Source organism: Sus scrofa, chromosome 3 (genome assembly GCF_054392235.1).
Source record: "Sus scrofa isolate SSC_HxYL_T2T_F1_AM1 chromosome 3, Sscrofa_HxYL_maternal_Yorkshire_Landrace_v2.0, whole genome shotgun sequence".
Lineage (NCBI taxonomy): Eukaryota > Metazoa > Chordata > Mammalia > Artiodactyla > Suidae > Sus > Sus scrofa.
The window spans coordinates 47,227,937-47,292,189 of NC_139385.1; the positions used below are offsets into that span (position 1 = coordinate 47,227,937).

General features: G+C 57.5%; 2 protein-coding genes across 2 annotated transcripts; one reads left to right on the forward strand and one right to left on the reverse strand.

Moving 5' to 3' along the window:
- Positions 1 to 17,562: 17,562 nt before the first annotated feature.
- Positions 17,563 to 22,495, reverse strand: SOX8 (SRY-box transcription factor 8). The gene is made up of 3 exons (XM_021086873.2): positions 21,894 to 22,495; positions 20,430 to 20,659; positions 17,563 to 19,772 (listed from the first exon to the last, which is right to left on the reverse strand). The coding sequence occupies exons 1-3, from the start codon at positions 22,304 to 22,306 to the stop codon at positions 19,033 to 19,035; spliced, it is 1,383 nt and encodes a 460-aa protein (XP_020942532.1). The 5' UTR covers positions 22,307 to 22,495; the 3' UTR covers positions 17,563 to 19,032.
- Positions 22,496 to 29,547: 7,052 nt separating this feature from the next.
- Positions 29,548 to 56,955, forward strand: LOC146404611 (lipase maturation factor 1-like). The gene is made up of 4 exons (XM_085020107.1): positions 29,548 to 29,707; positions 33,548 to 33,889; positions 50,458 to 50,764; positions 52,240 to 56,955. The coding sequence occupies exons 1-4, from the start codon at positions 29,548 to 29,550 to the stop codon at positions 52,502 to 52,504; spliced, it is 1,074 nt and encodes a 357-aa protein (XP_084876233.1). The 3' UTR covers positions 52,505 to 56,955.
- The last annotated feature ends 7,298 nt before the right edge of the window (positions 56,956 to 64,253 follow it).

Sequence of the window (64,253 nt, forward strand, 5' to 3'; positions counted from 1 at the left end):
ATGCTAGTCAGACTTGTTTGCACTGAGCCGCGATGGGAACTCCCCGGCAGCATTTTAGATACAGGGTTAATGCCATGGTCTGGCACCCAGCACCTCGAATTTACGGCAGGAGGTTCTCCAACGTCCCTCTGAGACACCTTTTAACAGCCTCACACTAGAGATGCTGGACGCCCCAGGGAGGCTCGGGGGAGAACATGCTGGACCTGGTGCGGTGCCCGGCGGAAGCGTGATGGCAGCCAGGCCTTGCTGGCCAGCAGCTGTGCCTGAAGCAGCTGCTGGCAAAGGCAGCCCAGCCCGGACAGGCCTGGAACAGACAGGCCAGCCCAGTGCAGGCAGCCAGGCCGGGCCCCACCTGCCCAGTCCCGCCCTCCTCCCCCATAGCTGCCCACCTTCATGGCAGGCGGCGTCTCCTGATGCACCAGGAGACTGGTCTGGGGGACGCTGTGCCTGCCTGCCCCTCCAAGGTCTCCCACAGGCCTGCCCTCATGTCCCCGTGGTGGGCACGTGACCTGCGGGGCATTCTAAGGGGACTGGGGCCTCGTGTCACCCTCTGCCAACGTCGAGATGGCACTTCTCTCCTGTTCCGCAAAGCCCTCCTGGTGGACATGCCCGAACACCTACGGTGCATTCAGCCAGCAGACAGACATGCGCACACCGCCCACCTGCCGCCCCTCCCCAGGAGGACTTTGTCCTCCCGCCCTTGACCCCAGAGACTCTGCCCTCACCCGTCCCTTCTTCAATAAAACCACAGTCTAAGAGTTCCCGCTGTGGCACAACGGGATTGGCGGAACCAGGCTTGATGCCCGGCCTGGAGCAGCGGGTTGGGGATCCTGTGTTGCCGCAGCTGCAGCTCGGCTCAGCTCTGATCTCTGGCCCAGGAACTCCCCATGCTGCAGGGCGTCCACGGGGACCCCCCGCCACCCCGCTTCCCAGACTCCCTGCCCCCCAGCGCAGCACCTGCCCTGGGAGTCAGCCTGGGTCTGGGGTCTCCCCACCCTTCCGGGCCTCAACTGGCCTGAGTGGGCACTGCCCTGGCTGGGACGTCCCCAGATTCATGGCCATCAGAACCTCAGAATGAGATCTTACTTGGAAATGGGGTCTTCGAAGATGTAATTCAGTCAGAAGAGGGCGTCCTGGATGAGGGGGGACCTTAACAGAGACGAGCAGGGGAGGGGGCGGGTGGGGTAGGGGCCTCCAGAACCAGGAGCCAGGAGATTGCTGCTCTTCTTGGTTGGTTTTGGTTTTTGCTTTTGTTTTTTTTTTTTTTTTGCTTTTTGCTTTTTAGGGCCATACCTGTAGCATGTGGAGGTTTCCAGGGGTTGAATCAGAGCTGTAGCCGCCGGCCTCCACCACAGCCACAGCAACACAGGATCCAAGCCCCATCTGCGACCTACCCCATAGCTCAGGGCAACACCGGATCCCTAACCCACTGAGTGAGGCCAGGGATCGAACTCACGTCCTTGTGGATATTAGCGGGGTTTGTAACCCGCTGAGACACAACAGGATCTCTCTACGGCTGCTCTTCTAAGCTGCCCCCCCAGTGTGAAGGGGTGGTGCCCGCACCCATGTCCCTGACACGGGCACCTCATCCCTGCCCTGTGCCCTGCGTGGATCAGGAGTCCACTGGCACTGCAGTCCCTGAGGGATGGTCCGTGAGCAACGGCTGGCCAGGGATGGGGGCAGGGGACACCAGCCAGGATGTCCCAGCTGTGGGTAGACGAGGGAGCCCTGGGTGACACGGTCCAGGGAGGCCCGGCGGGAGGTCCCTGCCAAGAGTCTGCAGGCCCAGGTGGAGGGCTCAGAAGACTCGGGGCTTTGGGGACCGGCAGAGCCTCATGGATCCCAGGAGACCCTCCCCCCAGGGCCCCGGGGAAGGAGGCAGTAGGGAGTCCCTGGCGGTATGACCGAGGCTGGCCTGGGTCCCTGTCGGGCCTGGCAGAGCCCGCAGGGGTGGGGAAGACATAGCCTCAAGGGGTGGAGAGGGACAGCCAGCTGTGCCAGAGGAGTGTCCCCAGGCCAGGCTCTGGTTACCTGGCCTGGCAGAGCTGCCCGAGGCTCTGGGCTGGCCCGTCCTCCTGGGTATCCACACGCTCCTCCCTGCTCTGGACGCCTCTGGAGCTATTACGGGCGCCTGGTGGAGACACGACCTGTCTGGCCAGATGGGAGCATGGCCCCCACCACCGGGCCCTTCCTTCCCCGGGCGCCCTGGCCCTGCGTGCCCTGGTGACTCACGCCCGCCGTTTCAGGGCAGGGTGGCCCCCAAGGATTCTGCTCCCTAGTCCCCATAGCAGGGAGGGTCCCTGCATCAGGGACCACCGTTCCAGGGCACCTGGGCCTCTCCTTCCAGGGCCCCAAGCCTAGGCTTTTGCCCCCGGGCACCAAGCCGCATCCCTACCCAGAAGAGAGAATGCAGACAAGCACCTCAACCCTCTGCTCCTGGGGGGCCCACACCCCCTCCCCCCAGCCTGCCACCTGCTCTGGGCCAGGTCTCAAAGCCCTCGTGTTGCCAGGCACTTAAACCAATACCCCACAGCCAAGGTCTGTGACATTGGGACAACTGCGGGGGATAGGTGAGCAGGAGTGACCGGCTCCAGAGCCAGGGCCGCGGGGGGAGGGTCAGACACGGATGGTGCCCCCAGCGGGCCACCGTGCCGCAGGGGACGAGACCGAGGACTGTCCAAGGGAGCGACTTCACATGAGTGGCCCGGGACCCCAGCCTCCACAGGCACCCGCTGAGTGGTGGGCACGGGGAGGGGGACTCTGCTCTTGAATCCCACATGCTACCTGCGTGCCAAGCCCCTCCACCCCACGTGTCTGCTCTCCTCAGGGACCCAAACCCAATGGAAATCGCATTTGTCACAGGGGCCGCAAGCACCAGCTCTCTGGTTCCCAATAATGGGCATCCGCCCACAGGGCAGAGCTGAGCACAGACCCCCAGGACCGCGCCCCCTCCTCACCCCTTTTTCCAAAAACTCAAATCCCCAGCAAATGGAGAAAATGAAATTGCTCTTGCCCATTTCAAGCCACCATTCCCATTCCACGCCCGATGGGCTGGTTACTGGAAAGCAAGTTTCACAAACGGCTTTCTGTAAAGGACTTGTTTTTGGCGAGTTTATACAGCTACCTTTGTTCGTATAAAAATCTGGAAGCCACGGTCTGCGAGCTGCCCCCGGCCCCCCCCCCTTGGACACCTCGGGAGGTATTTCTGCATGAAATACGTTCCCTGCTCGCAGGCAAAAAGGAGCGGGCGCAGTAAATTCTGAGGTGGAATTTGTTTAACCTATCACCCCACGGCCTGGCGCACTGATGTATTTTTATAACACTTGGCAAGACCGCTTGGGAGACTGGAGCAAACCCGCCAACTGGAGCTGCTGCAGGGGTGGGAGCGGCTGCAGGGGTGGGCGCCCCGCCCCCAACCCCCCCGCCCACCTCCTCTCAGAAAAAGTTCTGAGGCCTCACGATCCCTGCAGCAGGGCTGGTCCTAATTCACCCCCCCCACTTCCAGCAGACTTCCTGCTCTAGCCGGGCCAGCCACCTTGACATGGGGGGACACGCGGGGTGAGTGGCGAGCTTTGCAGTATGTCCAGGAGGAGCAGAATCCGAAAAGCTTTGCTGGCCTTCAAGCCGTCCTCCCAAAGGCAGGGTGCCTTCACAGAGTGAGCCCCCATCTCTGGTCGTAAGCAGGGAGAAGCTGGGGAGGTGAACCTGGGGTCTCTCCCGGAACACCCCGTCTCTCGCTCGGAGCACAGATGCCAGGCTGTGGGTCTGGGGGAGGGCCAGGGCGAGGCCAGTCTCCACGTGTCCCCGCTGTGCTCCTCCCAAGGTGGGGGGGTCTCTGCACAGGTAGCATGGAACCCTGATGGGTAGACGTTAAGACCACGGAAACTCTGGAGCTTCTCCCAGCCGGTGGACACGGCTGCCTGTCACGGTGCCCTGGGCCCCCACGTATTTCAGCAGATGCTCTCCGCTCAGAAAGACACCCAACCGAGCGGCTCCACCGCAGAAATTGTCTCCTTGTCGCAAGGCTGGACGTCGAGGTCAGGGTGTGGGCAGGACTCTTTTCTCCTGAGGCCTCCGTCCTGGGCGAGCAGACGGCTGCCTTCTCCCCGTGTCCTCCATCCTCTCCCCATGCGTGTCCCCGTCTGATCTCCTAGGGACCCCGGGGGTGCTGACTAGGGCCCATCCCAAAGTCCACCAGTCACCTCTCTAAAGACCCCCGTTCCGAGTACAGTCATACCCAGGGGAGCCTGGGCTGGGGCTTCCGTATGGAATCCAGGGGCCCACCCTGTGGGTGACAAGGGCCCCGGGGTGGTGAAAAGAAGAGTCACCAGCTGGACGACTGGAGCTTTGCAGGTGCACCATCGCCCTTCGGTCCCACAGACAAGGGCACCGACAACTCCCCATCCCCAGGTCCGGGGACATGTCATGGAAATGGGGACATACTCACGGTCCAGGGGTCCTGGGCCTCTTCCACGGGGACCCAGGGGCGTGCGGGACTGCAGGGTGGGGAAGAGGCTGGAGATGACTTTTAGCTCACTCTGCACCCAGAGGAGTCCTGGGGCCACATCTGTACCAGGTGCATCACTTCCCTGAGCCTCCGTATCCCCATCTGGAAAGGGGGTGCAAGCAGAACCCCCATCCAGAGGTCATGTGTGTAAGCGCTTTGGCCAGCGCTGGAGGGGGTCTCCTCCCCAAGCGGCTGTCTTTTCTGCCAGTGCCGTCAAGGACTGAGACGTGCATCCAAGCACAGAGGCAGGCAGAGGGTGCCCGGTTCCTACCAGAGGCCGCGCCCTGGACCCAGAAAGCTTCTTCCCCTTCCCCCCTCGCCCCCGTCCCCCGGGAAGGCCGCTCCTTCTGCCCACCCGGGCAGAGCTGGGACCCCGCCACAGGGGAGCACTGCTGCCTGAGACGCCACGGCCTCTGGGGCACAGATGCCGCTGCCCAGAGCCAGCGCTCCTGGGGGACAAAGGCCCTCCCACTGCACATGGAGATGCCCCAGCCTTCCGCCTGATGTTAATGGGGCCTGACAGCCAACCGTGGTGAGAGGGGTCGTGACGCAGGGATTTCAGGGGGGTGGTTGCCTCGTGCTACTGTCTGGGGAGCAGGGAGAGTGGGACAGTGACCAGCGGCCACTCCAGCCCCTCCTGGGGCTGCGTCTGGGCTTCCAGCCCAGCTGGGCCGTGTGAGGGGCCCACCCTGGGCTCCAGGCATGGGTCGCACTTTCCATGAAGCCTGGAAAATCCTTGGGGCCTGCCCCTTCCTCTGAGAGTGGTGTGTGTCTTGGGGAGGGGGACCAGCCCCTAGGTACCCTGGGACTGCAGGGATGTGTGGGATGTGTGCCTGCAGCCGGTGACCCTGGCCATGGAGAAACGAGCAGGGGGCTCTGGACCCAGCAGCAGCTCTTCAATCTAGGCTGCAGTCCTTCTAACTGGGCAGGGTCCCCAGGGCACTCGCCAGGCTCTGTCCACGCCCCTAGGGGTGCCACGTGCCCTCCTGCACCTCTGCAGCATTTCTCCATGCCAGCCTCTCCCAGGAGGGCCACAGGCTATCCCCGCTCCTGGGACCGCACCCCCTGCCTGGCCCAGGCCCCTGGCCCCTCCAACTGGTCCCAGCCCTAACAGGCAGTTTCACCTCTGCAAATTCAACACCAATCCCTGACCTGGGCAGGCTAAGCCTGTGTCCTCTGCTTGCAGGACAGGACGCCAAAGCTTCGGTTGCCTCCTGCCTTAGAGGGACCGCAGCCGCAGCCACTGGGCTGGGCCCTGTGCCCCAGGGCACCTCCCCCGCCCCAGAGACCTCACTTGGGTCTTTCAGTTTTGCTTTTTTTTTTTTTTTTTTTTGCTTTTTAGGGCCGCCCCCGTGGTGTACGGAGGTTCCCGGGCTAGGGGCTGAATCGGAGCTGCAGCCACTGGCCTACACCACCGTCACAGCAACGCAGGATTCTTAACCCACTGAGGGAGGCCAGGGATCAAACCTGTGTCCTCATGGATGCTAGTCGGGTTCATTAACCGCTGCTCCACAACGGGAACTCCCGGTCTTTCAGTTTTTGGAAAAGGCCAGATTTTTCTTTAAGTGACCACAATGCAAATGGTGCAGACGCATCACCCCCAAACCTCAGTCATCCCGGCTGCTGTGAGTCTTTCAGGTTTAATGCACCAAGGCGAGGGTCACAGAACCCAGAACGAACCATGATAAACGCACATTCACAATTTGCAACTTGGTGCCACCACTACTTCTATCGAGGTCCGGAATTTTCCGACCTCTCCCCGCCCCCCACCAAGGAGACCCAGTGTCGTGCCTCTCCCCCAGCCCCGGTGACCCCTGCTCCCCTCTCTGTCTCTGTGGAGTTGCCCATTCTGACTGTTTCACCTGCACGGAATCACATGCGTGGCCTTCTGTGTGGCTTCTCCCACCAAGTGTCACGTTTTTGAGGCGTCTGTGTTGTCGCCGTGTCAGTGCTTCATTCCCATTCAGGGCCAAGTGACACTGTGGGTGTGAATGGACCACCCCTGGCCTGACCCTTGTCACCTGCGAGTGAGCTCTGAGCCTCTGTGTTTGGTCCCGGCCCACAGTCCGGCCGCCACACCCCTGGTGTCAGCTTTGCTTTATTCTGGGGACAGTATGCATTTCACTCCTTTTAAGCAGCCCTGGCATGTCCTGCCGGGGTGTAGGGGCAGTACCCACTGCCCCAAGTGGAGACACTTATTCCCTGTTCACAAGGTCACGCCATGGCTCCTGTCCCCACTGAGGGGCAGCCCCCATCCTTCCAGAAGCAGGCTCGGAGCCGGTAGAGGGGCCCCTGTGTCCGTCTCCTGATCCCCAAGGAGACCCGTGGGCAGGTGAGCAGCGGAGCCCAGACAGGCTGCAAGGCCAGGTGAGTCCAAGGCTGCGGGCAGAGCCGGGGATCAGAGCCTCCAGCCCGCCCCGGGGCCCGGACCGTCCCTCCGCGATACCCTGAGCGCCGCTCCTGCGGGCTGACGGTCCTGCTGGCGAGCCGAGGAAAAGCACTTCCTCCCGGGAGAAACACGTCTGTCTAGATGAGTTTTCCGAGTCTGGTTTAAAACACTCAGGGAGAGAAAAATGTGGTTTTGATTTTCTGGGGCAGCCAGACCCCCGAACTCAGCCCACGTGGCCTGAGAGCCAGCCTCCCCGGTTCTCGGCCAGACAGTGAGACCCCGAGCGGGAGCTCACTGACAGGTGGCCTCTCTCCAGAGCCTGAGGCTCCTGGTGTGTGTGGGGGGGACCTACTCCTCCAGCCTCACCCCAGATGGAGCCTGCGTCTGAGCTCGGACCACACCCTTATCAAGCTCAGTAAGAAATGTAGGCAGGGAAATAATTGACCCACGGGGCTTTCAGGAGTCTCAGCCCAGTTTGGGGTCACAGCTGTCCCCCCTCCCTCGCCTGCCTGGCTGGCTAGTGACCTCTGCAGCACAGGAAGGATTTGGGGGCAGCGGTAGTGTGCACGGAGGTGAGGCCCTCTCGGGCACCTGTCCCCGAGTCTTGTCTGAGGTCAGAGGTGTCGGTCACGCCCACCTCTGGCTGTGGGGCCCCAAATCTCATAGGCAGCAGGGAAGCCCCAGCCACCCAGAGTCCATGGCCAGGGTCCCCGGGGCGGGGGGCGGGGGGTAGGCTCCCCTGCTCCCGGGGTCCCTGGAGAGCTATGCACTCATTTGCAGCTCACGTCCGCTGGAGACCCACCCAGGAGTCTCTGACACCTCATAACCCGGAGACCCCAGGTCCCCGCCGGTAGAGTGGGGAGACCCCCACCTGGGCAGGGGCGGACATGTGCTGGAGCTCTGCCTGGGGTGGGGGTGGGGGGAGGAGCTCCTCCCCCCAACCCAGACTCTGCCCTGGGGCCCCTGTCCATCCATCACGGGCAGTTCATGTTCCCCCGGCGTGAGGTGCAGGGGTCGGCAGCGACTACAGCCAGCTGGCTGCTGCCCTCTCGGAGCTCACAGTGTGTGGGCAGGGGTCCAACCTGTTGGGAGGACTGTGGACGGTGACCTGGGCTGCGGGGGGAGGGGTCAGACTGGCTGGTTGTTTGTGCAGCGCCCGGAGTCTTATCGGAGGAGGAGGTACGTGAGCCTCGGGAGAGAGGGGCAGGCAGGTCTGGGGCCGAGGATGCCGCTCCTGCTTCTCCCCCTTGGGGAGGGGTCCTGCTGTGGCAGCATCTGTAGGACAGTGTGGCTGGTGCGCCTTTCTTCCTCCCTGACACACAAAAAACAGGTGACTTTCCACTTAGTCACTGTCGAAACAGCAGTGCTTCTTCCCAGCTGGCTTCCTTCTTCCCCGTCTGTCCGTCCGCCCTGGGGACAGGCCATCCTGGGTAGGGCTCTCCTCCTTAGAGTCTCCCTTCCTGCCCATCCCCTCCGCCGCCCCCACCTGCCCCACCAACCCCACTCAGGGGCAGCTCCGTGGAGACCCCACCAAGCAAGCCCCCTGGATGGAACAGGAGCCAGTCCCCAGGCCTAGTGAATTGTTTCTGGCCACGTGAGGAGCCCCCTGGGCACCCCCCAGCTGGCTTCAGGGTTTCTCCAGGGAGCCACTGGGCTCACGTGTCTGTGTTTCTGGGACGTCCTCCCCTGGGGGCCACCCAGGCCCAGCACCCTGGCCCTGGCTTCTCCATCCCGTGGCTGCATAGGAATCTCCCATTTGAGTGCCGTTGCCCAGGCTCCCCGGAGCCCAAGCCTCTGCCCACTTGAACTGACCGCCTGGCGTGTCTCTCCTTCCCCGTGGCTTCCTTGAGCTATGAGGTGCCTAGGCGGCCCCGGGCACCTATCTCCCACAGAGGGAGACCTCTCTGATGTGCCCACCCAGGGACCGTGGAGGCAGGGGCTGGGGTCCGAGCACCCAGCCACGTTGGGGGCTCAACATCAAGGGCCTGGGTGGGGGTTCTCTGGGGCTTCGTGCACAGGAGCCTCCCCTGGGGCTGCTTTGTAACAGCAGCAGGGAGCTGCCGCGCCCACACTCCGGATCTGCCGCGCCCGCCGCCGCCCACGGAGCCTGCGGAATTAGCTCACAAATGGGAGGAACAGGTGACAGAGTGAGTGAGGGGAGACAGCCCCACCAAGCTCACACCGGGTGTGTGTGTGCGCGCGCGCGCAGAGCGGTGGGTGGGGGTGGGGGTGGCGCCACCCCCCCCCAACCCCATCAAGTCACAGGCAGTTCGTCTCCCTTCACAAGGCACCGAGCTGTGTCCCTGCTTTGCAAGAAAACCACGGTGCTGCCAGATGGGGCGGGACGCCCACCTCCCCAGGGCTCTGCTCCGCTCTCCTCCTCCTCCTCCGCAACAGCGCCTGCCCAGTCCACACTCAGGCATTCCCCAGGCCATGAAACCCCCCTGCTCAGCCCGGCCTGGGACAGCCATCTGCCCGGGGCGGGAGGGGCCCGGCTGGTGTTTCATGGAAGGAAGCCCTCCAGCCAGCGCTTCCTGCTCAGGTTGCCTGGCGTCCCCTCAGCTCCCCCGCTCTCCCCCCCACCCCGCCCGCCCCCCAGGGCCTGGCAGTCCCGGTGGCAGGGCGGGGCCAGGGGCCAGGTCCAGCAGCCCCCAGTGTTACCCCCGACACCACCCGGGCCAGCTCCCCAGGGTCCCTGCGGGGCCTCCCTAGCCTCAGGGCCAGCCCGAGCATCCACGTGTGCCCACTGCCTTCCCTGGGGCATCCAGAGGGGCCAGAAATGCCTCAGCCTCAGGGTCGCCCTCTGTGGGGACACCAGTGCATTCGGGTGTCCCAGCCAGCCAGCTAGGGATGGCTAATGAGGGGGGCGTCTCCGGGGTAACAAGGAGAGGCAGAGCTTGGGAGGAGTGACTGGGTCCAAAAGTCCCTTCTGTACAGGGATGTGGCAAAGGCCCCTTCCCCTGCCCAGCCAGGACCAACACCCTGCCCTGTGCAGTGGACAGACAGGCATGGGTCCCTTTTTAAAGCAGCAGATGCGGCCTGTCCTGCCGAGGTGGCCCTACCCCACTTTGCTGCTCTGCCCGGGGCTTGACCTGGGGTCCCGGCCAGCACACCCTGCATTGTGGTCATTGTCCTGCAGCACCCCCACATTCTGCACCCCTGCCCCTTATTGAATGGACACCTCCCCAGGTCCTGAACCTCGCTTCCAGGAGACTGGGCAGCTGTGAGGGAGCCCCCACCATCCCTACCCCACCCCCGGAAGAAAGATGCCCCAGACGACAAAGAGCTGACAAAAGGCTCTCTTACGCTCTCTCACCATCTCACTCCATCACCAGTGCTTGCTGACCTGTTCTGGGATATTTTCTTTCCATTTGCTGAATAGAGAGGAAGATTCCAGAATGAGGAGACTTGGGGACAGCGGCTGCAGAGTCTGCGGAGATGCCGCCACCCATGCAGGCACCAGCAGAACTTGGACGGACCTAGTGGGTTTTGTGTTGTTTTTAGGGCCGCACCTGTGGCATATGGAGGTTCCCAGGCTAGGGGTCCAATCAGAGCTGCAGCCGCCAGCCTCATCCACAGCCACAGCAGCACGGGATCCGAGCCGCATCTGCAACCTACACCAGAGCTCACGGCAACGCCAGATCCTTGACCCACTGAGTGAGGCCAGGGATCGAATCTGCATCCTCATGGTTCCTAGTCGGATGAAGCCACGAAGGGAACTCCTGGACTGACTTTGGAAGAAATCCCCAACGTGTTTTTCTCACTGCTTTGCCTTCAAAACCAAAACCAACACCCCAAATCCCTTACCCCGGATTAGAGCAGGATCTTGCGGCGACCTTGGCCTCTCGGAGGCACCGCGTGGCCCGGCTCCATCTCCAGGCTTTTGGACTCTGTGCCAAGATCGTTATTCATTGACTTACTCCGAGGGCAGTGGGGAGGCTCCCAGTGTGCGGCCTGCAGAGAACCTTCTGGTCTTGTGAACACGAGTGCATTTCAGCTGGGCGTGCACACCTGGAACGGGACTGCAGGGGGCCAGGGCACCTGCGTGCCAACTGCAGGCAGGACCCAACCATTCCGAAGGGTGAGGCCCTTGATCCCTGGCACTTGATGTTTGCCCTCCTTTTAATTTTGGCCTTTCTGGCAGCGGCCACCCCTTGAGCACACAGTTCAGCTGTTTCTTGGTAACTAAGGTTGCAACCATCAGTGGTACTCGCCGTCCCAGATTAAATAGCTCGGAGCAGGCCGGCCCTCCCCATGTAATGCACCCCCCCAACTCACCATACGAGGACCACCAGTCTGCCCAGCAGAGATGCCCAGGCTCCTGAGGCCTCTTCTATGCCTCCAGCCCTTCGCACCACCCCTCTCCACTCCCTGCTGCTCCTGTGCAAACTGCTCTCCATATCTGAGAAACTGAGAGAGAGAAAGCAGTGATGACCCTGGGCCCCCGACTTTGCAGCTGCCTGGACCTTCTGTGACCACAAGTCCTGGTTCCAGCTTCACACTTAGGAAGAGCTGAGACCCGCCTCCCCTCCCTCCTTCGTTCATTCATGGATTCACACTCAGAAAATACTCCCTGGGCATCTGGTCTGTGTCCAGGACAGTCTAGGTCATGGGTGAAGTTCAAGGACAGCCCTGGCCCTGACCCTGTTGAGCTCGTAAGGCCACCCAGGAGCACACGGCCCATGTTGTCCCATACACAGCCCAAAGTGTGTGTTTTCCAGACAGCCAATGGCAGGGTGGGACCTCCCACACCTGTGGATTTGGGGACCACTGTCCTGGTTCTCCAGCGACGGAGGGCCTCCCAGGACACATGACTGTCAGAGAAACTGGGGTGAGTCAGGCACCTTCCTGCTCACCTAGCCTAGGACCCAGAGCTGTGGAGGGCTGCACCTGGAGCCCATCCCCTGCCTCCTACATGGCTCAGGTAGGTGCCCCTCTGTCTCCTCAGGGCTGCCACCCACTCACGTCCAAGAGAAAAGAGCCCACCAGAGCTGCCCAGACAGGCTCCAGGGCGGAGTCAACGACCAGCCCTGGATGAGGACTGAGCTCGCGGATCCCTGATCAGAAACAAGACTTGGGGAGGAGGCTCCCTGACAACCCTCAGAGCAGGCTAGTCCTTGTACGGGTTCCTGCAGTCCCCTGCACTTGTCCCGTGCGACACTTTCCTGCCGGACTGAGAGAGGGCAGGGCCAAGTCAGCCTCCTTCTCCTTGAAAGCCCAGTGCCTGGTGTATGATGCTCACTGGATGGACAGAAAGACGGACGATGGATGGATGGGTGAATGGACATATGGAAGGATGGATGATGGATGGACAGATAATGGATGGATGGATGGAGGATGGATGGATGGGTGGAACGACGGATGGAGAGCACGTTGGCCTCGTCTAGCAGGCCCGCTTCTTGCTGAGGTGTGAGTCCTGACTTGGGCTCAATGGAAACTTTAGGTGATGTGTATTTAGTGGCTGTTTCTGACCAAACCCTGGGCTGAGCACACCCACGTGCGTCTCCTCAACACCGCTCCTGGGGAGGCGAACCGTTTTCTTCCCATTTCATGGAGGGACCATGGAGGCCCTTGTCCAAGGCCCTGGACCCTGGGGGCACAAGCACAGATGCCAGGGCCCATGACCCCGCGTGACCCGTTCTCTGATGGGAAAATGTAGATAGAAGACGGATCTCTAGAGCTGGGGTCGCCCAGCCTTTGGCCACGGTCATCTCCTCCCGCCTCCCTCCAGTGAGCAAGCTCCTCAGAGGACCTGAGTGACCCCAGGACGTGTGAAGGGAGGGGAGGCCGGAGTGCCCAGGCTGCCCTTAGTCCCACATCGTGTGTGAGAAGGGACACATGCACACACATACACACACACAACCATCAGAGGGGGAGTCGCACCGTGGTGACAGTGCTTCCCGAGGTCCCTGCCCCCCATGGGACACTTGTTATCCTGAAACTGGTACATCGTCTGCTCTGTGCAGCCCCAGCACCCAGGGGCCCCCAGCTCTTGCCCTCTGCCTGCAGGAGGAGCAGCCCCTGTCCTGTGAGGGTCTCAGGAGCCCAGGAGCGGTACTCGGGACGTGGCCCTGTCACCCTTCTCAAGTCCTCAGACAAGGGGCACAGCCTCGCACTCTCACCCTTGGCCAGCCAGGGCTGCCAGCACCTCCCCCCAGGATGGCCAGCTGGTCAGAGGGTCCAAGGGGTGGTGTCGCCTGTCCCTTGACGATGCCAGGAGGGAGCACGGACTGACTGGCTGACACAGCTTGTTCATCCTCCAGTCTTCCCACCACACGCCCTCCCCCCCCATCCCAAACGTGGGGGCCTGGCACTGGAAGGAAACAGGAAGGAGCAGGAAAGCAAGGAAGGGCCCCAGGGGTCACAGGGAAGGGCGGGCCGTGGGCAGGCTCTGGCTCCTGCTCTCCCCGAGGAGCTCAGTTCATCTGGGTGGGAGAGCCGGATCTGTGGGTGGCACTTTTTCCCTGGTGACGTCTAAATAACCATGACAGCGCGGTGAGGGATGGCGGAGCCTGGTTCTTGACACGCTTCTTCTGGGTCTTGGAAGCTCCCCTCCCTCCCCTCCCCCCTCCTTACCTATTTCCCCCCCTTCCCTCTCAGTCTGCCTCTTCCTCCCCCACCCCGGCTTGGCTTCTGCTCTCACACTGTGGGGGGCACCCCCACGGTCGGCCTCTGTCCCCTGAGCCAGGGGGACGTCAGGTTTGGGGGGGGCAGACGGCCCACCCCAACGTCCCCGCCGCCTCCAAATATTTACGCTGTGTCTGCACACAGAAATTCATACATCGATTTTGTCAGCGGAGCCCGCTCGGCCTTCGGAGAGCCAGGCCGGCGCTGGCCCGCTCTGCCGGGCACAATGGCAGTGCCCACAATGCGCGGAGGCCGGCTGGTCGTGCATACAAAGCACCCGCCTGGCCATTATCATTCCGGAGCCGCAATCCACCCAGCACGCATCTCCTCGGTCATTCAGCAGCCCCTTAATGACGTGTCAGTTCCTTGCCCTGCCATTTTCTGTCTAATTAATTCTTTTATTGTGCACCGGATAAAGCAAGACAAAGGCCTCCCCAGCAATAACGATTCATTAAAATGCAGCGCCTTCTTCGCGCTCCTGGCTCTGCCCCAGCCTGGCTGCTCTGCCCGCGAGGAGAGGCGAGGCAAGGCGAGGCGAGGCTGGCCGCCCGCACTCTGCCCCAGCCTCCACACCTTAACCCTTTGCGGGGCTCTGGGGGTGGCCCGGCAAGAGGCTCTCCCGCGTTCCCGAGGCAGCCTCATCAGACCAAGCCCCGCACTCCGGTCCCAGCCCCCGGGGACGGCTGTGCGGAGCTGGGGAGGGAGGGGCCTGAGAGGGGCGTCCCGCTGCCGAGGGAACCCCACTGGCGACAGCCGCTCAGGGGAGGCGGGAAGGCAGCCCAGGCCTCCACCTGGGGCTTCTGAGGTTCTGAGGCTGAGGTGGGGGTGGGGGGCAAGACCCCAGGCATCCCCAGAAAAGTCTACCAGCAGGATGGGGCGGGAAGGTTCCCAGCGTGTGTGTCCCTGCACTGGCCTCAGCCACTCCGAACCAATCCTTAGGACGTCTGGGTAAGGCCACCACCCTCCCACGTCCTGGGGGTCCTGACGCCCAAAGAGGTCAGCAGGCGAGCGGCAGAGCTCCCAGCCACGGGCCTGGCCTGCTTTCCTGCACGGAAGCCTGGAGGACGCGGTGCAGCAGGCGGGGTCCCAGAGGTGGGGGCTGGGAGCAGGGGGCAGCCCCAGCCCCCTCTCTGCCCCATTCGCCTTTTCTAACTTCCTTACCAGCAAATCCGCCCTATTCTGCTGCTCGAGGAGCAGCGCTCATGACTGGAGCTGGTGGTGACGGCGGAGCTGCTGTCAGGCACCTGTGCTCCATCTCAGCGGGTGCTGATCTCAGGGAGCGCCCCCCCCCCCAAGGATGTCAGGGATTCGTTTCCATCTTCCAGGCAGAGAAACCGTGGCTCCTGGGGGAGGCCAGGTGCTCCAAAGCCAGAAGCAGGAGGCAGGACGCCCCTCAGAGCCTGGATGCCGGGCGTGGGCAGCGCCAGCCCCTCAAGGCCAGATCTCAGCCCCGCTTTCTGCTCCAGCACATTCCTCACTTGAACGAGCCCCCGGAATACCTCACTGGCTTTGCAACTCAGAAGCCTCCTGCAGCCCCATCCTTGCAAGTCCTGGGAGGGTGTCTGTAGACCTGCCTGTCCTAGAGGGGCAGTGCCGCCCCAGGGGGCCTGTGTGAGGGGCAGAGTGCCGCCACACGTCTCCTTCCTGGAGAACGGCTCTTTGCCCCGCGGCCTGGCGCCGCAGCACCTCCCCGTCTCAGTGTCTACACTGGCCTCGGGCTGAGAGTGGGGGATTGGGGCCGAGCCCGCAAGAGTGTCCATGAAGCTTGTCGGGCTGGGTCCAAGGAGGCGTCCACATGGGTGCGAGGGTTGCCTAGTGTCTGGTGGCTGTCAAGTCACATCCGGAAACATCCCCCAGCGCTGCCGAGGCCATGGACAGCAGTCCCCGTCCTGAGAGCACAGGAGGCCCTGCCAGACACTGCGGAGGAGGAAAGTGTGGGTTCCACACCAGGCCGGGACCCCAAGTCTCTGATGCCCATGCTCCATGCTGTCCCCCAAAGTGGCCCAAAGTCACAGCAGGCTGGGTGGGTCCCATTCTGACGCGGGAGGCGGTCTGGGGAAGCGGGGCTGTGGGCCTGTCCCAGGCAGCTGCTCAGAGAACATGGCCGACGGCCACACCGGCCGTGAACCCCCATCCAGACGGAAGGCTGATGCGGTCCCAGGAGGGGCGATTGCGAACCGGGCGGGGCGGGGGCCTTCCCCACCTTGAGGCGAGGGCTGGGCCGTCAGCGCCACTTCCCCTTCTGCCGGCACAGGGCACTCTGTTCAGCTGAGACGAGAGGCCTTTCGCTCTGTTCTGGGCGAGGGAATGAAAACTGCGGAACGTGCCCTGCCAGCCCATCCCTGGGATGGGCCGGGCTGATGGAATGGTCTCGGTGAGAACGGGGCTCCGCACAGTCTCAAGCAGATGCTCCCTTGGCCTCGGGCCGAGGCGGGGCGAGGCCGCCCAGGGGAGTGACATGGTCAGCAGGGCTCTAGTCACGAGACCCTCGATGGCCTGAGGACCAGGGCAGTCCGGGACCCCAACCAGGGGCCCCGACCCTGGGGTGTCCCCCCAGCTGCCTTCTCAGACTGTCACTGGGGCACCCGGCCTTTGGGGAGAGAGAGCCTAAGCCCAGGGCCCGTGGCTCAGCCTGTGCTGCCTGAGAATGGCCCCGCAGGGCACCAGTCTGGCCGAGAGGGGTGGGGCCTGGGGGGCAGGGACAGAGTGCAGGGCGCGGCCGCTCCGGGGCCTCTGCCAGGCAGGGCGTAGACTCACCAGGACAGGCTGGCCCTCCTTCCTCTTTTTGGCACTTCAGCTGTAGGAGACCCTTGGGAGACTCGCCCAGGACCCAGGGCTGCTGGGCTCCCACACAGGGTGGGTCAGTGGAAAGAGGACCGGGCCCCCAGGAGTTAAAACCCAGGAGCCCCTCCAAGTCCAAACAAAACTGGCAGAACCTCCAGCCCTTGGGAACCTGGCAAGGCCTGGGCGATCCCAGAGCGGCAAAGCGGAGGCCTCGCTCCCGCTGGCAGCGAGCTGGACGCTGGGGGCCTTCCTTGGTTTGGGGTGTCGACGCGAGGGCTTGGAGGGCCATATGGCCCTGGACGGCCCTTGGCTGGATGCAGGACCGGCTGGGCTGGTTCCACGCAGGCGGCCGGCTGTGAAGGCCGCGGGCGTCGGTGAGCCTGGCTTTCTGCAGCCCCCTCCCAGCCCGCCTCACCCGGGAAGCTTGGCACACACTGGCCTCACGAACCCTCATAAATCCGGGCAGCTCTTCCCAAACACTGCTCTTGGCAGGCCCTGGACGTGGCTCCCCAGCGCGAGGTGAGGGACGCGCCCTGGACGGCAGCCACGCAGGCGGCTGGGCAGGCGCGGGAATGGGATGCGTGCCCCCTACCCGGGCAGCCCCGCTACAATCGCAGAGGCAGCTGCCCTGCGTCTCTGAGTTCTCGTGAGAATCCTAAGCTCCCTCTCACCCCCAGTTGCATCTGCACAGCTCCGAGATGGGCCCATGAAGCCCCCGAACCAGCCACGTGGGCTGAGGAGGCCCGGCTGGGGAGTGAGGTCCCACAGACACTTCTCCCTAGAAACCCTCTCCGCCAACCAGACAGCCCTGCTCAGTGCCTGTAGGGCAGCTTTTATCCAGCTCTCAGCCCAAAAAATGCCGTCAACCACCCAGAAACCAGCACTGGGATTCGCCTGGGAGGAAACCATCTCCCCGAGCCTGGCCCGTCTGGACCCAGTTCGCCTATCGAAGAGGCCCCGAGAAGGAAACGCATCACCCAGAGGCTTCTGAGATCTGTGGTGTTCAACTTCAGATGCCACACCCAAGGTGGGGGGTGGTCTGGCCGCCGTCCCCTGCCCCAGGGAGCCTGGGGTTCACCCTCGCAGAGCCAACTTCCGCCTTGACCAGGCCCCTTCAAAACGGGACCCCGTGGAGTTCCCATGAGGCTCAGCAGGTTAAGGATCCCGCAAAAACAAACAAACAAAAGGGGACCCGGTGGCCTCGGAGGCCGGCATCCTCCAGGCTTCTGGAAAGCAACACGAAAGGCAGCCCACGTAGATAAAAAGCATTTTTTTTTTTAATTTTATCAAATGGATCTGTACAAAAGTTAGCATTGCTTGGTCAGAAAGTAGCGAAACACAGCAGGTAAGTGACAGCAAAAGTCCAAACTTGACACCGAAAAATAGATTGCATAAAAATGAGTTTGCTGTAGTTCCCTGCCCCCACCCCCAGGAAGAGATAAGCCACCCTCCCCCCCCCAAAAAAAAAGAAAAAAAAAATTTTTTTAGAAAAAGGTAAGAAAAAGTAGAAAAAGTAAAAAGAAGCAACATCTCAGATGTACTTATTTAAATGTACAAAGTTTGAAAGGCACGCGTTTCCATCAAGTAGGCAGCTACCATCGCTCAGGAGACAGGAGAAGCGGCACAGGTAAATCAGACACTGTTCTCTCAAAACTAAGAATCTAAAAACGCTTAGTGGAGAGGTTTTAGTTTCACAGCTTGGAGGTGGCGCCTGGTTCCTAAGAGCCGAGATTAATGCATTTCTGGAGCCACCACGTCCCAGGAAATTCCCGCCTCCACCACCTGGCACAGTCGTGGGCAGAGGTGAAATTCAGCGACGCGCCCTGCCTCCTAAACCTGGATTTGACACGGGTGCCGGGGGCCCCACCTGTCAGAGACACCACGAGGCAAATCCCCTCTCTTGCTCTTGCCTGGGGGGGGGGGGGTCCAACCACCCTGGGGCGGTGGGGGGGGGGCCTGGGGCCGGGGCCCAGCCAGCCAGCTGCCCAAGCCAGGGTCCCAGCCCCCCCCGCCCCTCCCCCGGCCCTCCAGCTTCCGTTTTGTCTGAAAGTCTACTGTTCTCCGCACGGATTACTTCATTAATTAAAGATAAAATAATACAGAACATAAATACATTTTTTAACAGCTCTCAAAACAAATCAAACACGGTGAAGCTTCAAAAATAAAAATTAAAAAAATAAAATAAGAAGAGAGAAGTGTTAATCACAGCCAAACCTTGCTCGGAAGAACCCTCACTACAAGGAACACCCAGGTCCTAGGTCCCAGGGCCGGTCCCAAGAGGGGCTCGGGCTGACAGACGCAACCATGATGGGGCGTGGGGGCCCACTCGCTGGGGAGACTCCTCCGTTGGTCCTGGGGGGTTCTCAGCGCCAAGGCCGGCCGGGGCCTGGAGCTCGGCGGCCCAGAGCCCGCCGGCCTCTTCCCTCCTTTTGTCCTTTGTGCCGAGGCTGCCGCTTTGCAGCCAACGAGAGGCAAAGCCCAGACGCTGGCGTCTGCTGGGAAGCGGGGCAGCCGAGGGGCAAGACAGAGAGGAGGACGGAGGGCTTTGTCCGGGCCGAGGTGGGAAATCTGGAGGGGGGTCCTGCACAAAGCGCGGTGCAGGCACTGGTCGCAGCCGCGGGCTGCACCCCTCTCGCCCCGCGTGCACACGCGCGCGCGTCCCTCCTGTAAGCCCTCGGAGGCTCCGGCTTGGCCCGCGGCCGCGTCGCCCCCCGCGGCCGCGCCCTCAGGGTCTGGTCAGCGTGGTGTACACGGGCTGGTCCCAGTTGCTGGGGGGGCTGTGGGTGGGCGGCACGGAGAGGCCGCCGAGCAGGGGCGAGGCGTAGGGCCGGCGGGGCGAGTGGAAGTAGGGGTACTGGTAGAGGCCGGAAGGGTAGCCGGGGTACGGGCTGTAGTAGTTGGGGGTCTGCAGGTCGGTGTAGTCGCACTGCGAGCTGGTGAAGGAGGAGGCGGCTGCGGCGGGGGCGGCCGTGGTCACGCTGGCCTGGGCGCTGTAGGAGGCGTAGTCGGCGCGCCCCGGGGAGCCGTGCGCCTGGTCGCCGTAGTGGCTGGGGCTCAGCTGCTCCGTCTTGATGTGCGGCCGCGGGGGGCCGGCCTCGGTGGGTGACTCCGAGGCCGACTGGGCGCCCTTGGGGGCCCACACGGGGGACGCCCCGAGGCCGGCCGCCCCAGCGTGCGCGTAGGAGGTGCCCCCGTAGGAGCCGGCGGCCGCGGGCTGGCCCGGCTCTGCGGGCAGGGCCGAGTGGCCGTTGAGGGGCAGGTACTGGTCGAACTCATGCACGTCGAAGGTGTCCATGTTCCCGATGACCTCGCTGCTCAGCTCCGAGATGTCCACGTTGCTGAAGTCGATGTTCTGGCGGCCGCTGTCCACCAGTCGGCGGCCTTCCAGCTTCAGCTCCTGCTTGCCCCCGTGGTGCAGGTCCGTCTTGGGGGTGGTGGGCGGGGTGGGGGGCCCGTGGGTCTGCCCTGGGGACAGAGCACATTTCCCCGATGAATGCCCCTTCTGTAGGGGGTGGCCCAGAGGGGGCGGGCGACGTGCTCGCCAGAAGAAAACCAGCCCCGCGAACGGCCACAGGTAGGAATCAACGGCTTTTTGTTCCTGTGTGTTTCCCAGGAATTCCAGCAAAGCCAGACCCAGACCTCGCGCCCCAGCCAAGGCAAGGCAATTCCACTCTTGTAGGGGATGACCTGGGGTGAAGGAGGCCCTGTGGTGAAGGCCAAGGTGGGAAAACGACAGCAAGTGCCCAGCCCCTTGCCCACGGCAACAGCGCAGTCTGCACAAAACCTGCTTGGCGGGCCAGGGTTCCACCCGGGTCAGTCCGATCCTGACACTGCACTGCTGACCGCCGGGCCAGGGCAGGACTGAGTCCTAGGTCAGAACGGGCGACAAGGCCAGGGGAGCAAAAACGCCCTCGGGAAGGACAAACACCACCCAGCTTGCGGGGCGCTGGACCAGGGCAAGCTCCCAGGCCCTGGGTCTCGGAGGGGGCTGAGCAGGCCCCCGTGGCCATCGAAACAGCTGCCTCTCAGGGCTGGGCCTTTCTCAGGCACGGGGAAGCTCAGGCTCTGTCGAGGGTGCCTGCCCTGGGCGTGAGCCCCTGCCCCTCCGCCCGGGGAGCCCACCTGTGTGGTCGCCGTGGTGGTGCACGTCCCCGAGGCTGGCGTCCGTCTTGTACACAGCACTGACTGGGTGGTGGCCCAGCTCGGCGCCCGAGTCCGAGTCGCTCTGGCCAGCCTTCACGCTCTTCCTCCGGCGCGGCTGGTACTTGTAGTCTGGGTGGTCCTTCTTGTGCTGGACTCGAAGCCGCTCTGCCTCCTCCACGAAGGGGCGCTTCTCACTCTCGCTCAGCAAGCTGCTCGGTGAAGGGTGGGGGCAGGATGTCAAGGGGTCGGGCGCGCCCAGAGAGAGAGGCCCGAGCCTCGGGTGAGGTGCTGGGAGGACCAGGGCAGCCCGCACGCATGCCCTCGCCCCGGCGGGCACCAGGCAGGGGCTCCCCCTTCCTGAGGCCCAGAGGGCTTGAGCTGTGGGCTTTTAGGCGAGGGCAGAGGAAGCAGCCAGAACAAGACCCAAACCTTCCCACTTCTGTCTTCCTCCTCGTACTTCCCCCCTCCCTGAGCCTGTGTTTGTTCCTTCCCTTTGGGACTTTCTAAGGCCGGCAGGGGACGAGACCAGGACCCAGGTGAGCACACACTGTGACAAAGTGAGGCTTCCCAGGAACCATGCTGGGGCTCTGGGGAGCTGGGCTTCCCAGACCTCTAGAAACGCTGGCAAAGCCCAGGGGTCCTCCCTGGGGCTCGGAACACACACCAGCCCCTCGTACCCTCCCAGAAGCTCACCTCGAACTGCCTGCGGGCCAGCGCCTGGGAGTACGGGGGCCCGGGCCCCCACTCGTGAGGTGAGGAGCAGGAGACAGTGACCAGTGCCCTGAACCCAGAGCCCGTCCATTTTAAACCCAAGTAGCAAGCGTTTGGTGGGGAGGGACCATCCCAAGGAGCAACGCCCGTCACTGCTGCTGCCCTACTTTCTGCAGAAGAGCAGCCTCATCTCAGCAAACTGTGCACACGCTCTGAACACTCCCTCGCTCCCCCGCTGAGAGTGCAGAGGTGGCAGAGCAGAGGGAGGAGCTGTGGGGAAGGTGCCGGCTGGGCAAACACGCGCCCCTCCATCTGCCTGCTGAACTCCCTCCTCGGGGTAGTCCGGGAGCCCTTTCCGAGGAGGGGACACTGCCAGAGAGCTGAGTCCTGCTTCTGGACAGAGGCTGTGTTCCTCCGCAAGGAACAGCCTGCAGGTTCTGGGACTGCTCACAGCTGGGGTCCCCAACACAGCCTGCCAGTCACGGTCGAGAGTAGGCTGTTTCTGGACTTGGGGAACGTGCCAGGGGCCACACGCTGCTCGCACTACCCTCTGCCGTGCCCAGACGCCCAGTACCCCGCGCCCAATCCGGCTGGCCAGATCGGGTTTTTCCACTAGGACTCGCCCTGGGAACAGCCACTGGGAGCAGGGCCCAGGCCGGGCGCGGCGCCACCTCCCAGCCCCGAGCACCCCGGGACGCGCTGCCCGCCCCGGCTTGGGGACAGTGCACTCACCGCCACAGCTTTCCCAGTGTCTTGCTGAGCTCAGCGTTGTGCAGGTGCGGGTACTGATCGGCCAGCTTGCGGCGCGCCGCCTGCGCCCACACCATGAAGGCGTTCATGGGCCGCTTCACGTGCGGCTTGGCCTTGAGCGCGCCGCCGCCGCCACCGCGCACGGGCATGGGCACCAGGCTCCAGTCGTAGCCCTTGAGCACCTGCGACACGGCGTCGCGGATACAAGCGGGGAAACGCTCGTCCGCCGCGTCGCTCCGGCCGCCGCCCCCCGCGCCCGCCGCACGGCCCAGACTCTCGGAGCCGGCGGGCGACGGCGGCGCGTCCGAGTCCGAGTCCTCCACGTGCGACATGGAGCTGGCAGTGCCAGACGGGCTGCAGGGCGGCTGGGCGCGGGCCTCGCTCATGTCCAGCATCAGGGCCGAGCTCGGAGAAGCGCGCACCGAGGACGCGCACCGGGTCCGATGCCCGGCTGCGCTGCAGCCGCTCCGGGACCCGAGGTCGCTGCACAGAGGCCCGACCTGCGTCCCGCCGCCGCCGGACCCCGGCCCTCCTGTCGCCGCCGCCGCCGCCGCCGCCGCCGCCGCAGCCGAAGCTCAGTCCCCGCGGGGCGACCCGCAACAAGTTTCTTTAAGCAGCGGCCACGAGGCTCCGCCCCCATCCCGGCTCCCAATTGGCCGGCGCGCACCCCGCTTCCACCGGGGGCGGAGTTTGACCGCCCCTCGCCCCCTCCCCCCACCTTAAAGAAAGCGCGGCGGTTCCTGCTGCGCCCCCGCCCGCCCCGCCCGGCGCCGCACCACGTGGGGCTCGCGAGCCCGGCAGCCGAGGACCGGAGCCCAGGCTGTGCATCGCGCCGCGGGCCCCCCTTCCAGGAGGGGCGGGAAGGAAAGAGGGGGCAGAGAGTCCGGGAGCCGTGGGCGCTCCAGGCTGCCCTGCGCCCGCCGAGGTCCTCCGCTGTGCTCCCTCTGCGGGCGCGTCGCGGCTCCTGTGCGTACGGGCCCCGGTCCCATCACCCCGCCTCGGCAGCCCACTGCTTGCCTTGAGCCCCGACGTCCTGCCCACAGTCCAGAGGCGCCGGGGTCAACTGCTGCCAGCCCGCGGCTTAGCGGGGGATATGCTCCCTGCCCGCAGGGCCGGCGCGACGGGCAGGAGCCTCCCGCGCGCCAGTTTGCACGCAGCGCATGTCCAGGTAACGCGCGCCCTGGGGCCGCGTCTCGGAGATGGGCGATCCCAGGACTCCGGTCCGGTCCCGGCACAAGCTCGGGAAGCGCTGCAGGGGCGCCGCCCCAGAAGCAGAGGCTGCTGAAGGGGGCGGGAGCACTGGGCGGGGCCTGGGCTGACCCTAGCTGCTCAGTCCTTGGGGCAGCCCAGCGGATGGCGTGGCCGGACGCGGGGGCCCAGGGCCTTCCGGGCGTGACCCGGGGGGTGGGGGCACCGAGGCCGTCCGGCAGGGCGGTCCTGGGTGGTCTGGCGGAGGCGGAGGCCACTCAGGGCGCCTGGAGTGGAGGAGGTGGGCGCGCCCCGCCGAGGAGAGAAGGGGGCGGGGTGTGCCGCCCTGGTGGGGGCGGCGGGGTCGGAGAGGGGACATTTCCCCAGAGGCAAGCTCCGGGCCGTGGCTCTGAGTCCCCGCCCGAGACCGCCTCCACGAGTTGGCCATAGGCCCGGCGGTCCCTGAGGGCGGCTCGGATTCTTTAGCCAAACCAGCCAGGAGGCGACCTACCGACCGCGCAGAGCTTTGCCAGACTCCCCCTCTCAGACAGCCAGTTGGGAACACACCCATCTCCAAGCCCGCGGCCCGCACCACCGCGCGGCCTCTAGGCAAGGGTGGCCACGTACCCACCCGCGAGCCTCCTGCAGAGTCACGCATCCCAGGCTGATTGTGGCTGCAGCCTAAGGAGTTGAAGGTCTGGTCTGTTAGCAGAAAACAGCAAATCTAAATCAGTAGTGCCCAAACATCGCTTTGTCCCACTTGTACCTGCCCAGGGGCTGCCATCAAGCCCCTGATCTCACCCCCTACCCTCCTTAGAGATAAGGAGTCTGCACACTTGCAGCCGCTTTGGACCAGAGCTAAGGCTGCTGCCTGGGACACCGCAGCCTTGCATCTGAACAGCTGGCTGCCCAAGTCCTCATCACCTTCAGGTGACAGAAGGGCTCTCTTTGGCAGGGGACCAACCTGCCTGCCTCTCTTAGGCGGTCAGTGAACCTGACCTCCAGCCTAAGAAAGCGCAAGGAGCCTTGCTCCTTAAGGTGAAACGGTGCACTGGGAGGGCCCCCTGAGGTCAGAGAGAGAGGTGGCCTCCAGGGGGGCCTGTCCCCTTGAGGGAGGCCCAAGTGGTGTCTTCCTGGGGGCGCCTACCGAACGTATTGATTGGCCCGTAGGGACCCATGCAAATAAAAGCCAGGTTGAAGTGGGGGAAGGAGGTGAGAATGACGGACTGGCCCAAACGGTCCTGCCCCCACCCCACCCCAGGTCCGCGTGTGTAGGAGGAGCTCAGCTTTGCCGAGGGAAACGGAGCACAGGCCGCACCGGGTACCCTGCGCAGGGCAGCCTCTCCCCGCTTGCCACCAACACAGCTGTGTCCTCAGTCCCGGGGACACAGACGGCTGGGACCCTTGGAGGAAAAGAGGCCCGGTGGAGGGAGTCCAGTGCCAGACCCAGGTCCCACCTTTGCCTCCATTGGGCTGCAATGACTGACGCTGGGACCGATGGGGGTGCTGGCGGGCAGCCCCTGTCCTATAGTGCAGGCCACCCCTCCCACAGGGTGGGGCAGGGAAGCCCCTGGCAGGGCCTGGCTCAGGCGCCTGCTGACATGAGGGGTGTCACCCAGAAGTGCCTCAGAGCCCCCTCGTGCTCTTGAAGGCCTGTAAAATTGGCCACTGGGCTCTCCGGCCCGTTCACTAGTGCTGCCCTTGATTCATATCCTCAGCCACCAGGCAGCCCCTGAGTGGACCCGGGATGTGGCCTCCGGAGGGGACGGTGGCCACAGTTGGGTCGTGTGTTCGTCAGGGTCACTGAGGCCCCTGCTGTGCGCTGGGGCTACACAGCACAGAACCACACAGTCTTTGCCCAGAAGATGCTGGAGTTTGAGGAAGGGGCCAACAGTGATGGCATCACGGGGCTGAGACACTCGATATGGGGCGGGGTCGGGTGGGGTGGTCGGTAAGGCGGCTTTGAGGAAGTGACAAGCTGAGGTCTGAAACTTGGGACCAATGGAAGGGAGAAGAGCGGGCGAGGGAGCGGGCGTGGGGGGCATTGTGTTCAAAGGCCCTGTGGTAGCTAAGAGCACAGGGTATCTGAGCACAGCGAGGTCACAGTGGGTTTTAAGTCCCGAAGCCGTGGGGGGCTCTGCCCCAGGCTCAGTCCCCCTCCTGGTTCCCCTCCTTTCTTAGCGCTTCCTTCCTGACCCCACCCACCCCAGCCCACATGCTCCCACCTTCCTCTAGTGGGCGCTGCAGTTTCTGGGAGATGATCTGATTGGCTGAGTTTCCACCAGGTACCCGCCCCCAGCCCAGCCGCCCGGGAGGTGGGAAAGCTGGTATAAGCAAGGTTTCTGGCAGCGACTCCAAGGGCACCTGCAGAGAAGGGGGTGTGGGCTGGCAGGAACCCCCTCCCCATGCCTGTGAGACCAAGCCCTTCGAGGGCTGGAGAGCTCCGGGGAGACCTCTTCTGGGAGGAAGAGACCCCCAGCCCACCCACCTGCTGGCTGTTGGGCTGGTCAGGAGGTCTGTGAAGGGGCTGCTGAGAGCCAGATGCCACCACGGGGAAGGGCACCCTGTCCATCCGCCTGTCCCCTGCTTGACTCTCCTTTTTTTTTTTTTTTTTTGGTCTTTTGTCTTTTGCTTTTTGTCTTTTTAGGGCCGCACCTGCGGCATATGGAGGTTCCCAGGCTAAGGGTCAAATCCGAGCTACAGCTGCCAGCTTCCGCCACGACCACAGCAACCCCATATCTGAGCCGCATCTGTGATCTACATCACAGCTCACAGCAATGCTGGATCCTTAACCCACTGATCGAGGCCAGGGATTGAACCTGCAACCTCATGGATCCTAGTCTGATTCATGTCCTCTGCACCACAATGGGAACTCCGCCTGGCTCTCCTCTCGGAGAGTCAGGGAGGCCATGTCTGTGGTTGGTACAGTCTTTAAGGAAGGACCCTGGGGGCAGGCCACATGGGCCCACGAGCCCCTGGGCCGGTGTCCCCTGTGTGTCCGCAGCCCTGGCCTGGGCCTCTTGGCAAGGCAGCCTGTGGCAGTTGGCATCACATCCTGGGAACCCTGGCTCAACCTTGGGGATTAATTGGCACTTTTAATTACTGCCCGGTCTGCAGAAACCAAGCGTCTGGGCTAGAGATGAGGCCTGCTCGGAGCAGCAGCCCGGGAAAGGTAGCCTCATCCTGGCCTTGCAGGTCTCCCAGGGAGGCAGCGGGCTGCTGGGGGCTCCAGCATCCCCCGGCAACAGACTCTCGGGGCTCGGGCCAGGCCTTTTGCTGCAACTCCCCTCCCCGATAGGGCAGCCAGCTGGCGTGGAAATTCTGGTTTGGGTTGAAACTGCCCCTTGTTGGGCTGCTGTCCCTTGGGAGCCTGCTGCATCTGTTCCTCGTCCTCCTCAGAGACACTGGGAGATCGTGCCCGATTCCTCCCCTCTCTGCCTGCAGGGCCAGGGCATTTGGGGCACGCACTGGTCTGGTCTGTGCAGAACCCCGTCTTTGTTTCCAGGGGCTGGGCCTCAGGACGCCTCCAGGCACTTCCTCTGCACTTTCTCACCAGCTCCAAGGCCTCGTGAGGCGTGAACCCATACCACCTGGGGGACAGCTGACTGCTGGGACCCCTCCCTCTTTGGGGAGGAGGCGGTGCTTAACCCAAGGAGATGGGCCCCAAAGCACATGGTCTGCCCAGGGAGATGTGTGCACACAGATGTGTGGGGACAGCTGTGTCCCCACCCGGCCTCCGCTCACCCCCTCCTGGTGGTGGTCCCCGAGCCTCCGGCTGTGCCCGTCCATCTCGCTCCAGCCAGGGCACTGGGAGCTGACTGAGAGAAGAGGGTGATTCTGGAGCCCCAAATCGTCGTCAGGCGGGGTCCCGGGATAGAGGGAAGCCCAGAGGGACCAGGCCAGGCACCCAGCAGCCAGGAAATTGCTCTCCTTGTCCCTGGAAGGGCTCCGTGTGATAACAGACTCCTGGCTCCCTGGACCCCAGCCCCATTCTGGGCCCTCAGCCTCCTGGACCCCAGCCATCCGAGAAGCGACGGGGCCAGGAGGGGCTTTCTCGGCCCACCTGCCGGAGGAGGCCCAAAAGGATGACGTGGACTCCCTCTTCAGAAACATCAGCTTTCTGAGCCCAAATGGGCCACTGAGAGCTGTGCTCGTCCTTCTAAGCTTGACTTTCGGATTTAATGAGGCTTCTTGTCCAAATCGAACCCCAGGCACCAGCCCTGTGTCCAGTGTGACTGGGATGGGCCCATGTGGCTGGAAGGCAACGTGTCCCAGAAAAAAAAAAATCCCCTTTCCGAGTAAGAGGCTCTGGCCAGCTGGGCCTCGGCCACAGTGGAAGCTTCCAGAGACCCCTTTAGTGTCAAAGGCAAATTAAAACACGGCCTGTGAAAAGGTTCCCCCTTCTCCCAGGTATTCGTTTTTCTGAACAGGTGAAGGACGGTTTAGTCAAGGCACTTTCCGGCCAGCACGTTGGGATCGTGAAAGGACTGGGCGGTTCTGGGCCGAGGTGGGATCTGGCAGGCGGGGGCTCGGACTTGGCCGTGGCAGAGCTTTGCCTCCAGAAGCCCTAGGCTGGGGCAGAGGTGCAGGAAATCCTGGGTCTTCTCTTTAGTGGGGCGGCCCCTCCGGGTCTGGCACGAGGAGCTGCAGGGACTGCCTTTGGCAAGCGTAGAGCCGTCATCCTTGGCTGCAAACCCTAACGTCCCCTTCTTTGTGGAACAGGACCACCAGCCCCTGCTCCCCTGCCCCAGGACCTGAGGATTGAAGGATGTGGGTCTGCTTTGCCGCTCAGACTGGCGGTCCCCACCCAGTCACCTGGAGTCGTTAGAGAAGGAATCAGCTCCCTGGCCAGGTGGGGACAGGGACACCCGTGGTCCGAGCTGCATGCCCTGGCCGGTCGTCAGAGGAGGGAGTGGGGACCTCGGCGGCAGGTGGATCGGGGCCTCTCAATGGCTGGGGGTGGGTGCAGAAGTGGCCTGGATGAGCTCGCATGACCCCGGGCCTTGGCTGGAAGTAGCGATTCAAGCTGAGGGGTTCTGAGCAATCTCTGGCAGCTTTTCACGTTACCGTCGACCACCGTGAGAGGGAGAGCCCCCCCACGGCCCTGTGCACGTCCGTGAGGGGAGGGGGGCAGGAGGGGTTTGTGGGGCTCCCAGAGAAGGCCCTGGGGTTCTGCAGTGAGGGCATTTCCAGGTCACAGGCCTGATGCCATCTTCTGTGGTCTTCAGCTTTGGGTGAGTTTCAGGTGCTTCTGGGCAGCAGAGGCTCTGGAGTACCCGTCTGTTTCCAGGGCCCCACCAGACCTGCACGAGCCGATGTACGTGGGATCCTGGGTGTGAGGCAGCCAACACCTGATGTGTCCTGTACCTGCTCTGTGAACTCACTGTCACTTGAAGCTGGCAGCCAGCCCCCCAGGGGAGCCCTCGACAGCGATGCCACCCACCCACCCTTCCTGGAAACGAGTTGTCTGCTTTAATTATTGGGCGAGAGTCAGAGGGAGGTGACCTGGTGACGGAGGGTGTTGGGCATGAGCTCCCCTGGCCCGGCCCAGCCCTCAGCCCCCTCCAGGTTCGGGCCTAGTCAGTGGTCTTGGATGCAGGTGCCTTTACGAGCCAGGCAGGGAGGGGAATATGGGACCTGCTGTGGGCGAGGTGGTAAGGGGTGGGGGGGACTGTGGGTGGCTGGAGAGAGGCCCTCGTCCTCTGAATGGCCAGCCAAGGCCCTGCTGCTCCCCAGACCTCAGAGGCGTGACCGCAGATGCGTGCCTGACCCCCGCTGGTGGGGGAAGTCTTGCCCGCTGCCACAACGGCTTATGGCTCGGAGGCGGTTTGTTCCATAGCCTTACTGTGATTGCGAACTGGTATAGCCTGTGGCCGAATTCACCTGCAGGCTTCCTGTTTGGGAGCCCGGGCCTCGGCAGTTCCCATGTGATTCTGCGAGAAAAACTCAATGCATGTTCTGTTCCCCCGTAGGCTCTACAACCAGCGTGGAACTGCACTGGAATTGTTGGCTTTCCGCTCTGCTCAGCAGTCGTGGCTCCCCAGCCTGCAGGGCCACCCCGGGCCATGTCTCCTTCTGGGGTGCGGGCGTAGGCGTGTCCACCACCCAGAGCCGAGGTGCTGGGACAGGAGACGGCCGAGCCAAGCAGAACAGCCGTCCGTGAGTCACAGTTCCAGAAAAACCAGCAAATGGCCAACACCTGCTTGCCCACCCCTGCCCACACCTGCCAGCCTCACCAGGGGGTTTTGGCCGCTGGACAGTCAGGGTGGGGCCCGCCCAAAGTGACCACCCCTCCAGCAGAAAGTGACAGATGTTAGCGCCAGCAGGTTCTGCCCCCCAACCCCGGCAACAGATGTCAAGATATGAAAAATTGGGGTAAATGAAGGGTGCATGATTAGATGCGGGCCCGAGCTGGGTTCTCATGGGTGCCAGAGACAGCTGCAAAGGCATGTCAGGGGCCCTTGCCCTGATGCGGCGGGGACTGCCAGGCCCGGGTGCCCGGGGACAGCTGGACGAGGTGCTGACACGGGGCTCTTTCCTCCGTGAGGCCGGCCCGCAGCTGCTGGGCTTGCCGCCAGCCCCAGGCGAGAGCTTGTGCGCCTCAGCTGGTCGGGCGGGGGGGGGGGGCACTGCGCTGGGGGAGCTGCAGGGGGGCCATCTAGGGGTTCCCAGGACGCCAGCGTGTCTTGAGCTGACGGCTCCTCTCAGGAGAGCCCCCTTCTCCTCTCCCCTCCTGTTCTTCGCCCTTTCTGGCTCTGTCCAGGTGGAGCTCAGCTCCGGTCCTCCTGCAGCCACGCCGGGGGGTGGCCAGGCCTCCTCTCAGCACCTCTGGCCTCTCCTGTGTCTTCTTGGCTTGCCCCCATATAGTTTTTTGCTTGAAAATGTAGGTTCAAGAGTTTCTCCCAAGCCCCTGAAGCTGATGAAGGGCTGCTTTGTAGAGACCCCAGCGGGCCTGTGGCTTTTGCAGGTGCTGAGCTGTGGGGCCCAAGGAAAGCATTTCAGTGCCCTGCATACACCAGGCCCCAAGCCCTACAGCGCGGGGTTTGCAGGAAAGGTTTGGTTTTGAGTAGGGCAGCTTCGTGGGGCATACAATGTACCCATAGCTAAACATTATTTAAAAGTGTCAGATGCTCCTTAATACAGATGAAAATATGGTTGGCATAAATGACATGAGCTATCCTGACAGCTAAAAGCAGTGCCGTCTTAAGTGATTCTGAAACAATGACCAGAGCAGAATTTAAAAATATAATTTTTGGTGAAATTCACATAGCATAAAATTAACTGGGTTTCCTTTTTTTTTTCGCTTTTGTCTTTTTAGGGCCACACCCGAGGCAATATGGAGGTTCCCAGGCTAGAGGTTGAATAGGAGGTGTAGCTGCTGGCCTACCCCACAACCACAGCAACATGGGATCCCAGCCGTATCTGTGACCTACACCACAGCTCACAGCAACGCTGGATCCTTAACCCACGGAGCGAGGCCAGGGATCGAACCTGCGTCCTCATGGATGCTCGTCAGATTCATTTCTCCTGGGCCATGATGGGAACTCCGTGGGGGTGTTTTTGTTTTTGTTTTTGTTTTGTTTTGTTGCCATGCCTGTGGCATATGGAAGTTCTCCAGCCAGGGATTGAATCTGGGCTGCAGCTGCAACCTATGCCACAGCTGTATCAATGCCGTCTCTTAACCCACTGCACCATAGGGGGAGGTCCCAAATTAAGTATTTTTAGGCGTACAATTCAGTAGCATTTCATACATTCAGCATGTGTGAGCATCGCTGCTATCCAGTTTGACAGTATTTTGGTCCCTCCACACAGAAATCTTTTCCCTGTCAGCAGTCGCTCCTTGTCTCCCTCCCCCAGCTCCTGGGAACCACTGATCGAAGCTCTGCCACCGTGGATTTGCTTATTCTGGACGTTCCATGTAAACGGAAGCATACAGTATGTGGCTTTGTATGCCCGGCTTCTCCCCGAGCACGGTATTTTCAAGGCTCGTCTCTGCTGCAGGCGTATAAATGCTTTACTCCTTTTTATGGCTGTGATACACCTGTGGACACTTGATTAAATTCAGGCAGAAACAGGCAAGAACTGGGCCCCGGGCCAGCCTTTCCTCAGCCAAGCCCTGCTCCATGGGGTTCACTCCCTGGAAGGTTCTAGACCCTGAGATAGACTGGACCTCTGCGGTCAGCTCCCAGGAAGAGACATGAGAATATGAGCTCCCGGCAGACCTCTCCGATGGCCTTGCCCACCCTGGGCAAACCCGGGGAGGGAGCCCAGAGCCCAGTGAGCTGGAGGCTGGACAAGGGGCCCCTTTCTGCTCCGCACAATGTCCCATTGTACACGTCTCAGGGGGAACAATGCAGCCCTGGCCAGGGGAAGCTGAGGACAAAGGGCCCTTTGTGAGAACTGTCCCCACCTGAAAAGCAGCATCCAGGGTCACACCTGACAGTGGAGCCGTCCCTCCTCGCCTCTGTCCCCTGCTCCGCTCCCACATCCGGGCAGGGACCCAGGGGAGCTCGGGCGGGCTTGGCCGGATTCTCCGTGCTCCCCCCAGACGGCTGTGCGGGCTCATCTGGGACTCGGCACCTGGACAACTGGCCGGGGTGGGGGAGGGGAGGGGCAGGTTGTGGGTTCGTGTGGAAGGACCTGGAAGCAGGACTCCGGCCGGGGCTAGGTGTTCCTCCACTCCCCCTCAGGCTCACGCTTCCCTGCGGGGGGCTCTTCAGGATGCAAAAGACGTTTGTACCCTCCATGGAAAATCTGTCTTCCAGGTCCCACTTCTCAGGTGGGGTCCCAAGGAAGGGTTTTTCATGGACAAGAAAAGGAAGGTTTTTTTAAAAAATCACATTGTAGGAGTTCCCTGGTGGCCTAGTGGGTTGAGGACCTGGCATGATCACTGCTGTGGCTTGGGTTTGATCCGTGGCTTGGGAACTTATGCATGCTGTGGTCTTGGCAAAACAAACAAACAAACAAAACAAAAAAAAAATCACTAAGATGCACGTAGATGCTATTACCCCAACACTGGGGGTGGGGAGCAGCAGCTGGAGGCTGCAGAGAGGTTCCAGAAGTGTCTAGTCTGGACTAATTCGGGAGATCCCTTGTCCAGAGCCAGTTCTTGCCCTTATGGAGCTCACAATACAGACGGTGAAGAGATAATTAAACAACCGAGAAAGCCTGATTATTTGACTATGTAAATATCGATCATTTATACATCAAACACTAGGAACAAGATGTGAAAACAAAAAACCCAGGACAAAAATTCACAGTAGACACACAAGAAAAGGATCTTTAACACGTTAAGAGTTTTTACAAATGAATAAGGAAAAATCCACACCTACTGCAATCATTTCCTTCCAAGTACTCCACAGTTTACCCCAAACTCTGAAGGCGCTAATGCCTACTCTCTCACACACCTTTCTTTCTTTCTTTCTTTCTTTCTTTCTTTCTTTCTTTCTTTCTTTTTTTTTTTTTTTTTTTTTTTTGCTTTTTAGGGCCACACTAGCAGCATATGGAGATTCCCAGGCTAGGGGTTGAATCGGAGCTACAGCTGCCAGCCTCCACCACAGCCACAGCCATGCCAGATCCTTAACCCACCGGGCGAGGCCAGGTATCAAACCTGCAACCTCATGGTTCCTAGTCGGATTCTTTCCACTGCGCCACGACAGGAACTCCCCACACCTCTTCTTTCCTCTGAAGATTGCCTAGCACTCCACCCGCTGAATGACACCTGTCCCGTATCCTCAGAATGTAGAGTTGCTGGAGGCTTCCTGGGGTTCTGTTGGGTGATTCACTGGTCAGTAAGGGCTTCCCTCCTCTGAATCCTCAGCCAGCCACTTTCCCCCCTTGGCTAGAGGTCCAGTCTCGAGAGCCAGGAGAAGTGCTAAGGGGACTTGGTTGCCCTGTGCAGAAACTTCGGGGGTGGGGGTGGGGGTGGGGAAGAGAGCTGAAGGGTCTGAATATTAGGACCCAGGTGCTGCCTGAACTGTCTGTCACTAGCTGTGGAGCCACCACCCCAGCATCCTCCTCAGATAGCAGAAGTGGGGAGCTGGGAAGGGACCCCTTCGAGGCAACTGCCCACCCACTCCTCCTTCTCAATGCAGGCAGAGGCAGCCTGGAATCCTGGGGTGGTGAATCCTGCTCGGCCTTTCCTCTGCGCGAATGTGAGTTCCACACACAGCCAGGGCATGCAGAGGGAGCACGGTAGCCTCCAGGGTTCTTGGCTGCCCTCATCTCAGCCTCCCTGGATGCATATCACATCGTCAGACACATGCTTTCCAAGAGCCTCCTTCACATTGCGTTTCTGCCTCTGAATTCAGTGCCTCCCGCCCTCCCTAGAGTGAGAGTCCAGGAGGGCGAGCTCCTGGGTAGGGGCGTGCACTGGGGACCTCTGCAACCTCGGCTTATTCAATGAACGAGTGAGTGAAGGAGCGACGCGGTCAACCCGGCTCCCGCAGCGGCGCCGCCAGTCTTTCAGGCGCGAAGCCCCCGACCCCCGCAGCAGCAGCGCCCCCGAGCGTGCGCGCGGCTGGCCGCGGCGCACGTGAACCTCCAGTTGTGGGCGGGGCCTCTCGGCGGGGGCGGAGCGATCGGCGCGCGGCGTCCCCCGCGCATGCGTTCTGAGGGCCCGGCGATGGCGGCGTCCGAGGATCCCCTGAGGCGGCGGAAGGCCGCGGCCGCGGGCCCGGAGCCCGCGTCTCCGCCGGGGCGCGACCCCATGAGCTGCCCGGCCCGCTTCCGCGCGGGCACCTTCTGGCTCACCAGGGTCGTGCTCCTGAAGGCCCTCGCTTTCGTTTACTGTGAGTCCGCGGGGCCTGCCCGATGGTGCCCCTCCACGCGCCCCGCCCCCACAGGCCGTCCCCCCGCGGGCTCCCCGCCGAGCCCCGGCCGCGCGCCCCTCCCCCCTGCCGGGACCGGGGGCGCCCACGCCGACCGGGCGTCCGTGGGGCAGCGGCTCCGCTCTGCCGCCTGCAGTTCCACGGTCTGCGGCGCCTGCGGCCTCCCCGCGGCTCGGCAGCTTTGAGGCACGAGCAGCAGGTGCGGACTCACCTGCGAGGTGGGCGCTAGCCGGGTTTGACCGGGCAGAGCCTCGCGGCCAGCCCCGGCCCCCCTGCCTCCCGGGTCTCCTCGACCACAAGGCTGGACCCCCGGGTGCCCCCCAGCGCGAAATACACACGCCCGCCCTGGTCCCCACGCCCGGACGGGTGCAAACGCCCGAAGCCGAGCAGGGCGTCTGAAGCCCAGCCGGGCTTCTCAGAGGAACGTGGCCTTGCGGGGGCCGTGGGGGTGGGGGACAGTCCACGGCAGGAGTGATCTGGGGCCAGCGGGCAAGTCCCCCTTCCGGAGGGTCCAGAGGGCGCTGGTCCCCGGCGCGGCGAGCCGGCTTCGTTTCCGACGCGTTGGAAGGGGTGGACATGCAGCTCTTCGAGCCGGCGTTAGAAGGGGGGGACATGCAGCTCTTTGCACAGCGGCCTTCAGCAAACACTGAGAGGGCTCCGCGGGGCCAGGTCCCGGGGTGGGGCCGGGGGGTCCTGCGAGCCCTTCGAGGGCCGCCGCGTGCGGCGGCGGGCAGGGATGGGGGGGTTCAGCCCCGCCTCCCGTGCGCTCTAAGTTACCATAAAAAATAGTTCTTGCCGGTATTGCTTTAGTCTCCACGGGATTGAATAATCATTCCAAACGTTTGAGCTGTCATTTTGCGAAAGATGGAGTCAAGGCAAAGTTAATCTGCGAGACTTTAATAGTCCCTTAAACCGTCGCCGTAACAGTGGAAAAACCCCGGTGGGTGGCTCCGCTCGCAGAGAGCGCCGCTTAAAACCCTGCTCGGCTTTCCAGGGAGTGGGGCTGCCTTTGATCTCCACAGGGATTCGCCCTTCAATTCAGAAGGGAACCGTTTCCAGCCACCGGGGCGAGCAGATATTTTAAGCCTGGTGCTGAGTACAGAATGATTTGCCCTGGCAGATGGGTTTTTTCCCCTGGCTTCTCTCTATTGGGGGTGGCGGGGCGGTAGGGTGGGGTTCAGCCGCTCGAAGAAACCAGTTTTTCGCATCTTCCGGGCGGAGAGGGTCTCTGGCTGAGATGACCCGGGCAAGGAGGCAGTCATCCTGCCTTGATCTCTTTCTGGAGAGTTGTGGGTCTCACCGCAGACTCCCTCTGAGCCCCTTAACTCCCGGGGAAATCCCACAATGCCATGGGCTCTGGGCACCTTTCCCTGACGTTGGTACACTTGTTCTCTGGGACTGCCAGGCTGGACAACAGGCGTCTGCACAGCTAACAGTTCCTAAGCCAGGAGCCTGTCTGGTGTCGCCCTGGGAGCTCCTTGCATCCAGGAACGGTTTTCATACCTCCATCCTTTGTCACCTGGGAGCAGCTCCCCTTCCATAAATTTCCTTGCCTTTCTGCGGCCTTTATCAATACTCCGTGTCACCACGGGATACTTTTCCAACTGTGTTCCCCCCCCCCCCCATCGGCACCCTGGCCGTGACACTGACGGCGCAGACTGCCCACCCGAGAGGCCTCTGGTCCTCTGTCATTGAAGTCCTAATTCCTTGGATCTCCTTTCTTATTTGGGGGTTGTTCTCTCTTTAAAGCGTGCGCACCCAGTCCGCTTTCTAGCAAAGAGCGTGGAGAAGGTGAACTGTCTGTGTCCTTCTCGGTCGCACAGAAGTCGCCCGGGCCTGTGCTTCTTCGGAGCTCGGTGGCGTCCAGGAGTCTTATACGGCCTGACTCCTGCTCCCTGGCGGGTGACCGAAGGGAAACACTCTGATTTCTCCTGCTCACATGCCTCTGACCTCGACCGCGCGCGTGGGTTTTTTCGCACACCGATGAATCCTCTGACGGTCCAGACACTGCTCGAGGGGACGCGCTCCTTCTGACGCCAAGTGCCCGGCGTCCGCGCAGACCCCCCCCCCCCTCGGTCCTGGCATCCCCTGTGCTTCTGAGCGACCAGCCGTCCATCAGGGCCCGGGCCCCCTCTGGTTCCACACCTTTGCCGGAGCGCTCAGAGGGCTCTGAGAGGCTTGGCCTGTGTTCACGGTTCATCGTGAAGGCCGCCCCTCGGAGCCGAGGCTCTGCAGCGTCGGGCGGGTGGTCCTGCTGCTGGTGGAGCGGATCTGCCCGCTGCCGGTCACAGCAGCCATCACAGCGGCGGAGGCGAAGCTCCCACAGCTGCAGCTCGTCCCGCTCCCCGTCACAAGGCTCACCTGGGTCTGGAGGCCCAGCCTGGCGGCCCGTCCGCAGTCCCGCACCCGCATTTGCTGAACTCTTAGCTTTTCTTTGGAAAATGTGAGGACAAATGGAGCCACAAGAGTGCTGGACTCCCGCTTCTTTTTTTGTCGTTCTGAGCTTTCAGCGCTTCTGAGAGTTCTCGTGCAGTTAGTTCTCCGTCTTCCCTCCAGGCCCCTCCAGGGCTGCTTAGATTTGCAGGCGTCTCTAAAGTGCTCCCTGTTTGTTGAAGACACAAGCACTGCTCTCTCTGCGCTCCCTGCAGCACACGCCTGCAGAGAGGACGCACTGGGGCTTATTGTGCCCAGGTCCAGAATTTCACCACATTCAATGGAACCGCCCGGTGGACAGGGACATCGCAGAGGTGATTCTGATTTAGTTTATAGCCCTTTATCCGAAGGGGAGAGAAAACCCAATTTTTTTTTTTTTTTTAAGGAAATCTTTGCAGACCTCCTTGATGATGCAGGTTGGGTGGCCTTGGTCCCCTCTCCTAGGTCAGGAAGCAGCTAGAGTCTCATGCCTGGGCCTGTCTCCTTCCTCCCTAGAGCCGGTGGGGTAGGGGGCTTTGTGGGGGGGTGACTCTTTCCTCCAGTGGGGCGGGGGCTGACTGAGCCTTTCTGAGGTTGTTGGTTTGGTTTAGCTCTGAGATCCTGTGATATTTTGGAAATTTTTTTCTACTTTCTACTTGGCCATTTTTTTTTTTCTTTTTTTCTTTTTAGGGCTGCACCCTAGGCATATGGCAGTTCCCAGGCTAGGGGTCAAACCAGAGCTGCAGCTGCGGCTGCTGGCCTGTGTCACAGGCACAGCCACACAGGATCCAAGCCTCATCTGCAGCCTACACCCCAGCTCTTGGCAACGCCAGATCCTTAACCCACTGAGTGGGGCCAGGGATCAAACCCTTGTCCTCACAGATACTAGTTGGGTTCGTTACCGCTGAGCCACAACGGAACTCCTCTATTGGCCATTTCTGTAACAGAAGTGAAAACTGAATAGGTTTTTCTCTTCCGAAATTTAAATCCGTCCTCTTTTCATTTTTCCCTGTAAGTAAGGTGGGACATTTCCTGCACTGCTTGCCTTAGATTCACTTTTTTTAAACGATTTAACGGGGGAGACCAGATCTCATTTTTCTTTCGTGGAACCAGACTCTGGGCTGTGGTTGCAGGGAATGAGAGTGTCCAGCTGCTTAGCTCTTGCTACCTCGGCCCCTGTGGGTGGAAGAGCCTGAAGTGGCTTCTGGAGTGTGCAGGAGCCGTCTGAGTCGGGAGAGATGGGGCACCCACACGCACGCATGCGTGGCCAGGACTGGGTGGGCACCACTGTGAGGGTGGCCTCCACGTTGCCAGGCAAGTCAGTGGCATGTGACTTGGGCAGCTTCGGTCCAGCAGTAGAGGCAGCAGGAGGAGGGTCATGGGGAGAAGAGCAGGCGAGTCCTCCTCCTGACATCCCCGATGGCCACTGTCATGGAGGTGTCAGGGTCAGGCCCCAGTTTTCTTCCTGTAGTGCAGTGAGCCACGTGTTTGAAGGAACATTCACCTTAAAACAAACAAAAAACCCATTAACCAAACTCCAGATTTTTTCGAATTTCCACTAGCGCCCCTTCCGGGCCAGGGTCCCCACACTGCACCAGCCGTCAGGGCTCCTTGGCCCCCGCTGGTCTGCAGCAGTCTCTTTACGGCCTTGACGTTTTGAGCAGGTGCGGTCACGTGGTTGGTAGAATGGCCCTCACCCTGAGCGTGTCTGGTCGCTGGACAGGTTGTGGGTTTGGGGAGACTCCCACAGAGGAGAGGGGCCCTGCTCCTTGCGGCTCTCTATCCTCTGGGAGCCAAGTGGGGTCCAGTCCGCGCTCCAGGACCCTGGGGTGGGGTGGGGGCATCCCCGTGTTGTCTGCATCTCCTCTATAGAGAATCTGCTTAGCGAATGTCCTGTGTTTTACACTGGGTTATGGGGCAGCACTGTTGCTCATTGTGATATCGGATTGTCCGGCTCCCGTCTTTGGTGGCTCTGCCCCGAGTCTCCCGTGTCTCTGTAACGGGCCTCGTCCTTTATTCTTCGAGCGCTTCCTTACTCTGTGGTACCACAGGATGCTGGCTGCAGGCTCCTCTCATTTCCCAGTCCCAACACCTGCCGTTTCTCTGGGAGCCCTGGGTCCTTTCATTGGAGAATGGGGTTAGGAGCCCAGATCTGGGTGTCGAGAGTGCCCCTTGCTCCTGGGGTGTCCCTGCCTCCACACCGTCTTAGCAGACTGAGCTAGGCTACGTATGTGTGTGCACACTTGCATACGATCAGGCTCTGTGTGTCCGTGTGAGTTTGTGTTAGGGTAGACGTGAGTTCACGTTGGCATCTCTGATTCTGATCCAGTGCATGGGGCGGGGTGGGGGGGCGGGCGAGTGTTGGTCCTCCCTTCTCGCTTATCTGGAACTTCCATGCCTGCTAGTGAGAAATCCTGCTTAACCCCAGTGCACATGCAGAGTGGTTTCAGAGCTGCTCACACCCCCCAGTTAGACTCCAGTGTTTCTATATGGTCCCTTGTCTTCGTCCTTACTGTTCTCACTCAAAACAGTTTCCAGAGGGACTTAGGCCATGCCCCTCCTGCCTCGCGTCCACTGTGGTCGTGCTCTCGTCTGCAGTGGGTTTGATTCACTTGTCCCCGTCTGCATTCCGTCCTGGCATCCCTCGACCTGCCGCCTAGGCCGCTGTGCTAGTTTACATACGTTACTTCTGCGATGTACAGTCTTAAGGGTTTTGACAAACACATGGTCACCATCACTCAGAGCGGCTTCACCCCCTGAAAAATGTCCCTGTACACATAGTCAGCTGCCTCCCGCGCCAGCCCCTGGCATGTGGAGATCCGCGTTCTACCTGAGGCTCCGCCTTTGCCAGTGTGTCCGATGAATGGATTCTTACCGTGTGTAGCTTTCGGGTCTGAGTTGCTTTGCTCCATAAAAGGAGGTTGCGATCCTTTCCTGCCGTTTCGTGAACCAGCGCCCCACTGCTGTCTTCTCTGAATATCATTCCGTTGTGTGAGTGCCTGACGGTTGCGTTATCCATCCAGCGCCAAGGGACATCTGTGTCGTTTGCAGTTTTAGCAGTTAGGAACCCAGCTCCTATAAACATTTGCATGCAGGGTTTTGTGTAAATGCAAGTTTCCAGTTCACTTGGGTGAATCCCTAAGAGGGTAGTTGCTGGGTTGTACGGTAAAGCTGTGTTTATAGGAAACGGCCGAACTGTCCTCCGGGGTGACCGCGCCAGTGTGCATCCCACCAACAGTGAATGAGTTCCTGTTGTTCTCAACTCTCTGGAGCATTTGGTATTTTCAGTTTTTTGGATTTTGGCTGTTATGATAGGTGTGCGGTGGTATTTCGTTGTGGTTTTAATTGGCATTTCCCCAGTAAGGAATGATATTAAGCATCTTTTCATGTGTTTATTTGCCATCTGTGTATCTTCTTTGTGTGAAGCGGATGACTTTCAGTGTCCAGATCTTTTGCCCTTTTAAAAACTGGATGGCTTGTTTTCTTATTGTTGGGTTTTAACAGTACTTTAAGTATTCCGAATGTGAGTCTTTCATCAGATAGGCGATTTGCATACATTTTCCCCAGTCTGTGGCTTGTGTTTTCATTCTCCTAAAAATGCCTTTTACAGAGCAAAAGGTTTGCATTTAATAAAGTAGAGTTTATCAGTATTTTCTGTCATGGATCGTGCTTTTGGTGTTGTATCTAAAAACGTATTGGCAAACCCTCAAAACACAGATTTTCTTCTTTATTTTCTTCTAGAAGTTCCGTACTCTCATGTTTTGCATTTAGGGCTCTGGTCCTTTTCGAGTAAGTTTGGTGTGAGGTGGGAGGTGTGTGTCCAGGTTCACCTTTTGGGTATGATGCCCAGTCTCTCTCCATTAACTTGTCTTTGCACCTTTGCCAAAAGTCAGTTGACGTTCTGTGTAAGTCTGTTTCTGGGCCCTCTAGTCTTGTCCATTGGTTTATGAGTCTGCTCTTCTGCCGATACTGCGTGGTCTTGATTCCTGTAGCTTTGTGTTGTAGTGAGTCTTGATATTGGGTGAAGGAAACTTTGTTCTTTACGAGAATTACTTTGGCTGTTCTCGTTCCTTTGCTTTTACATGTACGTTTTAACATCAGCTTGTCAGTATCTGCAGAAAAGCTTACTGGATGTTTTGATTGAGATTGCACCGAAGCTGTGGATTAGACTGGGGAGAAGTCACGTCTTATTAATGCTGACTCTCACCGTTAATGAACACAGTGAACCTTTCCATGTATTTAAATCTTCCTTGATTTCTTTCATCATGTTTTGTAGCTTTTCGCATACAGACTCTACATATATTTATTTAAAATTTTAAAATTACAGTTGATTTACAGTGTCGTGCTGATTTCTGCTGTACAGCAAAGTGGCCCAGTCATACGTATATATGCACATCCCTGTTCTTATGTGATCTTCCGTCATGGTCTGTCCCAAAGACTAGGTGGAGTTCCCTGTGCTGTACAGCAGTACCTCATTGCTTATCCATTCTAAATGGAATAGTTTGCGTCTACTAACCCCAAACTCCCCATCCATCCCACTCCCTCTCCATTCCCCACTAGCAGCCATAGGTCTGTTCTCTATGTCTGCACACCTGTTCTGTAGACAGGTTCATTTGTGCCATATTTTAGATTCCACAGAGAAGTGATATCATATGGTATTTGTCTTTCTTTTGCTGACTTGACTTTGTATGAGAATCTCTTAATTGCATCCATGTTGCTGCAAATGGTATCATTTTGTTCTTTTTAGTGGCTGAGTAGTATTCCATTGTGTGTATGTACCACAGCTTGATCCATTCAGCTGTCCATGGACATTTAGATTGTTTCCATGTCTTGGCTGTTGTGAATAGTGCTGCTGTGAACATATGGGTGCATGTATCTTTTTGAATTGTAATTTTGCCTGATAGATGCCCAGGAGTGGAGTTGCTGGATCTTACAGTAGTTCTGTATTTAGTTTCCTGAGGAGCCTCCATAGTGGTTGCATCAATTTTCATTCCCACCAACAGTGAAGGAGGGTTTGTTCTCCTTTCTCCACACCCTCTCCAGCATTTCTTTGATTACATCCTATTTTTATTTATTTAATTTTTTATTTTTTATTGTTATTTCCCCAACACACTTTTTTCCCACTATACAGCATGGGGACCCAGTTACACATACATGTGTACATAATTTTTTCTCATTGTCGTGCTCCATTGTAAGTATCTAGACATAAGTTCTCAGTGCTACACAGCAGGATCTCATTGTTAATCCATTCCAAAAGCAATAGTTTGCATCTGTTAACCCCAAGCTCCCCATCCCTCCGACTTTCTCCCCCCTACCCTCCCCCTCCGGCATTTCTTATTTGTAGGCTTATTAATGATGGCCATTCTGATTGGTGCGAAGTGGCACCTCATTGTGGTCTTGTAGGTTGTAGTTTTGATTTGCATTTCTGTAACAATTAGTGATGTTGAGCATTTTGGAGATTAAGCCCTTGTCAGTCGTATCGTTGGCAACTCTTTTCTCCCATTCTGTAGGTTGTCTTTTCATTTTGTTTTATGGTTTCCTTTGCTGCACAGAACCCTGTAAGATTGATTAGGTGCTATTTGTTTCTTTTTATTTCTATTGCCTTGGGAGACTGGCCTGAGAAAACGTTTGCCCCGTTGGTATCAGAGAGTGTTTTGCCTGTGTTCTCTTCTAGGAGCTTTCTGGTGTCTTTAAGCCATTTTGAGTTACGTTTACGTCTTTATGCCATCTTCCGAAATTCACAGTCTGATATTTCATTGTTAGTATGCAGAAATGCAACCAATTTCTGAATGTTTGTATCCTCTTTGCTGAATTCCTTTATCAGAGCTGGTGGGTTTTGTGTGGAGTCCTGAGGGTGTTCTGTGTATAGTGTCGTGTCATTTGCACGTAATGATCATTTTACCTCTTCTCTTCCCATCTGGATACCTTTTATTTCTTTTTCTTGTCTGACTGTTGTGTCAAGGACTTCTAATACTACCTGAATAGAAGTGATAAGAGTGGATATCCTTGTCTCGGTCCACATTTTCGCGGGAAGGCTTTCAGCTTTTCTCTGTTGAGTATTATGTTGGCTGTGGGCTTGTCACAAACGGCTTCTATAATGTTGAGTTATGTTCTCTCTATACCCACTTTAGTAAGAGTTTTTTTCATGAGTGGATGTTGGATATTGTCATACTTCTTCTGCATCTGTTGAGATGATGATGTGGTTTTTGAGTTTTCTTTGGTTAATGTGGTGGATGACGTTGATTGATTTGCATAAGTTGAACCATCCTTGTGAACTTGGGGTAAATTCCACTTGCTTGTGGTGTGAGGTGTTTTTTATGTGTTGTTGGATTCAATTGGCTAAAAGTTTGTTGAGAATTTTTGCGTCTATATTCGTCAAAGGTATCGGCCTATAATTTTCTTTTTTGGTAGTACCTTTGTCTCGGTTTGGTATTTGGGTGATGACAGTGGCTTCCTTCATAGCATGTCTTTGGGAGTGTTCCTTCTTTTCCAGTTTTTGGAAAAGTTTAAGAAGGATTTGTGTGTTTGATAGAATTCGCCTGTGAAGCCATCTGGTCCTGGACTTTTGTTTGTAGGGAGTGTTTTTGTTTTCGTTTTGCTTTTATTTTTAGGGCTGCACCTGCAGCATATGGAGGTTCCCAGGCTAGGAGTTTGCTCAGAGATACAGCCACTGGCCTACACCACAGCCACAGCAAAATCAGATCCAAGCCGCGTCTGCGACCTACAGCACCGCTCACAGCAACGCCAGATCCTTAACCCACTGAGCAAGGCCAGGGATTGAACCCGAAACTTAATGGTTCCTATTCGGGTTCGTTTCCGCCGTGCCATGACTCCTGTAAGGAGTGTTTTTGTTATGTAGTCCATTTCATTTCTAGTGATTGGTCTGTTGAAATGAGCTGTTTTTTCTTGATTCGGTTTTGGTAGGCTGTATGTTTGTAGAAAGTTGTCCGTTTCTTCTAGGTTGTCTAGTTGGTTGGTGTGCAGTTGTTCAAGGTATTCTCTTAGGGTTTTCTGTGTTTCTGCAGTACATTTGAGGTTATTCCTTTTTCATTTCTTATTATATTTGGGTTTTCTCTCTTCTTGGTGAGTCTGGCCAGAGGCTTGTCAATTTTGTTTACCCTTGCTCTTGGTTTTACCAATTTTTTTCTTTTTTTTTTAATCTCTGTTTTATTGATTTCTTCTCTTTATGATTTCCTTCCTTCTGCTGACTTGAGTTTTATTTGTTCCTCTTTTTCTAGATCTTTCAGTTGGTGGGTTGGGTTGTTGATTTGATGTTTTTCTTCTTTTGTGAGGAAGGCCTGTGTTGTGTCTCTAGGAACTTCCCTCTAAGAACTGCTTCTGCAGGATCCCATGGAGTTTGAATGGTTGTGTTTTCATTATTGTTTGTCTCGAGGTATTTTTTTAATTTCCATTTTGATTTGCTCATTGACCCATTGGGTTTTTAGTAGCGTGTTGTTTAGTCTCCATGCAGTTCTCTCTCTCTCTCTCTAACCTGTGGTTGATTTCTATTTGGATGCCTTTGTGGTCAGAGACGATGCTGGGGATAATTTCTATGCTCTTAAATTTGTTGAGGTTGGTTTCGACCCTAGAGTGTGGGCAATCCTAAAGAATGTTCATGTTCACTTGGAAAGAATGTATGTTCTGATTTTGTTTTGTTTTGTCTGTCTTTTGTCTTTTTAGTGTTGCACCTGCTGCATATGGAGATTCCCAGGCTAGGGGTCCAATTGGAGCTGTAGCTGCCGGCCTGCATCACAACCACAGCCACACCAGATCCGAGCCATGTCTGCAACCTGCACCACAGCTCACGGCAACACTGGATCCTTAACTCACTGAGCGAGGCCAGGGGTCGAACCTGCAACCTCATGGTTCCTAGTTGGATTTGTTTCTGCCGTGCCACAGTGGGAACTCCTTTGTATTCTGATTTTCTTCGATGTCATGCCCTGAAAACACCCGTTAAGTCTGAGGTTTCTTTTGCGTCATTCAGGATCTCTGCTGTCTTACTGATCCTCTGTGTAGAGGGCCTGGCCATTGAGTGATTGGGGTGTTGAAGTCTCCTGCTGTTGCTGTTCCCATCACGGTCTCTCTTTTTATGTCTGTTAGCATTTGTTTTATGTATGTGGGTGCTCCCGTATAGGAGCATATATATTGACGGATGTCATAGCCTTTTCTTGAACTGATCCTTTTATCATTAAATAGTGTCCTTCTTTATCTTTCTTTACGGCCTTTGTTTTAAAGTCTGTTTTGTCTGGTAGGAGTATTGGGACTCCCACTTTCCCATCATTTCCGTTTGCACGAAATATCTTTTTCTGTCCCTTCACTTTCAGTTTATGTGTCCTTTGCCCTAAGATGGGTCTCTTACAGGCAGCATATTGTAGGTTCTTGTTTTTTTTTTTATCCGGTCTGCCGCTCTGTGTCTTTTGATTTGAGCATTTAGTCCATTAACATTTAAGGTAATTATTTATTTATTTATTAAAATTATTTTATTTTATTTTTGTTTTTGCTTGTTAGGGCCGCACCTGCAGCATGTGGAGGTTCGCAGGCTAGGGGTCGAATCAGAGCTGCAGCCACTGGCCTACACCACAGCCACAGCAACTCGGGATCTGAGCCGCCTCTAATGACCTGCACCATAGCTCATGGCAACGCTGGATCCTTAGCCCGCTGAGCAAGGCCAGGGATCGAACCCACAACCTCATGGTTCCTAATTGGGTTTGTTTCTGCCGTGCCACACGGGAACTCCAACATTTAAGGTAATTATTGATAAAAATGTATTTATTTTCATTTTAAACCTTGTTTCCCAGTTGTTTCTATGTTTCTCCTTTGTTCCTTTTTCTTTCTTTCTTTCTTTCTTTTTTTTTTTTGCCTAGATGATTTCCTTTTATTTTATGCTTGTGTTCTCTGCTTTTTGGTTTTTGTGAATGTATTGTTTGTTTGTTTTTGATTTGTGGTGGCCCTGTTTTTCAAGTCTGTTCACCCCTTCCTATATCTGCTTGTTGGAGACCGACCGTCATAAAGGCTCAAACACGTTCTAAAAAAGGAAGGAGTCTGGGCGTTGCTGCCGTGGCTTAGTGGTTAGCAAACCCGGCTAGTCTCCATCAGGAGGTGGTTTTGATACCTGGCCCCGCTCAGTGGGGTAAGGATCTGGCATTGCCGGGGGCTGTGGTGGTGGAGGTGGAAGATTCGGCCCAGATCTTGTGCTGCTGTGGCTGTGGCGTAAGCTGGCGGCTACAGCTTCAATTCCACCCCTAGCCTGGGAACCTCCGTGTGCCATGGGTGTGGCTCTAAAAAGACCCCCAAAAATAAATAAATGAAAGAGTCTAGATTTTCTTACTCTCCCACATTTTAGGATGTTGGTGTCTTTTTACATCTTCACGTTTATCTTTTGGCTGCTCCTTGTGTTTATCATCACTTTCTCGAATAGGTTTTTTTCCTTTTGATCCTTATACTGGCTTAAGTGATTGCTTTCCAATCATGGTTTCCGGAGTTCCCATCATGGCTCAGTGGTTAACGAATCCGACTAGGAACCAAGAGGTGGTGGGTTCAATCCCTGGCCTTGCTTAGTGGGTTAGGGATCCTGCATTGCTGTGGCTGTGGTGTAGGCCAGCAGCTGTAGCTCCGATTTGACCCCTAGTCTGGGAACCTCCATATGCCGTGGGTGTGACCCTAAAAAGACCAAAAAAAAAAAACCACCCCAATCGTGGTTTCCTCCAACCTCTATCTTCTTCTTTCCTATTTAGAGACCTTTCAGTAGTTCTTTTAGAATGTATTTAGTATTGCTGCATTCTTCTGGTTTTTGTTTGGCTGAGAAGTTCTTTTTTTCGCCATCTGTTTGAAATGATAGTCTTCCCGGGTAGAGTGTCCGAGGGTGCAGATGTCTTCCCCCTACAACTTTGAATGGACCTGCCCTGCTCTTCTGCCTGGAGTGTTTCTCTAGAGAAATCAGCTTAAAAACCTGACAGGTTTTAATTAACTCTTTGTTTTTCTCTTGCTGCCTTTAGAATCCTCTCCTTATCTTTATCTTCTGTGGTTTTTATTGTAGTATGTCTTGGGTTGGTTTGGGTTCATCTCGTTTGGGACCCTGTGTGTTCTCTGTGTATCTATTTCCTTCTTTAGATTTGGAAAACTTTCAGCCGTAATTTTTTCAAATATATTTTCAATCCTGTTTTCTTTTTCTTCTCCTCTGGGGTCCCTATTATGCATAGATTGGCGGGCTTTATATTACCTCATAGATCTCTTATATTATTGCTTTCCTTTTTTTTTTTTTAATTTGGTCTCCCTTCCTTGCTTGCTTCTTCTTTGTTTCTTTCTTTTTCATTTTTGGCTGTCCTGCAGCATATGGCGCTCCCAGGCCAGGAATCAGATCCAAGCCACAGTTGAGACCTAAGCTGCAGCTACAGCAATGCCAGCTCTAACCCACTGTACCAGGCTGGGTATCGAACCCACGTCCCAGTGCTTCCAAGACACGGCTGACCCTTTTGGGCTGCAGTGGCAGCTCCTTCCTTTGGTTTCCTGCCTGCTGTCCTGATCGGGTGATTTCCATTAGTCTGTCTTCCAGGTCACGCATTCATTCCTCTTCTTTATTCATTTTGCTGTTCAGTGTGTTTAACTCAACTTTTGTCTCTGCAGACAGATTTTCTAATTTTATTGGCTCCTCCTTATAGATTCTAGTTCCTTTTTAAAGTGATCTGTGTTAGTGTTGGTATCCATTCTTTTTTTTTTTTTTCTTTCTTTCTAGGGCCATACCTGCGGCATATGGAGGTTCCCAGGCTAGGGGTTGAATTGGAGCTGCACCTGTCAGCCTTTGCCTCAGCAGCACGGGATCCATGCTGCGTCTGTGACCTATGCCGCAGCTGCAGCAATGCCAGATCCTTAACTCTGAGCAAGGCCAGGGATGGAACCTGCATCCTCTTGGATACTAGCCGGATGCATTACTGCCGAGTCACGACGGAAACTCCGTTGATTTCCATTGTGGATTTCTTCAGTATTTTCATTACCTCCTTTTTGAGCTCGGTGACTCTTAGCCCGAAGAGGTCTGTGTCATGTTTGCTCCTTCAGGGGAGTTCTCCTATTCTTTCAGCTGGAAGGGTTCCTGCGCTGCTTTGGTCATGCTGAACATACAGGCTCTCTCTCTGTCTGGCTGCCGTGCTTTTCTCCGAGGCTTCAAGGTTGCCCCCCGTCCCAGCCGATCTCCCCGTCAGCGAGGTGGCCTTTCCTCCTTCACTGCTCCCTCTCGGGAGTGCTGGTCCTGTTCTGATTCCTTTTTTGCTCTTCTCCCCCGCCTCTTTTTTTGGTTCCCTTTAGTTCTGTGCAGTATCTGGCGGGTTTCTTGTACTTTTGGAGGTCCGAGGTCTTTGGCCAGTGTTGGGTAGGTGTTCTGTGCAGATCCTTCTGCATGGGGACGGGTTTGGTAATGTGTTTGCGGGAGAAGATGAGTGCTGAGTCTCACTCCTCCACATCCTGATCCTGCCCCTTCACTTAGGTGATGTTAGACTAGGCACATTTTTGGTTGCTGTTGTGATGGGGGGGGGTGCTGCCCTTGGTTTGTAGACGTGCCTGGGCCAGGGGTCGAATCTGCACCACAGCAGTGACCCAACCGCTGTGGTGACAAAGCCGGATCCTTAACCCAGAGTGCCACAGGAGAACTCCTATTGTAATTTTGTAAAATTCACATTGTGTTTGTGCAGTGCGGCTGTGTAGGCGCACGATTGACTTTCGTGCCTTGATCCAGTATTCTGTGACCTTCACCACTTTGTGTCAGTGCCACGAGGGCTTTCGTTGGTGGTGCTGATTCTTTGGGATGCGCTGTATCTGCCGTAATGACATCCGTTAATAGAGAGAGTTCTATCTCTTCCTTTCTAAACCAGTACCTTTTTTCTCATTCTTTCCTCACTGTGCTGGCGAGGATGCCCGTGCCGCCTGGGGTAGGAGCAGTGAGAGAGATGCTCTTGTTTTGTTCCAGATCTTTGGGGAAGAGCATCCAGTCACTCATCTTCGTTTACTTCTTTGTCTCTTTAGGGCCACGGCATATGGAGGTGCCAGGCCTAGGGTTCTAATCGGAGCCACAGCTGCCGGCCTACGCCACAGCCACACCAAATCTGAGCTGCGTCTGTAACCTACACCAGGGCTCACGGCAGTGCTGGATCCGTAACCCACTGAGCGAGGCCAGGGATCGAACCTGTGTCCTCATGGATGCGAGTCAGGTTCGTTTCCACCGAGCCGCAGCGGGAGCTCCCACTGATCTTTAGGTGTGATCTTGTCTTAGGTTTTTCATAGCTGCCTTGTGGACAGTGATGGCATTCCCTTCTCTTCCTCATTTGCTGAAAGTTTCTTTTTATGGTGAATGTATTCTTTAATGTCCTTTGTGTGTGTGTGTGTGTGTGTGTGTGTGTGTGTGTGTGTGTCTGTTGATACTATCTTATGCTTTTGTTAATTTAGTTTGTTAGTGTCATGAATTACATTTTTTTTGTGTGTGTGTGTGTTTTATTTTTAAGGCCACACCTGCAGCATATGGAGGTTCCCAGGCGAGGGGTTGAATCGGAGCTACAGCTGCCAGCCTACAGCTCAGCCACAGCAACGCCAGATCTGAGCCACATCTGCGACCTACACCACACCTCACAGCAATGCCAGACCCTTAACCACTGAGCGAGGCCAGGGGTCGAACCCACAACCTCATGGTCACCAGTTGGATTCGTTTCCACTGTGCCACAATGGGAACTCCTACATTGATTGTTTTTTTTTTTTTTTTTTGTCTTTTTTTTTTTTTTGCTGTTGTTGTTGTTGTTGCTATTTCTTGGGCCGCTCCTGCGGCATATGGAGGTTCCCAGGCTAGGGGTTGAATCGGAGCTGTAGCCACCGGCCTACGCCAGAGCCACAGCAACGTGGGATCCGAGCCGCATCTGCAACCTACACCACAGCTCACGGCAACGCCGGATCGTTAACCCACTGAGCAAGGGCAGGGACCGAACCCACAACCTCATGGTTCCTAGTCGGATTCGTTAACCACTGAGCCACGACGGGAACTCCTGATTGTTTTTTTTTTGAAGAATGATACAGCCTTGCATTTCTGAGATGAAACAGGTTGTGATGTATTATCTTTGTTTCTTCTGTTGTAAGTCTTGATAGCTTGTCTTTCAAGAAATTGGCGTATTTCATCTAAGTTGTGGAATTTCTGGTCTTAAGGAGACTTGTAGTCTTCCTGTACTATCTTTATGTCTGGGGTCCTTGGCCTGTTTCCTTCCCCATCCCTCATGCTGGCGTGTTCCCTTCTTTTCTCATCTGATCCAGCTAGAGTCCTGTCAATTATATGGCTCTTACTGAAGGACCAAGTTTTGGTTGTATTGATTTTCTAGGGTTTTTCCCCCTAGTTTTAAGTTTGATTGATTTCACCTTTTTTTAAAAGTTACTTTTCTGCTGCTTGTTTTGTATGTAACTTTTTTTTTGATTTCTGAAAGTATAAGTTTAGATTTGAGGCCTTTCTATTTTTCTAACATAAGTGTTTTATTGTTTTATTGTTCATTTTCTTTAAGCAAAGTTCTTTCTGGGGTAGTTAACCATTTTATGTAACGAGGCACATATTTTATATAAATCCTGTGGTGGGAGTTCCCATTGTGGCTCAGTGGTAATGAACCTGACTAGCATCCATAAGGAGGCAGGTTCATTCCCTGGCCTCCTTCAGTGGGTTAAGGATCTGGCGTTGGTGTGAGCTGTGGTGTAGGTGGCAGACGCAGGTCAGAACCCGTGTGGCTGTGGCTGTGGCGTAGGCCAGCTGCTGCAGCTCATATTCACTCCCTGAGAACTTCCATCTGCTGCCTGAGCAGCCCTAAAAAGCAAAAAACAAAAACAAAACCACGTGGTGTGTCTCTCGTGTCTGCGTGTGCCCTGTGGGAGGAGATGCAGCGCACGTAGGTTGGGCACGTGGTTCAGAGACTACGTGGTGACGTCTCAGGTTGGGTCCTCAAATACTGGGATTCTGTGAAGCACTCAGACCCCCGGAGGCCATGCTTTGGTTCCAAACCGTGGGCCACACTGCCTGGTCCCGCCCAGCCGAGCCCCATAGACCGGATGGGTGTCCGCAGAGGGCTTCTTGCCCTCACGTGCCTCTTGTCTCCTTTTCCTTCCAGTCGTGGCCTTCTTGGTGGCCTTCCAGCAGAACAAGCAGCTGATTGGCGACAGGGGGCTGCTGCCCTGCAGGGCCTACCTGAGGCGCGTGCAGCAGCACTTCCGAGGGCGCGCCTGGGACGCCGTCAGCTCCACCCCCACCGTCCTCTGGCTGCTGGACTGGACTCACATGGACTCCAACCTGGACGCCCTGGCGCTCCTCGGGCTGGGCATCTCCTCTTTCGTCTTGGTCTCCGGCTGTGCCAACATGGCCCTCATGGCTGCTCTCTGGCTCCTCTACATGTCCCTGGTCAACGTGGGGCAGATCTGGTAAGAGGGGTGGGTGCGGTAGGCCAAGGCCCTGGGAATGGCACCCCCACAGAGCGCCCTGAGACCTCTCGGCAGCAGGAGCCCCCGGGCAAGCTTCCTTCTCACCTTAGTTCAGACAGCGCCACCGTTTGCGTTAGACCACGGTAGACACGGCTGGCCCCCAGGAGCCTTCCTCCTTTGGGAGTCATCGGGATTCTGGGGGGTGCCATGGCCGCGCCTGAGATCACGGCACCAGCCTCCCAGAGCCAGCAGGCACCGTGGGATGGAGGTGCCGTCGCTGGGCGGGCTGCTGGGCGCACTCTGGTGGCGGGGCCTGGCTTGGACTCTTACAGCCCTGCGCCTGCCCCCAGCTGTCCCTTCCTTGGTGGAGAGGAGCTGCCTGCCATAGGGGGCACAGGGCAGGCCAGCCCCGCTGCAGCACCAAGAGATCAGAAGAGGGGGGCAGCTCCCCGGCAGGGGGGCATCCCGAGGGCATGCAGATGGGGGTGTCCGTGCAGCCAGCGGCTTGAGCCAGGCCCAGGTAACAGTCCAGGGGCTGTGAAGCCCGGACCAGGTTTGAACCCACAGCGGAGGAGGGGCCCCTGGTTCAGGTTCTGGGCTCCAGCCCTTGGGCAGAGTCACCTACCAGAGGAAGCACAGACGATGCTCTAAGAAAAGGCGAAGCCTCGACAAAAAGCTCTGGGGTCGGGTCCCTGTCCTGTAGGAAAGTAGGGTGTGGGAGAGGGTGGCGTCTCCCTGGACGTGGAAGGAGTCAGATTGGGGTGGTGCGCGTGTAGGCAGCGGAGGAGGCTGTGGTGTGTGAGGAGGAGCAGGAGGCGGAGGCGGAGGTGCTGTCCGTGTGAATGAGGAGGATGGGGAGGAGGGGGTGCTGTCCGTGGAGACGAGCAGGAAGTGGGGGGGGTGCAGGCAGGAAGTGTGGGGGAGTGCTGTCTGAGAAGACGAGCAGGAAGTGGGGGGGGCGCTGTCCGTGGAGATGAGCAGGAAGTTGGGGGGTGCGAGCAGGAAGTGTGGGGGGGTGCTGTCTGAGAAGACGAGCAGGAAGTGGGGGGGGCGCTGTCCGTGGAGACCAGCAGGAAGTGGGGGGTGCGAGCAGGAAGTGGGGTGCTGTCCGAGAAGACGAGTAGGAAGTGAGGGGGTGCTGTCCGTGGAGACCAGCAGGAAGTGAGGGGGGGCGCTGTCCATAGAGAGGAGCGGGACGTGGGGGGGGCGCTGTCCGTGGAGACCAGCAGGAAGTGGGGGGGGGTGCTGTCCGTGTAGACGAGCAGGAAGTGGGGCAGCTCTGGGCTCCTGCTTAGATGTTCACAGCTGGGGCCTCTGCCTCGGGGGCGGGGGGGGAGGTTCATCGGGAGGCCTGAAGCTCTGGGGTGCTGGACCACATCAGGGGCGCTGCCGAGGTTGTGGTCCACGACAGTGAGTGAGTTTTAACCCAGACGCCCGAGTCCTCAGTGCCACTTGTCGGTTTATCTTGTCCCAAGGTTGTCCCGTGTGCCAGGTACCGTCATGGGCCTCATCCTGTCTCCTGTGGTCTGGGCCCTGGTCCCTGAGCAAGTGCGAGTGACACCAGTGTCACAGCAGAAGACACCTGCCCACAGTGCAGTGTGCAGAGGAGGCCCAGTTCTCACCCCACCTGCCATCCGTGCTCCTGGGAGCCTGGTGTGGACGCGTTGTGTTGACCACAGCACCCTGGTCGTCAGGGGAGGAGTTTCGGCCGAGGCTCGGGGACTCAGCTGCCTGGCATGAGCCTGTGAATCAGAAGCAGCAGCCACGGGCGCCGCTCAGCTGCAGCGTCCCCAGTGGCTGGCGGCCAGGACGTGCTGACACCGGTGGTTCAGTTCCATACGGAAGGTGTGTCGGCTTCCAGGAGAAAGGCATTTACATCTGACTTACAGCCTTTGCTTCCTCAAGCCCAGGCGGCGCGGGTGGAAGCAGGGCTGGTGCCCACTCGGCGCCGGACCCTGGGGCCCATCAGGCAGCTGTGAGGTGAACGGAGCTCCTTCCCTCCCACCTGCTCCTCCCCACCTGCGTTCCTGGGGTGCTCTCACCTTGGCGTCTGGCCTTCTCGGTGGCCGCAGGCCATCGCTGCCCGCCTCCAGGCTCTCTGGTTAGTGGCTCCTTTTCCTTAGGACATGTGATTTGGTTTGGTTTGGTTTTGGCCGCAAGCGTGGCATGTGGAAGTTCCTGGGCCAGCGGTTGAACCCGTGCCACAGCAGTGACCTGAGCTGCTGCACTGACAATGCCTGACCCTCAGCCCTTGGGCCTCCAGGGAACTCAGGGACATGTGACTTCAGTGTGGGTCGGAGGAGAGAGCGCTCTAGGCTCCCTCATCTCATTCTAACAGCCGGGTGATGGAGGGACACACGGGGCGCTCTGCAGTGTCCTCGAGGCTGGCGTGCAGGACCACACGTGATGCCTGGGAAAACGGCACCACGGACGGGTTTACCTCACACACTGTTCCCTTCAGTCACGCCGTGCGTGAGCGGGTCAGAGCGGCATTTGAAAACAGGTCGACGTATGTGTGGCCAGTTGGAGCCTTGTACTTTTTCACGGGAGGAGACGCTCTGTCCTCCACCTGGTGTGTAAAGAAATGTGGCTCGAATTCACTTCAGCCCTCGGAGCGACACCTTGCGGGTCGTAGATGAAAAATCTAAAAGGAAACAGCGACCTGTCAGTGGAGACCAGTGGGTTATTGACCAGACCCTGGCTGGACTGCAGGCTGCTTGCTGGGGCCCAGACATGGGACCCCAGGGGAGGCTGTTGGAGGCAGGCCCCTCGGTCTGGAAGGGGTCTCAAGCATCCTTGACGGATGCTGGTTTCGGGTGTTCAGAGTGAGGCCGAAAAGGGACTGGGCGACAGAGGCCGCAGACGTGGAAACCGGGCTCTCCTCACCTCGGTGCCCGGCGTGAGGGGAGACGCTCTTCTTTCATGTCCTGTTTATTGTAACTTGAGAGGAAAGGATATCTCTTGGGGTGAGATGCTCAGATAATGGACACTGTTGATGGGACGACTTTCAAGTGTTGTCCAGCTGGCGGCCTGGGGGGGACAGGAAGTCACCGTGGAGCGAGGAGGCGCCAGGCAGGTGCACGCGGCACATCTCTGCTGGCACGGCAGCCCCCGTGTCTGGGTCTCATGGCAGGGTGCCTGCCCGGCCTTGCTCGCGTGTGCTGTGGCTGCTGCTCCGCAAGGAGCCCCTCTCTCTTCTCTTAAGTGGGCGCCCCCTCCGCTCCTGCTGGCCCTGGCCAGCATCTGCGACGGAGCCCCAGCGCAGGAGGGGAGTGTTCTCAGCAGATGTGTGGTCCGTTGCTGCCGAGCAAGGCATCGTGGCAAGTCACCCTCCCCGATGGCCTGCTTGTGCTGGGACCCTGACTGCCCTCCACCGCCCTCCTGACGTGGTCCAGCGTGTGCACAGCTCGGCCGGCGGGAGCCCCATGAATCCACTTCGCGGTGGTGACGGCCAGGTCCTCTGGTGGGGGGAGCAGCGTCGGTGGCGGGGATAGCGCTCTGTAGGGGATGACCCGGGTCCTCAGACTTGGGAAGCGACACTTTCAACGGAGCCAGAAAAGCCTCTTTATGACCTTGTCTCGGCAGTGGCAGGGAGGAGGGGGATCACAGCCGTCCCACCTCGTGGTGGGAACAAGGGCCTCGAGGCGGAGGGCAGGCTGGGGTCGTGTGCCCCGCGGGTTCCGGCTCTCAGGGTCCTGTCCCAGAGCTGCACCTAGAGGCAGCGGGCAGCCCAGGGCCAGGCTGTGGCTGCGGGAGCAGGCACGCGGCTCGCTCAGCCCGCCCTGAGCGCGCTGAGACCTGGCCAGGCCCCGTAAACGCCCCGCCTGTGTTGTCGCTGTGGCTGTGCCCCCCAGCTCCACGAGTCAGTGCGTCCACACTCGGCCTGCCTCCCCATGTGGCCCACTGGGGCGACCTGGGGCTTCTTCGTGACTCCTCCTCGCCTGTGTCTCACCAGGCTCTATCCTCCTCACGTGACCCAGTGTTTCTGGAACCTTCCATAGCTGCCAGCACCGGTTGGCCTGAGTCCGGAGGGGCCATCGGCTCTCCTGCTCCCAGGCCCCCGAGGTTGATCAGGAACAGGTGTGCCAGCTTCCTTTGCGTTTCCGCCATCCAAGGCCAGCAGTTAAAGGGTGGCGTTTTCACTCGTGGGCAGATCCGCGAGGATGAACTGCGCCGTCCTCATGGGCCTTGGCCCCACCCGGGGTTGAAGGCCAGGCAGACTTGGGCTTGGTCTTCCAGGTCCTGGCAGCCGGCCCTGTAGCCTCTAGACCAGGGCTGCTGTCAGGCGCCTTGTGGGGGTGGGAACGACCCCTGCCCTGGGGCCCCCTGTTCCACAGACTCACAAGCTGGCTGGCGGTGGAGCTGTGGGCTGGGCGGGGAAGACCTTGGACCTGGGCGGCCAGAGGCAGCGGTGCCCTTCCCTCGCGGCCTTTGCTTAGGCGGCGGCTCTGCTGCCCGGCTCTGTGGAGAAGCCCTCCGCCTCCTGCCCGAGGACACAGCAGGCAGCCAGGCGCAGCTGGCTGACGCCTGTGACTCCTGCGCCTGGGGAAGGAGGTGACGCAGGGCGGTTCTGCCAGAAGGGAAGTGAGGGCGAGGCCAGCCTCCTGCGGCCGGACACCCCGTGAGGCGGCACCGTCGGGCCTGGTGGGACGAGGCTTTGGTTTAATGGTGCCTGGGATCCGGGTGACAGCAGGCGTCACGGTCGTCAGTGGCAGGCAGCAGGACAGCTCTGTGACACGCTTGGTCCCATCTGGGTTTTAGAGAGGAGGCCTTGTCGGCAGAGGACACAGTGCTGGCGGGTGTGACGGGGTGGGAGGCGACCGGGCACCGGGTTGACCGCAAGGTGCCTCGGGCTGGCCCGCCGGGTGTCCCAGTGCTCGGCTGGCGGGTCCCTCCTGGACTGGCCTCCAGGTGACGGCTGTGCTTCCTGTGTTTCGTTTGTGGGGTTAGCAGTGCCTCTCCTGAGGCTCGGGTCTCCTGCTGCCCAGCTGCCTGGGCTTTTAAATTCCGCCAGCTTTGTTTCTGGAACAGTTTGAGGTTGACTGCATGACCACAGAAGCGTGCCGAGGTCCTGGGTCCCCACGCCGGTCCCCGCGGTCATGCTCTGGGCTGGACGGTGCGTTTGTCCCACTTACTGAGCCGGTGTTGACCCCATCGCTTACCCACGTGTCCTCAGTCCTTCCCGTCCTGGACCCTGTCCAGGCCTGCCGACGTGGTCGCTGCGCCCCCTGGGCTCCTCTGGGCTGGGACAGCGTCACAGACGCTCTTGTCTCGGTGCCTGGCCAGTGGCGAGGGGACCGTCAGGCAGGTTGTGGACGGTCCCTCCGGCCGGCTGTGTCTGATGTTTTCTCGTTGCTGATGGGGGTGGGTTCGGGAGGAGAAGCACTGCTGTCAACGTGTCGGTTCAGCACCGGGCCTCGCCCCCTACGTGCCCGTCTGCTGGCGTGGCCGGGCACCGTGGTGTAGGCTGCAGACGCGGCTCGGATCCTGCGTGGCTGTGGCTGTGGTGTAGGCCGGCAGCTACAACTCCGGTCTGACTCCTAGGCTGGGAGCTTCCGTATGTCTCAGGTGCGGCCCTAAAAAAAATCCCGCTCCCTGGACGAACCGGTGCTGACTGAAGACACAGCCGTGGAAGGGACAGCTGGGCTCCAGCCGCCCCTGCAGCAGAACAGCACCGTCCAGTCCAGTGCGAGGCCGCTAGGGCTGCCACCGTGACGCATTCTGAGCTCTGGCTGCCGCTCTTCAGTGTCCCTGGTCCCCGGGAAGTTTAAACACCTAGAGCAAGAGGACAGACCTCGCGGCACTGAAAACCACACGCGTCCACAGCGACACAACCAACAACTAAGTGAGCACGTGGACACGGGACAGATCTGTGCTTTGTGGACGCCCGCCCCACGGCCTCCAACGAGGACACAGCGTGGATGCAGGGGCCGAGGAGACACCTGACAGCACGATCCCGGCCAGCAGACGGGGCCCGTGGATGGGCGAGACCAGGGGTTGGACCTGCATCCTCTTGGATCCTCGTCAGGACCGGAACTCCGTGAGCTGGGTTTCTGACTCTTATCTGCGCTCTGCTGTGGTGGGACGCCCGCAGTGCTCCTTTGTTGCCCCTCAGGGGGGGGCTGTGGAGCCCACTTTCCTCTTCCCACCTTCCTGGCCCCCCCACAAAGAAGAGAGGATTATGTCCAGGAGCTTGGCTCTGGGGCCCTTCCTGTGGCGGGAGCCGCCGGGGCGCTCGCCTCTGGGGGGAGGGACTGAGGATGGACCTCAGTGGCGCCGGGAGGGGCTCTGCGCGGCGCCGCACTCAGACCCTTAAGCACCAGAACTGTACTTTGGCCTTAAACACGGCGACATCCACGGATGCTCATGGCCCTGTCACTTTTATAGGTGTAGACAGATTTGAGGTGTAGAAGTGAGTTCCTGCACAGTTTTATGAGGTCCAGGGCGGCCTCTGCCCTTGTGTGGAGGCCCCGTGCCCTTGGCAGAGGCGTGGCTCACCAGGCCGGGTGCCCGCCGGGCAGGAGCAGGGACGCGGCCTCAGCAGGACGGGGGCGCTGCTCCAGCTTGTCCGGCCTTCCATGCTGCCAGCCTCCGTGCAGCATCACCACACAGTACTGCCAGGCCTGGCTTGAAAGAGCACGCTTCCGGCGAGTCCCTGGCCACCCGCCTCCTGAGTGGGCCTCTGGGATGCTCTCTGCGCTGGGCAGGACAGTGGGGTTTCTGCAGTCACAGCTGGCCCGTCCGCAGCCAGGGGAGAGCAGGCTGAAGTGCTCGTCCCCAATGCCTTCTCCCTAGGCGAAAAGTGGCTGGAAACCTGCGGTGGTCGCCCAGTCAGAGGCGCCTGTGACGGAGGAGCCAGCCTGTCACTGGGGCAAGACGAGGCCATGGGGCTGCAGGCAGGCACGTGGAGGCTGGCTCGGCCCCTGCCCGCTTCTCCTGCTTCCCACCTGGGGAGATGCGTTACCCAGACTCCTTGGAGCAAACTCCGGGTCTCTTAGAAGAAGGCTGACTTGAGTTTCTCTAAAGAATGAACAACAGACCACTCCCCAAAGTGGTTGCAGGGTTGGCCACCTCGTCTAAAGCAGTCCCGGCTGTTACGAGTAGGGTAAAGCTGTAGACGTCTGAGGACGCGTCTAGCTTTTCGCATAGTGAGATGTGACCAACTGTACTTTAAAATCTTACGTCGGGCAGCCTTGCACTTTCATAGTCCAGACAGGTGACCTTACAGAAGAACGCCTTTCCTCCAAATGCCCTGAGCAGATGTGACGCAGTGAGGCTGCAAGCCCAGCTGCCACAGGGCCACTGTGTTGTGGTGCCAGGCGGCAGGCAGGTGGTGGGGGTTGGGTGAGGCTGGCTCCAGCCTCTCAGCTTTCAGTCTCCAGTTGGTTCTGATAAAAATGTAAAAGGTCGTGAGTTCCCTTGTGGTGCAGTTGGGTTAAGGATCGGACGTGGCCGCAGCTGTGGCTCTGGATGGATCCCTGGCTGGGAACTTCCACATGCCATGGGTGTGGCCAAGAAAAAGGTAAAACATCCATTCTTGGAGAGGTTTTAAAAGTTGGCCCCTTCCCCGTCTCTGCTCAGCAAGGTTGTGTATTGAGAGAACTCACCCAGTGGGCTTCCTTGTTGGAGTAGCCTGTGTATAAAGGTTTTATGACGGGAGCTCAGCAGCCTGTTTGGAGGAAGAGGCTCACGTGCTGTCCCCACCGCCTTGCGGACTCAGCCTGCTTAGGGCTGGGATTGGTAAGCGCCCCGACGCAGTGAGAAGGACCCTGGCCTCACCCTGCTGGCAGGGTCTGCGTCCTACCCTCTCAGGTGGGCAGGCCCACCCTCATGGGAGGCAGGCGGGTGGCGAGCCCTCCTTGCACCCCCGCGCTCTGCGCTCCCTTCCCTGGCAGCGTTGAGGCCAGTCTCAGGCTCTTGCCCTTTCATCGACACGTGTTTCACCCAGCAGCTTTTTACTAACGTCGTTACTGACACGCCGTACAATGCGACGCTTTCCCGTGCACGGGAACCACCACCATCCACGTCTAGAACATGTCATCACCTTCACTCCCGCGCGCCGTCTCAGGCCCTGGCACCTGCTCTCTGCCTCTGTCTCTGCAGACGCGCCTGCTCTGGCCGTTTCCCGCAGATGGAGTCACACCACGTGGCCTCTGTGTCCCCCTTCTGTCACTGAGCAGAGGCTTCACGGTTTACCCATGGAGTGGCAAGTGTAGTCGCCTCGCTCCTTTTCATTCCTCATGGCTGGTCCCGGGGTCTGTTGGTGGTGGTTGTGGCACTTGCGATAAGTGGGCTTTGTCTTTCTCTGTCTGATTAGTTTCACTTAGTATGCTGCTCTCTAGGTCCGTCCACGCTGCTGCAGATGGCATCAGTTGGTTCTTGTTATCGGCTGAATGATATCCTGTTGATGATGTGACCACAGCTTCTTTATCCTTTCCTCTGTTGATGGACGTGTAGGTTGCTTCCATGTCTTGGCTATTGTGTATGATGCTGCAGTGAACACTGGGGTGCATGTACCTTTTCAAATTTTTCTCTGGATAGATGCCCAAGAGTGGGTTGCTAGATCACATGGTAGTTATATTTTTAGTTTTTTGAGGAACCTCTGTACCATTTTCCTTAGTGGTTGTACCAGTTTACATTCCCACTAACAGTGTAAGAGGGTTCCCTTTTTGCCAGACCTTCTGCAGCATTTATTGTTGGCAGATTTTTTGATGACAGCTATTCTGACTGGTGTAAGTTGGTACCTCATAGGTTTGATTTTCATTCTCTAATAATTAGTGATGTTGAGCGTCTGTTCATGTGTTGTTGTGGGTTTTTTTGGCCATCAGTATGTCGTCTTTGGCAAAATGTCTATTTAGACCTTCTGCCCGTTTTTCAATGGGGTCGTTTGGGGGTTTTTTTGGTATTGAGCTGCAGGAGGTGTTTATTTTGGAGATTAATCCCTTGTCAGTCGCTTCATTTGCAAATATCTTCTCCCATTCTGTGAGCTCTCTTTTCATTTTGTTTAGGGTTTCCTTTGCTGTCCAGAAACTTTGCAGTTTAATTAGGTCCCATCCGTTGATTTGTGTTTTTATGTTCATTACTCAAGGAGGTGGACCTGAGAAGATATTGCTGTGGTTTATATCGGAGAGTGTTTGGCCTATGTTTTCCTCTAAGAGTTCTGCAGTGTCTGGTTTATATTTAGGTCTTTTATCCAGTTTGAGTTTTTTGTGTGTGTGGTGTTAGAGAATGTTCCAATTTCATTCTTTTACACGCAGCTGTCCTGTTTTTCCAGCACCACCTATTGAAGAGACTGTCTTTTCTCCATTGTGTGTTCTTGCCTCCCTTGTTGTAGGTTAGTTGACCATAGGTGCGTGGGTTTATTTCTGGGCTTTCTATCCTATTGCATTGGTCTATATTTCTCTTTTTGTGCCAGTACCATACTGTTTTGATAACAGTCGTGTTGTAGTCTAAAGTCAGGGATCCTGATTCTTCCAGCTCCATTTTTCTTTTTAGGATTGGTGTGGCTATTTGGGATCTCTTATGTTTCCACACATATTTTTAAAATATTTTGTTCCAGTTCTGTGAAAAACTCCACTGGTGCTTTGAATCTGTAGCTTGCCTTGGGCAGTATAGTTGTTTTGACAATACTGATTCTTCCAGTCCAAGGGCATGCATGGTATATCTTTCCATCTGTTTTTTTTTTTTTTTTTTTTTTGCTCTTTTTGCTATTTCTTGGTCTTGGGCCGCTCCTGCAGCATATGGAGATTCCCAGGCTAGGGGTCCAATCGGAGCTGTAGCCACCGGCCTACACCAGAGCCACAGCAACGCGGGATCCGAGCCGCATCTGCAACCTACACCACAGCTCACGGCAACGCCGGATCGTTAACCCACTGAGCAAGGGCAGGGATCGAACCCGCAACCTCATGGTTCCTAGTCGGATTCGTTAACCACTGCGCCACGACGGGAACTCTTGTTTTTTTTTTTTTTTTTTTTCATCTTTGATTTCTTTCATCAGTGTCTTATAGTTTTTAGAGTAAGGTCTTTTGTCTCTTTAGGTAGGTTTATTTTATTCTTTTTTATGTGATGGTAAGTGGTATTATTTCTCTGATTTCTCTTTCTGATTGTTCATTGTTAGTACATAGACATGCAGTAGTTTTCTGTGTATTAGTTTTGTATCCTGCAACTTTACCAAATTCACTGATGAGCCCTAACGGTTTTCTGGTGGCATCTTTAGGATTTTCTATGTGTAGTTTTATGTCATCTGTAAACGGTGATAGCTTCACTTCCTCCTTTTCAATTGGATTCCTTTTACTTTTTTTTTTTTTCTCAGATTACTGTGGCTAGGCTTCCAAACTATGTTGAATAAAAGTGGTGAGAGTGGACATCCTTGTCTTTGCTCCTGATCGTAGCAGGAATTCTTTCAGCTTTTCACCATTGAGAACGATGTTCACTGTGGGTTTGTCGTATATGGCCTTTATCATGTTGAGGTAGGTTCCTTCTGTGCCCACTTTCTGGAGGGTTTTTATCAGAAATGGTTGTTGGATTCTGTCAGAAGCTTTTTCTGTATCTGTTGTTCCGCATCATATGTTGTTTTTCTTCTTCTTCTTCTTTTTTTTTTTTTTTTTTTTTTGTCTTTTTGCCATTTCTTGGGCCGCTCCCACGGCACATGGAGGGTCCCAGGCTAGGGGTCTCATTGGAGCCTACACCACAGCCACAGCAACACAGGATCCAAGCCGTGTCTGCCACCTACACCACAGCTCACGGCAGCGCCGGATCCTTAACCCACTGAGTGAGGCCAGGGATCGAACCCGCAACCTCATGGTTCCTAGTCGGATTCGTTAACCACTGCGCCGCGACGGGAACCCCATTGCTGAGAATTTTTGCATTTATGTTCATCAGTGATGTTGGCCTGTAATTTTCTTTTTTGTGTGTGTTATCTTTGTCAAGTTTGGGTATCAGGGTGATGGTGGGCTCATGGAATGACTTTGGAAGTGTTCTTTCCTCTGCAATTTTTGGGAATAGTTTCAGAAGGATAGGTGTTAACTGTTCTCTAAATGTTTGATAGGATTTGCTTGTGAAGCCGTCTGGTCCTGGACTTTTGTTGGTTGGAGGTTTTAAATCACCGTTTCAGTTTCCGTGTTGTGATTGGTCCATTCCGCTTTTCTGTTTCTTCCCGGTATAATCTTGGAAGATTGTGCTGTTGTAAGAATTTGTCCATTTCTCCTAGGTTCTCCAGTTCATTGGCGTGTAATTGCTTGTAGTAAATTTTTATGATCCTTTGTATTTCTGTGATGTCCATTGTAACTTGTCCTTTTTCATTTCTAATTTTATTAATTTGAGTCCTCTCTTTTTTCTTGATATTCCAGCTAAGGGTTTATCAATTTTGTTGATCTTTTCAAAGAACCAGCTTTTAGTTTCATTGGTTTTTTTGTTGTGTTGTTTTCTTTGTTTCTATTTCATTTATTTCCTCTCTGATCTGTGTGATTTCTTTTACTAGCTGTGAGGGGCTTTTTTGGTTATACTTTCTCTAGTTGCTTTAGGTGTAAGGATAAGTTGTTTATATGCGATTTTTCTTGTTTCCTAAGGTAAGCTCGTATTGCTATAAACGTCCCTCTTAGCACTACTTTTGCTGCATCCCGTAGGTTTGGGATTGTTGTCTTTATCATCATCTGTCTCTAGGTATTTTTTTTTATTTCTTTGGCGATCCATTGGTTGTTTAGTAGCATATTGTTTAGTCTCCGCATATTTGTTTTTTACAGTTTTTTCCTTGTTGATTTCTAGTCTTAAAGCGTTATGGTCAAAAAAGATGCCTGGTATGATTTCAGTTTTTTAAAATGTACCAAGGCTTGATTTGTGGCCCAGAGTGTGATCTATCCTAGAGAATGTTCCGTGTGCACTTGAGAAGAACGTGTTTTCTGCTGCTTTGGGATGGAATGTCCTACAAATGTCTGCTCAGTCCGTCTGGTCTAATGATCATTTAAGGCCTTCGTTTCCTCATTGATCTTCTGTCTGGATGCTCTGTCCATTGCTGTAAAGGGGCTTTAGAGCCCTCTGCTATTACTGTGTTATTACTGATTTCTCCTTTTGTGGCTGTTGGTAGTTGCCTCACACGTTGAGGCGCTTTTATGTTGGGTGCGTAGATATTTACAGTTTTTGTATTTTCCTCTTCTTGGATTGGTCCTTCGCTCATGGTGTATGACCTTCTTTGTCTTTTGAAACTGTCTTTTAGAGTCTGTTTTGTCTGCTATGAGTATTGCAACTCCAGCTTTCTCTTCATTTCCCTTTGCCTGGAAAGTCTTCTTCCATCCTCTCACTCTGGATTTGTGTGTGTCCCTAGAACTGAAGAGGGTCTCTTGAAGACAGCATGTATGTGGGTCTTGGTCTTGAGTCCGTTCAGCCAGTCTGTGTCTTTGGGTTGGAATGTTTAGTCCTTTGACATTTAAGGATGTTGTTGATATGTATGTTTTATTGCCATCTTAGCCATTGTTTTGCATTTGGGTTTGTGTCCTTCTCTTGTAATTTGATGACTGTCTTTACTGTTGTGTTTGGAATGCTTTTGCTTCTTTGTGTGCGTGTTGTAGATTTTTGGTTTGCAATTACCATGAGGTAGGTGTGTGTGTGTGTGTGTGGGTGTGGGTGTGGGTGTGTGGGTGTGTCCTTCTTTCTTTCTTTTTTTTTAGGGCTGCACCCACAGCAGGTGGAGGTTCCCAGGCCAGGTGTCGCATTGGAGCTATAGCTGCTAGCCTATGCCACAGCCACAATAGATCCAAGTGGCATCTGCGACCTACACCAGAACTTGTGGCAACGCCAGATCCTTAACCCACTCAGAGATGCCAGGGATCGAACCTGTGTCCTCATGGACCATAGTTAGAGTTGTTTCTGCTGAGTCACGATGGGAACGCCCCCAGCCTTAGGTTTTGAGGTCGGAGTCTGTATATATATACAGTGCTTTTCAGTGCTGGTCTCTCAATTGCAGACGCGTGTCTTGCCTTTGTGACCTCCCCTGCTCACGGTTTCTGGGTTGGTGGCGACTTGAGTGTGGGTGATTTCCTGCCACCAGTGAGCCTTGTCATTTCTCATGTTTTCTTTCTCGTTGGGGCCTTTTCTTTTCCCCCTAGAGACGCTCCTTTAGAATCTATTGTAGGGCTGGCTTGGCGGGGCTGGATTCTCTCCGTTTTGGCTGGTGTGTGACACTTCTGACCTCGCCTTCAGAGCTGAATGAGGGCCTTGCTAGGCAGCGTGTTCTGGGTCGGAGGCTTTTTCCTCTCATCACGTTGCGTGTGTCGGGCTGCTCCCTTCTGGCCTGCAGAGGCCTGCTGAGCAGTCAGCCCGTGGCCTCACCGGGGTCCCCCTGTGCGTTGTTTCTTTTCTCCAGCTGCTTCCAGTATTTTCTCTCTGTCTTTAATTTTGATTGATGTGTGTCTCAGGGTGTTCCTCCTTGGGTTCACTTGACGTGGCCCTCGCTGTGGTTCCTGGAGCCGAGTGAGCCATTCCTTCCCCACGTTAG

Bases quoted from the DNA above. Each gene is read 5' to 3' on its own strand.
- SOX8 (XM_021086873.2), bottom strand. From the start codon at position 22,306: ATGCTGGACATGAGCGAGGCCCGCGCCCAGCCGCCCTGCAGCCCGTCT. The intron at 20,660-21,893 runs GTGAGTGCACTG...TTCACCGAGCAG, and splicing joins ACACTGGGAAAGCTGTGGCG to CTTGCTGAGCGAGAGTGAGA. The intron at 19,773-20,429 runs GTGGGCTCCCCG...CTCTGTCCCCAG, and splicing joins CCACCACGGCGACCACACAG to GGCAGACCCACGGGCCCCCC.
- LOC146404611 (XM_085020107.1), top strand. From the start codon at position 29,548: ATGTCAGGGGCCCTTGCCCTGATGCGGCGGGGACTGCCAGGCCCGGGT. The intron at 33,890-50,457 runs GTGAGTCCGCGG...TTTTCCTTCCAG, and splicing joins GGCCCTCGCTTTCGTTTACT to TCGTGGCCTTCTTGGTGGCC. The intron at 50,765-52,239 runs GTAAGAGGGGTG...TCTTGTCCCAAG, and splicing joins GTCAACGTGGGGCAGATCTG to GTTGTCCCGTGTGCCAGGTA.